Source organism: Megalops cyprinoides, chromosome 2 (genome assembly GCF_013368585.1).
Source record: "Megalops cyprinoides isolate fMegCyp1 chromosome 2, fMegCyp1.pri, whole genome shotgun sequence".
Taxonomy (NCBI): domain Eukaryota; kingdom Metazoa; phylum Chordata; class Actinopteri; order Elopiformes; family Megalopidae; genus Megalops; species Megalops cyprinoides.
Genome location: NC_050584.1, coordinates 43,270,090 through 43,330,705, shown reverse-complemented (window position 1 = coordinate 43,330,705; position 60,616 = coordinate 43,270,090). Strand labels below are relative to the sequence as shown.

At 38.9% G+C, this 60,616-nt stretch overlaps 7 protein-coding genes across 8 annotated transcripts; 5 read left to right on the top strand and 2 right to left on the bottom strand.

Moving 5' to 3' along the window:
* The first annotated feature begins 1,366 nt into the window (after nucleotides 1–1,366).
* pole4 (polymerase (DNA-directed), epsilon 4, accessory subunit) lies at nucleotides 1,367–2,673 on the top strand. Its single transcript, XM_036522771.1, has 4 exons — nucleotides 1,367–1,692; nucleotides 2,132–2,216; nucleotides 2,335–2,376; nucleotides 2,610–2,673. Exons 1-4 carry the CDS (start codon nucleotides 1,420–1,422, stop codon nucleotides 2,621–2,623), a joined length of 414 nt encoding a protein of 137 aa, XP_036378664.1. The 5' UTR covers nucleotides 1,367–1,419; the 3' UTR covers nucleotides 2,624–2,673.
* A 12,960-nt stretch (nucleotides 2,674–15,633) lies between these two features.
* On the top strand, nucleotides 15,634–17,824 carry ccl44 (chemokine (C-C motif) ligand 44). The gene is made up of 3 exons (XM_036522847.1): nucleotides 15,634–15,729; nucleotides 16,676–16,805; nucleotides 17,139–17,824. Exons 1-3 carry the CDS (start codon nucleotides 15,669–15,671, stop codon nucleotides 17,371–17,373), a joined length of 426 nt encoding a protein of 141 aa, XP_036378740.1. The 5' UTR covers nucleotides 15,634–15,668; the 3' UTR covers nucleotides 17,374–17,824.
* A 2,306-nt stretch (nucleotides 17,825–20,130) lies between these two features.
* im:7138239 (uncharacterized protein LOC497366 homolog) lies at nucleotides 20,131–25,139 on the top strand. The gene is made up of 7 exons (XM_036555601.1): nucleotides 20,131–20,185; nucleotides 20,773–20,868; nucleotides 21,240–21,385; nucleotides 21,794–22,055; nucleotides 22,854–23,035; nucleotides 24,556–24,614; nucleotides 24,986–25,139. Exons 1-7 carry the CDS (start codon nucleotides 20,131–20,133, stop codon nucleotides 25,134–25,136), a joined length of 951 nt encoding a protein of 316 aa, XP_036411494.1. The 3' UTR covers nucleotides 25,137–25,139.
* A 2,775-nt stretch (nucleotides 25,140–27,914) lies between these two features.
* Nucleotides 27,915–29,899, top strand: LOC118771294 (anti-dorsalizing morphogenic protein). Its single transcript, XM_036519247.1, has 5 exons — nucleotides 27,915–28,212; nucleotides 28,489–28,625; nucleotides 28,813–28,935; nucleotides 29,125–29,320; nucleotides 29,478–29,899. The coding sequence occupies exons 1-5, from the start codon at nucleotides 27,915–27,917 to the stop codon at nucleotides 29,897–29,899; spliced, it is 1,176 nt and encodes a 391-aa protein (XP_036375140.1).
* A 3,757-nt stretch (nucleotides 29,900–33,656) lies between these two features.
* On the bottom strand, nucleotides 33,657–41,650 carry slc1a6 (solute carrier family 1 member 6). Its single transcript, XM_036521792.1, has 10 exons — nucleotides 41,602–41,650; nucleotides 38,126–38,386; nucleotides 37,721–37,858; nucleotides 37,208–37,415; nucleotides 37,031–37,073; nucleotides 36,417–36,730; nucleotides 35,784–36,017; nucleotides 35,125–35,319; nucleotides 34,721–34,855; nucleotides 33,657–33,977 (listed from the first exon to the last, which is right to left on the bottom strand). The coding sequence occupies exons 1-10, from the start codon at nucleotides 41,606–41,608 to the stop codon at nucleotides 33,779–33,781; spliced, it is 1,734 nt and encodes a 577-aa protein (XP_036377685.1). The 5' UTR covers nucleotides 41,609–41,650; the 3' UTR covers nucleotides 33,657–33,778.
* A 7,042-nt stretch (nucleotides 41,651–48,692) lies between these two features.
* Nucleotides 48,693–54,478, bottom strand: tax1bp3 (Tax1 (human T-cell leukemia virus type I) binding protein 3). The gene is made up of 4 exons (XM_036521800.1): nucleotides 54,338–54,478; nucleotides 51,813–51,932; nucleotides 51,473–51,550; nucleotides 48,693–50,720 (listed from the first exon to the last, which is right to left on the bottom strand). The coding sequence occupies exons 1-4, from the start codon at nucleotides 54,374–54,376 to the stop codon at nucleotides 50,583–50,585; spliced, it is 375 nt and encodes a 124-aa protein (XP_036377693.1). The 5' UTR covers nucleotides 54,377–54,478; the 3' UTR covers nucleotides 48,693–50,582.
* Nucleotides 54,479–55,406: 928 nt separating this feature from the next.
* Nucleotides 55,407–59,550, top strand: LOC118773672 (calcium and integrin-binding family member 3-like). 2 transcript variants are annotated; one of them, XM_036522707.1, is made up of 6 exons: nucleotides 55,407–55,457; nucleotides 56,126–56,160; nucleotides 56,961–57,072; nucleotides 57,546–57,693; nucleotides 59,050–59,245; nucleotides 59,529–59,550. In XM_036522707.1, the coding sequence occupies exons 1-6, from the start codon at nucleotides 55,407–55,409 to the stop codon at nucleotides 59,548–59,550; spliced, it is 564 nt and encodes a 187-aa protein (XP_036378600.1). The 2 variants fall into 2 exon arrangements, with proteins under 2 accessions (XP_036378600.1, XP_036378601.1); XM_036522708.1 differs by lacking the exons at nucleotides 56,126–56,160; nucleotides 56,961–57,072.
* Nucleotides 59,551–60,616: the final 1,066 nt, after the last annotated feature.

The window sequence follows — 60,616 nt, the reverse complement described above, 5'->3', positions numbered from 1 at the left end:
GGTATTGAACATTAATTTAGTGGGGTTATTTTTTATGTTTCAACCCCTATGGCTGGTCTCACTGGTGCAATGCCACACTGTATGGAGGCTATAGCTCACTACCACTGCAATTACAATTAACACCCTTTTGAAGAAAGTATGTTTAAAATAATCAAAACTACAAGCTATTTCCTAAACAAGCAAATTAGACGCCAACATCAGCAACTACAAGATAAGTGAATGCACATAATCTGGTTCATATAACTTTTTCCATAGAAGAATAAAAATATTTAGCCACAACAGCGTGTTCACTTCATCCGCAACAATACATGCCTTAACAAAAATTACACTGCTGTATACACCACAATGACTAAGAAAATAATGGTCGATTTCTCACAGCGGCATCATAGACACAATAGGCCTACAGGACAAAAATGTATCCACAAACACACGCACCTCAAATAAATTAAACTCAATGGTCATCAATAACTCAAAGTAAGTTTTGAATTACCTGGTAACTGCGGATCCCTCATTTTCTTAATAGCTAGCTAAACGAAATGTGCACAGCCCGACTCACCACAGAGCCAGAGTGATCAACCTGCGCACATCACCACGAAGCAATCCTATTAGTAGGATGTATTAATACCCGTAAGACCTTCCAAATACAGACAAGAGTAACAACGCTATGGAAACAAATTAACCGATTTACTTTTTCATAAGCTCCTTCTCAATCACCATCATGTTCTGTATTGCGAGAAGGGCTTAAAAGGTCATACTTACAGCAACCTGCATATATTTAATACATAAGCGGCAGAAATAATTCCAATTCTCATATGCTGCTGGCTAACCAATTTCTTATAAAACGGTTGAATTACAGGGGAAAACTAACACCAAAACACGAACACCCTGCAGATTCCCTTTCACTCTAACTAAAAGTCCTATTTGTTTAGCAACGCTACATATAAACACCTTCTACCATGACATTTGTCTCAAATGTGTAAGGGGGGAAGGCAAAGCTGTTTCCAACAGAGTCGGGACCGATTTTAGTCAGTTAAGGAGATTAACTGAAATTCAGTTCATAAATTGAAAAATCCTAACAGAAATAGATGCCCGATTTTCCATTCATTCATTTATCTGATTTAAATTAAATGAAACTAGCCCCAACTCTACTTTAATATAGGCTACATTCCCAGATTCCACTTCACCTCTAAACTCCGTTTAATTACAGCTGCATTCCGCTTTCTAGCATGTATCGGTGGGCGGATCGCTTCACTAACCAACCGGTAGTTGTATCGTCATATGAGAAGGCGGAGTTTTTGTTGGCGGGAGAGCGACGTTCGTATTTGTGATTCTCGAAGAAGACTTACGTAGTAAACCCGAGACACGACGTAACGTTAAGTAACCGAGTTAGTGCAAGTCTACGGATGGAAAGCCTTTTCCATGTGTTGCGTTGATTACAGTACAAGCACGATGGCGGCAGCAGTAGCAGTGCCCGTAGCGTCCGTAGAAGGTGAGCAGGACCGTTGTGGAGTGGAGGAAGAGGCCCGGGAACAAGATCCAGAGGAGGAGAGCAGTCAGCAACCTGGGCCCATTGCAACGTCTCAGAACCGTCTGGCTAAATTACCACTGGCCCGAATTAAAGCTCTAATGAAAGCCGACCCTGACGTGTCGCTGGCCAGCCAGGAGTCTGTGTTTATCATCGCGAAAGCTACGGTAATTTGCCATCATTTTAAGTTTTGATGATTTCATTACACCCATAACATTTGGCAGCTAGTTGGCCAGCTAACGTTACTGGTTTGCATCGTAGTTTCTTTGACGTTTGTTGGGTAGCTGGGGCCACACATCAATTTGCGAGGTAGCTAACGTAGTTAGCCGGATGTATCATTAAATTGAGATACAGGTGCTGCCTTGCTGGGTGGCTATACCGCAGACCATGAACTTGGTAAACTAAGGAATAACGGATAATAGATATAACTAGAACGTCACCTGAAATACCCCAAGTACTTAAGAAATATCCGGTCATGGGGGCATGCTGATGAATAGTTTTAACAGCTTTGTAATGCTGTCGCCAGCGTAGGGGCGGATGAGTTTATTAATGGTAAAGCTATGTGAACAGCAGTGATGAATAATAAAGCAACTTGGTGTCTGGCAGGAACTCTTTGTTGAAATGATAGCCAAGGATGCACTTGTATATGCCCAACAAGGAAAGCGGAAGACTTTGCAAAGGAAGGATCTAGGTGAGTATTAGATGTGTAAACTTATACTTATTTTCACATTTTTCTAACTTACAATTTTAATATGTTAGTGCTGTCAACATTTCTGTAAGTCTTCCATGTGTCACATTTTCCCCGACAGACAATGCTATTGAAGCCATTGACGAGTTTGCATTTCTTGAAGGTATGTGTCATTCATTGCTTTAATCGCTTTCATATTCACTGTGTAGTAGTTAGGATTTTTAGTAACTACTGCAGTAACTACTACAGCAGCATTGTTACTCTCCAGAACATTCCACATCAAAGTATTTATTTAACATGTTTCACATGAAGTTGGTGTACATTTTCTTAGACTAATTTGAGATCTCCAGTATTCATCTTCATGTTACTTGTTTTTGTACTGTTTTCTGTATTTAGGTACTCTGGATTGAAGTGTACATACAACACAGGAAAACGATCACCATTTCAAGGATAAGGAACGTTATGGAAAGGATGAAAACACATTGCTTTCATTTCTGTGTGTTTTAAAAACATTTGAACCATAAGGATTACTTTTGAACTGAAAAGTCATTTGAAGTTAATTGTTCCTTTGTCAAAACATTTATGAATTGAGTATCAGTCTCATATCATGTTTTATATGTAAATACTGTATTAAGAGCTGTTATCTAAACTTAAATAAAAATGTCTCCATTGTTTTTGACATTTGTGGAAAAATGAATAAGTGTATTCATGGAAATACATTAAAATAATCAATTGTAAATGTGAAAGAGCATTGACATAATTTTTTATCCCCACTGAGCTTTTTTTTTTTTTTTCCCAAAAGCAGTGTTGTCACATAATTTACACATTGCAAATAGATTGTGGCTGTACCTTTCAATGCAACAAGGCGTATTCCCCTTACAACACCTACAAAGTAATATAGTAGGTGGTATCCCCATGATCAGGTAACTGAATGCCTTCAGGGGGGCTGCCTTTGAAATACTCGCTGACTGCACAGCGATACACTTGTCTGTTTGTGGCATTACTGTGCCGTTCTGGGCTTTCCATGAAAGTGCCACGGACAGAAAAGTGTTTCGAATGTACAGGCTGCAGTATTTGAAGAACCTTTTGCTCTCCAAGGATATCCAATCCAGTACCCACAGAGAAGGTTTTTCCCAGACAAGAGCGGGCTGTTTGGCAGGACACCGTGTCAATAGAGACAAGGCTGAGGTGGCGCCTGTACTTAGTGTTGGCTGTAACCATACTTTCCACACTTTCGCAGCCCAGGCCTCTCCCATCCATTGACCTGGCAGTCTGAAGGGCCACTCTTCTGCTGCTCTCCGGTTGTCTCTCTGACCTCAGGGACGGCTGCTGGCCTGCCCCAGGGAACTCCTCCCATATTTCCTCACCCAAATCTGGAGACGGCTTCATGCGCAGGAAGTTGGAGGAGATGCCAAGATTACTGCATTGGCCACTCTGAGGGGGGAGATTGGGCATGACATTTTATCCAGGTGGATAGCAGTTTCCACTCTGAACAAAAATCTGTGACTGCAAGTCACTCCAACTTATCTAAATTGTATTCCCATGATGCTGGTAGAACTACGTTATTGCATCATACCTGCAGCATTTCCATCCTGATCCCAGCTATCTTTGGCACAGGGATAGGTGGAAGCAGCACATTTTTGATCCTAAAATTTAAGTGAAACACAGACATTGTAACTTTCTTTCCTCATCCTAATTGTAATCGGCATAAGTCACAGGGATGTGTTGTTTCTATTGATGCAGTATTAATGCTATTAATGACAGCTGTCACTTGCTCACAATGAAACAAATGTTATTATATGACAAGGAAGTATATGATTCTTGCTGGATGTTCTACAGCTCACCTTTTCATACTACACAGCATGTAGACCAGGATGGATATCAGCAAAATAGTGAATGGAAGGAAAAGAACTGGAGCTAGAGAAGAGAATAATGAGAGTATTACATGCATACCTTTGGGAAGTCATGGTACTTTCACTGACAGGCAAATAAGTTTTTTCCATCAATTTTACTTGGGGTGTTTTCTGAAAAGCAGAAAAACTGCACATTGACTATTCTGCATGTTAGCTCTGGCATTTGCTGCTGGTGTTACCTGGTAGTGCAGAGGCAGGCATTCTGTGTGGAAGCAGAAAGTGGAGGGAGTCACTGAAACGACTGAACTTGCCTTCAGAGAGAGGTTTGCAGCGCACTTGTACCTCATACACCTGCCCTGTTTCTAGTGTGTACAGAGGACAGGAGCACTGCTGCACCATTGGGCCCTGTGTGCAAACCAACAGCACACAGGCCATTAGTCACAACTGCTGTGTTGCACAAAACAGTAGAGGATAACTGTAAAACAGAATAATTTCTTTCCAATGCCATTAACGTACCTTGCCATTTTATTTCTCTAAGATTGTTCCCCTAAAGCCCGTTGGCACAAATATTCTTGGAAGATGTAGTGTAATGTTCTTCCTTGTGTAGGCATAAATATGTATTGCAGTGCTGAGGATGTTTTGGTGTGGGAAAACAATTTTTGCTTTTTACTGAGAGCTTAGCTTTAAAAAGAAAGATAGTTGAAGTATCAAGCTGGAGCAGCTTTTAACAATGTGTGGGTTAAAAGTGAAGATAAACAGCAATTGTGTTGTTTTCTGAGATTGCGGGGAAATGGCCTCCTGATTGTCCCTTTGAGGCATGTTGTGAGTGTGTTGATAGGTACTAGGAAATGTTTATTACTCTCAAGTATCCTATTTATAATTTTTGTTGTTTTTCAGGCAAATGCTCTCATGCTGACCTTTTAAGATGGTAATTTGGACCAATTCAGCTTCATTGCTAAGCAACAAGATTTCCACTGTAGTGTATGTAATTGGTATAGTTATTATTGCTTTTAAAATTGTAGCTTTTAGCGTTTTGAACAAAGTAAGCGTACCATAAACACTGCAACAGACTGCCTAAAATCAGACTTAATCTACAAGCTTTAGATTTAGACAGATTAGATTGATTGGGTCTTCATTTTACAGCTAATTATGTATCCACATCATGTAATCTCTGCATTATTAACTAAACAACCTCACAGACCTAAGCAAATAATTTACGTGTGCATCCTTTAAGTAAGCTCTGATTGCACAGTTCCATAATGGCATTCAGTCCAGCCTTTGCGATAGCCTACCATTTTCCACTTGGGGACAGAGGACGATCTGAGACGGATTTGGTACTGCAGGGATATCCAGCCTGAGCCCACATCTGCAGAGGAGGGTGGAGCCCACCTGATTATGACATCAGCATAATGTACAGATCCACTGGCATTTAGATGTGCCCAGTTTAACAGAACAGGTGGGTCTGGCTGCACTGTAACAAAATGAATATTGACAGCATCAGCAGCTTGAAAATTGTACATTTTAGTGAGTTATGCACAGTCTCCTTAGGCATCCCTTATACTGTGTGCTTCTAGTCTAGTTCTACTGTACTTGACTTACAAATATCTAGAATATGAAAGGAGAATGGCTCAGACCGGATAGACCCCCTCTCTGTGTTGACTTCAATCAGAAGGCAATAGCCTGTCCAGATAGATGTGTATGTTTTGTTGAAGAAACAGCTGTTCTTTCCAGATGTGATGTAGTCAGGGCATTCCATTAGCTCCTGACAGCCTCTGTGGAACAAATTAAGAGATTTATGACAGTGATTCAGGCACAGGTTTGCACATACATACATACGTAGTTGTTTTGTAGACCGCTCATGTTTGAAACACCTGATCATGTGCCAGAGATTTCAGCTGTTATTACTGTGGTTATATTGTTGTAGCCTGCCATATATGACAAAAACCTGACTTTGTAGGTGCCCAGAGTTTATGGGTAGCAGTTCAATGGAGCTAGTGGGAGAAACACAACTCACGATTTAGAGTAAAGGACCTTGAAGGCAGGAGTACCAGACAGGTTGTCATACGCCCCAGGGTGCCACCAACAGCTAAAGGTCTCCAGCTCAGGGGATCGACAGCCAGTGAAGTAAGGTTGTAACATCTGATCTGTAAAGCAGCAAGCCAGTGGGGTCAACTTTCAGCGTACACCTCTGAAATTACTAAGTATCAAACTCAGGTCACCTTTATTAATACATAATATTCATAGCCGTCTCTGCCAGCATACCTTATTTACTTTTTATTACAATAACTCTTTTTACCACCCTTGTTGTTTTTCTCCATGACATCTATTTGATTCACTACTATTGTATGTCCCTGAGGAGCTCCTGCTTAGCATCTTGGGAGTGATCGTTTAACATTTAATTTATTCCTCATAAAAAATTGAAATGTGAGTGTACAATATGTGATGGGTTTCGTTTGGAAGACAAGAAATGAACTAATCCTAGGAGGGAAAAGGCTGTATATTTTCAGTTACACATGTCATCTATACCCTTGTTTTCCTTCAGAAAGTCTAGAAGTAAGACATTCCTGGAATTTTTCAGATATTTACAATTCTGTCTCCTAGCAGCACATATACACATATGAACTAGATAGAATGTTCAGACTTACTGAAGTCAGATGCCAGAGACAGCACAGTAGCTGCAGCAACTACACCGGCAGAGCTCATTCTCTTGGTCATTCAAACCCTGAATAAAATTCAATTAAAGCAAGAAGACACAAAATGATTCTGAAACGTCTTGAACATAGGCTACTGAACATACATGTGCATGTACTCGCCTTTAGTCTCATGATCATTTAAGTCTGAGAGCTTATAGTAATTGTGATGCCAAGACTTTGCTGTTATATGTGGATTCCAGCCACAAAAATTAGCTTCATCACCACTAAGTGTTTTATTCAAAAGAAATTTGTATTATTTTTCACAAAACACATACTGACATCTACATCAGCCAGTCAATGAGAATTTGTGGATATTCACCAGTTCACTTCAGGCTTGTTTAACTAGTCCCAAACCAGAAGAAAAAAGAAACAGATAGAGACAAGACCCCATGAAAGAAGAAAAGAAACATAGATAATTAAACAAGATAATTATCATCAAAATTAGCAGAATTGCATAGCCTAGCTGCTGCACATACATTTTCTTTCTAAGTACACATAAAACACGTAACCTACCTGACACAGAAAATCTGTCAACTGTCTGTAATGCTTGTATCCATCCAACCTCTATAGAAATCATTGCAAAGCACATGCCCTTTTATCACACTCCCACCACTCTCATTCTTGGATTAATCTATTCATTTTCCCTTTCAGCTGCCTCCACTTGCAGTTCCATTTGATTGTCAATCATATTTAATGGCTAAAAGCTCAGGCTTCCAGTAAACAGCTTTCCTCTCTCTCTCCCTCTCTCTAGTCATTACCCTCTCCTTCAGCTCCCCTCTTAACCGACTGTACTTGTCTTTCTCGAATTCTTTATATCTGCCTATCTGTTTTAGAGATGTAGCATAAGTTTAAAACAATGATATAATAAGAAACACACAATGATGGAATAAAATAGTGATAACGGTTTCTAATTATAAAGTGGATTTGGCCAAAAGGTATTCATGCAGTTGTGACATTGCTTTTGTATGAAGCCTTTTAGAGGGCTACAATGTCTTTGCTGTCTTAAGCAAACCCTTACACATTGTCTTCTAAGGACGTAGACTTTAGGAATTTCCTCTTGTTTCTTTTCCAATGTCCATTAAAATATCTTGGGGCAGAAAACTTTGAGACTATTTTATTTATTTATAATACCACACTATGTCTATTGTTTTTCTAAACTATCAAGACAGACAAACCGCTGCATGGGCTCCATGATCAAATAAAGTTAAATATGGGCTTTTCAGAGAATCAGAATGGATCACATCAGGTAACACATATGTGCCAAGGGAACTGGCAGCCTTGGTGGTCTCACCGTATTGTATTGCAAGGACTTTCAGTATTAATACAGAGCAGAAAGCCTGGTTTTAAAGACAAATAAAAAGAAATATGTGCTCAACATCCCCTGCATTCTTGTGCAGAGTGAGGTCTACATGTCAATGGCACCCTGTGAGCAAGAAATAGGGGAGGACAAGAAGTTACACTGAAAGGAATATGAAGCACATTCCATACAGTTATATATTCAAAACCAAATTTTTGTTCTCCTCCATTTATTACTCATGTACCATGACTACTGCTATATGAACTGACACAAAACGTGACAGGGTGGTGGCAGAACATTCCAGTCATCCCCAAAATCTTCACAGAACTCCAACTGCAGCCACTGCCAGCACAGCCAATCCCAGAATAAACAGAGGAATGTCTTATTGAACAGAAATATAGATATAATTTGAAAATGTGAATAAATATGCAAAATTGGTGTCAAATCTGAAATAGCTGGTACTGTTTGAATGCTTTCTCCTGTGATTTCTTGAAAAATGTGTTCAGTTTGCTTAAACTGCATTACATAGTCCATCATGAAGTTTCCAAAATCCTTGTTAGACATACCTATGTGGATATACGGCTGTATATGTAGGAATATATTCACAAAGGGGTGTTCAGTTCATCACTGGATAAATGAATCGGAGTGAGTATTGGAATTGGAATTCAGAATGCACTTCCTTATATGGCCATGAGACAAAGGTCTCTCCTTTGTAACATTGTAGCTATTTATGGAGCAGTTGCTCTCACCAAATAAATTCCAGTTCATTTATCCTCTTATAAATGTATCATCCCTTTGTGAATGTACCCTTGAATCTTTTAAATATGTCTAAATTGCCAAAATTGCAAATTGGCATGCGTGAAGAATGAGCTTTCACCTGTCACATATTGTACCTGACTTTACAATGTAAGTAGCATGTTTTTATTTGTATATCAACTGAGTGAAGGGTGATGAATGAATATTTGTGTCAAGGTGCCATTTGTAGGATCCTTCTGGATTCCGTCAACCAACTTGACCATGACAGACCCCTTTCCATCACCCTTATTTCAGAGCTGGTAATCGTCACTGTGTGTGAGAGATGTGATTGTGAAGGAATCCAGCAATTGGCTAATAGGTGACACCAATTTGAATGGTTTAGCTTCAAACCAGCTGTGTGATGGGTTTTTCATTTTTTTTTGTCATGACTGTCAGCAATCAGTTTCTTGGTTTGTTGGGTGAATTTTCAAAATTGTAATGTTCCTCTTATGTTATGGATGATGTTTTGGCCAGCACCATCACAAGGTCTGTTGATTAAATCATTATGTTTCTTGCCCCCCCATCAAATTTCCGGTGTTACCAATATATTTGGTCTACTTTATTATAAAATCACCCTTTATCTGTCAGATTTTAAAGACCATTTAAATTCTACTATGGCTCTGTTAGAGGGATGTCTGCTCTGTAACCCATTTGACAGCAGAAATTTTGAAAATTACACCTCAAACCCACAACACTGGCAGCAATGAAGGTAGATAACAAGATTACCACCTGCAACATTTATTCCATGTATCCCATAAACAAGACCTTTACAGTATATGGTTTTTCAATATTGCATGCTTAAAAATGACATGAAAATCCCTTGGATTAAGTGTAATCTGTCCTAGGCCTTATTGTGGCACAGACTCTTGAACATCTCTAGGCTGTACCCATTGCCTGTCTGGGCTGTTTCCTCCACAAAGAAGAGAAGGCTGATCCCCTGAATTTGTAGGTGGATATGAGCTCACTTTTCTTAGCAGTTGTTGTTGTGTTTGTGTCTGTATACTCTTACACTGATCACTTAACCACCACAAAGATGTACAGGAAATGTGCTTGGCTCACAAACATATTGATGTCATGGGGTAAGTATGTTTTTGCAGCTGAGAGATTCCAACCTCATTTTTAAGGGTTGGACATTTGCACAATTTTTTCCCCTCCTACACACGCACCTACACACGTATGTGTCAACTTTTATGAGCACAGGTATGCATTTTTTAAGAATGTCTTCACAGAGAATCATATATCACTGTACTGTATTGTTATTATCTATAAAATTGTACCCCTGGAAACTCACACCAGCCAATTTAGATACCTGAATTTCAGTAGCTATTCTCTCACTTCTGGCAAAGAATAATTTTCTCTCCATGAATTGCATATAAAAAGTGACTCCTTTATAAAATCTCACAATGTAAACCTTAAATGGTTACATTAATGAACACATAATGATATTTAAGGCTTACTCCATGTATAAATTATGACAACTGAATAACCTAACAAAAATAATGCAAAACTGTCTTAGTTTGCGTCAAGTACTTTAAATGTTAATCTTTTTTTCCTACTTAAGCACAAGTAAGGAAAATATTTAATATTCTATATAGTAAAATATATAAAATGTAATTAAAATTATATAAAATGTGGTCACTGAATGAAAAATTATGTAAATGTTAAATGTATGTAACTGAGATGTTCACTTGCATTGCTTTAAAGACACACATTAACAATCTTGAAATAAAATGTTTTCTAAATCATAACAAAAAGCTGAATTTTAAATTAATTCATTAATATTATTTCTTTGTTTTAAATTTAGCATATTCCCTCTTCCAGCGTCATATAGACTACCAGTTTTCCATTGGCCACACATGCAGACAACCTACATGACATCTCATCACAGGATCCTGTAGGCAATATAGATTTTCCTGTTGATAGAAGAACTGGTGGTTATGGTTTAAAATAGGAAGCTCTGTCAGTCTCACCCAAAATGTGTAGCTAGTATGAAATTGTGTTTTTTTCTTGTTATTTTCTAGGTGCAAAAGATATAGTTGTTTTATTATAAAGCCTTTGTGTTACATTGTCTTAAAAAATCTTAAAATATTTCCCAGCTGCTAGCTATCCTTCTGCTTTCTACAACATCTCTAAAAACAAGTTTTGATGAATCTGAAATAAATTTGAAATAATCCAAAAAGACCCACATTTTCACTGCTGTGGAATGATTCATTTGTAAATTTTTGTTGCTAGAGAATTCAACTCATTCACAAACAGAAATCCATATAAAATATTTAAAATACTAGTCAGTAATAATGGTAGCATTGAGCACATTATATTACTGTATTTTACAGAAGACAGGGAAACAAGTCAGTAAACATTTATGTAAGCGATTGAGCAATCATGTGTCATCACCAGTATTATATGTGGGGTATATTAAAAATCAGGCATGCGTTTGTTCAGGATTCAGCTTCCAAAGACAGGGTTTAGCTTGTTCATAAGTTCAGATTGGTTTTATATTTATAGATCTTACAGCTTAGTAAATAATGCACAAAGGTTTCAGCAAAATCAGAGATATAATTATGGAACATGAAATACCATTGGAGTGAGCTATTTGAGGATTTGTGTTGCCATTTAAAGTTGTTTTTTTTCCCTCCCCAAAAATATCTTTTTGATTAGGTAGCAACATGATTGGACAGGGGAAACCTAATCCTTTAATTGTTTGACTGCTGTAAGGGTAGTGCCCAAAGCAAAGGGAAGCTTCAAATGGATTTTAATGATGCTGTGACTGCTAGAGCACCCTTCCTCTGCATGCTCATACCTTTAACTAGTGTCATTCATACTCTGATCTGAACTGGGTAAATATTAATTGGAAGCAAATCTGGCTTGTGGCATGGAACTGTCTCTTTAATTCAGCTGACACAGACGGCCTAACCATGAAGCATACACTCAGTGACGTGTGTGCATTTTTGGTGGAGAAAAAGCTCTCCAATAACAGAGGATGACATTTCAAATGGCAAAAATGTTGATGTCTTAAAATATTAAGAATGCTTGAAATAGTAATACTAATTTCCATCAGAAATACAGACACGTGTTGGATAATGTTTCCTAGAACATAAATGGGGAAAGTAACTTTTATAATGCTCTTATATAAGCATTAATCTTATATAATCTTATGAAGTGGACACGAAAATGCTAGTTTGTGATCACAGTCCAGCCATTGGGCTTGCCAGAATGACTTAGCTATTGTAACATCATAAACTGTTTTGAAAATGTGGTTAAATTCATTTTTCTTAACAATCCAAGCTATTCCATTGCAGAGCTGCACAACGTCATAGCAAACTGAAAGGCTAAGTTAGTGAGGGTGACATTCTATTCTGCTGTCAGCTTGAATGAAGGGTCCCAGTGTGGATGTGTGGCATTCTCATGCATATATGATAGCTAGCTAGCTTTAATGATTTGCCTAAGAACTGCATCAAAAATGTATTGAATATGATCATCTCTCAAAGATGACAAAGATTTTTAAAGTTCCAGCATCCACAGAATCAATAAATAAATATTCATTTGGTGTCTCACACTGTTTTTGTAGTTTTCTGTGAAAGAAAATGGAAAGGCATGAGAAAAAGAATAAGTTGCCAGGTATCTCAGGTGTCTCATGTCACAGAACAAATGATGCAGGATGATTTTAAAATCTGGCCAGATGGACTGTTTTTTTTTTTTTTTCTTCAAGTGGATAGCACGGGACTAGGTGCTCATTTTTAAAGGTTTTTCCCATAATATTTATCTCTTGTGGAATCAGCAGTTGTATATTAGCATCGTCTCACCTTGACAACCCACCCACACTGGAGCACTGAAGCAAGACAAATGCAATCTGTTATACACTCACGTGCCGCCAATGGAATTTTTTGCATTATAGGTAACACAGTGCACCACAGTGAAGTGGGCGCTCATTGTAGGATAAACACCTAACACATCTCAGGGTGCCTATGAGCTGTGAGGCGAGCAAACCCTGGCCAATCTACCCACCTCTATACCTGGCATAACATAGATAATTATTTCAGCCCCTTTGGGATCCTCGTCATTGACGGTGAATGATATGACCTGTTTTAAACGCCTTGCTGACTGAGCCACTCGGGACCCTCTGGGTACCAGCTTATTAGGTTGCTAGCAGCATAAGCAAAGTGCAGATTCCACAGCATGTGTTAGCAGGATAGCATGCTTTCTAAACTGGCACTCAGCCATACTGTCCTGGCTGTTTGCTGTAGCAGTTTGCTTTTTTTCAATATTTTTGAAAAGCCGTGATTTAACATTGCACTCATTGCTGTATTTGCTCTGTTTGTACACCCATGAACCATACATGTATAGACCATGGTCTACTGTGGTATTTGTAACTTCAGGGTCATTTCTTCAGGTTATTTCTGTTAAGAACTCTAAAAAGTTAGAGTTCTTAAGTGCTGTATCAGTATGGGGTATACCCCCAAAAACCTATAACTTTATGGATGATACCTGTGATCGCAATAGGAAAAATGCAAAAAAAAAAAAAAAAAAAAAAAACTTTTCCCAAATATTTATTATTGATCATCTTGCTAGCTAGCCAAGCAAAGCCATTAGCCATTACCTATGTTGAATTTACCCACAAAATGAACAGTGATGTACCTGTGATGTCATACAAATCTAAATCATAACAAAAATCTTTGCAAATCAGGATATATCAGTGTATGTAGTTTTCCATCTGTGCATGATGATCACTAGAGGTCTCAAAACACTGATGTGGTTTAGCTAAAGAAGCCAATTAGGAAATCTAAAGTAGGTAGCTTGGCATGTTTAGTTCTATATTAATATTGTACACGGTATGTACTATTTTGCTATGATTTTACATGATTTAACCAAATATTTTTCATTGTACTGCTATTGCAAGCAGCTGACTGTTGAAGATGTGTTTATGTAACATAGTGATGGGTAGTTTGATGAACATATAACATTTTTTTCAATGCAATGTTTATCGTTGCATTTTTTGCAAAATTGTTTTTATTTGCCCCTGTAAAACTAGTAGAATAATTACTATGCAAATATGGGATTCTATGAAATGTGGGATATCTACAAAGTGTACTCCACATTTATTCATATTCCCACAAACAAAAATGCTATAAAGGAAAACAATGTACATATTGGATCATGTCCTCTGCTTAAGGAAAAAAAAGAAAAGAGCAAATCCAGTTCTTCACAGATAATGAATTTTATTCCAGAAAATATGAAGACCATATTTGGCCAAAGGCTTCTTGTTTCCCTGTAATAAAAAGGATATATCACACAGACGAGATTTATCAGTAGGATATATTATCATAGTTAAAAAGCTCTCTGAAGGCTGCAGGTAAATGGTCATTGACCTTCATGAGTCAAACTGAATATTTGCAGTTCACGGTTCGCAAATGAAAGCCAAAAGATCTGAAGAACTTTGAGCAGTTCTGACTGGGGAATAAAAAAAATCATAAATCCCACTCAGAAGTTTCACAACCTCATAAATCACTATAGGGAGCATCTTGTAGACGTAATCCAGGCCAGGAGAGAATTTACAAAATACTAATTACAGGAATGTGAGAAAATGACCCCTGTGGTTTCTAGAATGTAGTATAGAAATTCTCTATTTGTGAGCATGGCTGTTCTGTGCAAAGTGATTAACTGTAACATTTTTAACATTTAAAGCAAAAATAATTATCCAATATGTATATTTTTTCCTTTTATAAGTATTAATCTTTGCAAAGTCTTTCATGCACAAGCTTTAGCTAAATATCGTGGAAAAGACAGATGAAAGCTTGGGGGACCTGAGGGTCAAGGGTGTCATTGTGGCAGGATGTGCCTGCAATGCCATACAAGCTGCTTTGACACAGTGAGAACTATCCTCCTGAAAAACACAATTCCAGACGAGGTGAGCTGGATTGCACAGAGAACTAGATTAAATAAACCAAAATGGATATCAACAGACCATAGTCCTCTAATTTTAATATAGAAATACAGAAACACAATATTGCACTCCACATGACCAATTTTCATTTACTGTTTTCATGTGTAGGATGAGTGTCTACAAGGGGTTCAATGTTTCAAACTGATTGTTTTGTGGTGTTTCATAATAGAGAATGTGAAGAATTGCATTTGTCATTAAAGTGAGATAGGCTGGCACTTTGACTACCACAGAGACTTAACAGCATGATGATCACTCATATTAAAGTTGTCTGTGACCCAAAATGCTACATTCTGTGTGCAGAAAGTTGACACAACAAAGTCCAAGCCATTCAAATAGTTTATTACAATCTTCTTGTTGCAATAATTTTACAAGAGTTTGCCACATTTCTTACCATTATATAAGTAAATGGAGATATTAATATAAATGTTATGTACCAGATCAGTTTTTATTTGACAGAAGAGACAGTCTTGCCCTGGCTGTGCTGTATGCATAGTGTAATAGACCAGGCAGTGCCGCAGTTAATGTGTGTCTGTGTTTGTACAAGAAAAGTTACTTCCATGATTCAAACGCTGTCCAGAACTAACAGGGCACACCTTACTAGTTATTGAGCCCCTCATTTCTCCTTCAGGCTACCATAAATGTGACTTTAAATCGTGATTTTTTTTTTTTCATAGCTTCTGTAAGTAAAGCACTTCTGGACTGGGAGGAGGCAGTGGCTAGAGAGAGAGAGAGCGAGGGGGGGGAGAGTAAGGAAGAGGAAAAGAGGGAGTGTGTGTGAGAGGGAGGGAGGGAGGGAGGGAGGGAGAGAGAAATATAAAGGCAACACAGGAAGAGAAGCAAAGGTAACGCAGAGGATTAATAACCACAAGGCTCACCATGTTACTGCGGACTGCAGCGGTGCTTTCTCTCGCTGCCGCTCTGTTTGGATTTCTGGAAGGTAAGGCAGATTTGCTGCAGGGAGCTGTGTGAGTGTGATGGCAAATTGTTGCTGCACGATTCAAATCTAGCAGCGAGGAGAAGGGAGGTAGAGAGGCACTCAGGTAGCAAGAGACAGCCTGGATACAGAGACGCATTGTGATGCAGGGAAACATGCATATCACATGGGGGGTGTGATAGCAGGCCACTAAATATTCTGAGAATATATGTATATGGTAACAAAAAATCACACAGCAAACTGAATAACCACAGAAATGTAGGCGAAAGAAATAACAATTCATATTTACATAACAGGAACAGAAACAAGTTAATATTACAGATAACAAATATCTAAGCTTGAAAGAATTCCTAGTGTTAATTTGGGTTGGGAGTTATCTTTACTAATTAAAGCTGATTACCAAATGAGTGTGATTACCAAATGCAGTTCTTATCGGAAAGCAACAGATTGCATTGGTAACATGGGCTGTCATTCAGAGTACATTTCCCAGAAAATCTAACCTGTAGATATGCTTTCATTTCTGCTGTAAGGGGCATGTGGCAGCTTTGTCAACTTGTCATTTGCAGTGCCACTGAACACAGTGTTGTAATCACACTGACTCAGAGAGCAGCGAGGGGGTGTGTTATGTTGTCCTAATTCTCCAGCCATTCCCACATGTGTGTGTGTGTGTGTGTGGGGGGGGGGGGGGGGGGGGGGGTGTCGTCTTGACTTTCTGTAGGGCGGATAACAGATGCTGTCATCGAGGGCGGCTATTAAATATCACCCTCCATTGCTTCAGCCATTGAAACGTTTATGTAATAACATAGTAATGTGGGGACGGAACACTTAAAACAAAACATCTCTCTTATTCACTCTTTTCCCCCTCCTGACTGCTCTGAAGTTAGGAGCAGACGTGCCATGCAGCAGTGCTTAAGCAGGTATAATAGCGGCATCTGTTTTTCTCCAACAGGGAAGGGAGTTCAGATGCAGAGGGACGTTCAGTGCTGTATGCAGTACTCCCAGGGAAAGGTCCGTGCCAAAGATGTGCTGAGGTTCGAGGTGCAGACAGAAGGGCCCGACTGCAGCATACAGGCTCTCATGCAAGTATTCCAAGTATCCTGGAGCAATCACAGAGCTGGAAAGTGTGCAACACACTGCCTTCTATGCAAACCTAGCTAAAGGTCATCTTGAAATATTTCAGATTCTTAGATTGTTGGCTAGGAGGGAAAGGAATCTTACCCAGTTGATTCCAGATACATAACAAAAAATGTGTGCAGTTTGTGTTGCAGAAATGAGCAACTCACCCTGGCTCTCTATAACCCTGCTAACATTTGGTCTGGTTTCTTTTTCTTTCACTTGGACAAGAATTTTAATTTGCTTGCTTGTCATTAATCCAGTTTGAACTCATTCTGTTAACCCTCTGCTCCCTGCAGACTGTACACCAAGAGGGCAGTGAAGTGTGCTGACCCCAGAGACAGGAAAGTGAAGCGGTTGCTGAGGAAACTGACTCAGAGACAGAGGACCAAGGCACATAGCACCATGTGGCTCCACCCACAAGGGAATCTTCCAGCCATGGCTGAGGTAGCTGAAAGTCACACACGCCACTCTGCCAGGGTAAAGGAAAGCTGGCCAATGAGAGGAAAAGAAAGTACTAAGATTGACCAATAAAAATGCACTCTAAACTTTCACACCCTACTTTCCCTGGTTAGTTAGATCAATTGGATCAATTGCTCTACTGAATGTCTCCATGGTGCAGGGCTACACAACTGAATTCTTTATGGATGGCAAAAATCTGTTCTTTATAATCCTGTGTATGGCCCCATCTCAAGGGACATTAATCATCTGTGATGCTGAATGCATGCACCTTTGCCCTGACACATTGTCTTTCCGTATGAAGTCATGAAATTGGTCATTGCAAAGGGTGCTGCTGTGAGTGACAGCTCCTGGCCCAACTGGTATTGCATTATTAACTCATTTTGTAATACAGGGGTATTGGAGAATGTAATGGAGTATCACAAACAATTGAACATCACACTCCTTCCCAAAATGGATTATGATAGTGATGGTGTATTTAATGATTTGTATACTCATGTTGAAATATTGGTGTTTTTCTCTAGAGTTGTGGCATCCATTTGTGATTCAAATCAATGACAAAATATGTATGGTCATTGATGCAGTTGTTTATTAATCTAATGTTATAATAATACAGCTGTTGTGTAATTATCAGTGTTATAGAGACAGTCATGCATAAGCATTTATAGCCTCTCATTTGAAAACACATGTTATGGCTTAACCAACACTACATTACACTGAGGTAATTGTCTTCTATCTACTAACATCCAGTAATGTTTGCACCAATATTTCTGTAATGTAATTATAAGTATTTCCTCTCATTGTAGGCAACAGCTCTAAACAGATTTTCAGCACACATAAGTGAACCATTCTTCTTAGTGGTACATAGAGCTTTCATTGCCATACTGTATACTGATCATTTAAGGTTTTGGTATGTAGCGCTTTGTCTTTTACATTGTCTCACAGTCTCAGTCAATTACTGCCTATACCAAAGTATTTTGTTGTCAATGTTATATTTCATTTTGAAGAAGTAGTTTTACTCTCTGTAGCAGTCTTATGTAAATTTGTACCATGTTCAGAAGAAAAGGTTCATTTTTGCCAAATACACATTGTAATGTAAATTCATGTAGGCTGAAACAAAATAAGCTAGAAAATAAACCTTACAATTGGACCTTTTATAAATAAATTAATCTTTGAAAACTTTGAGTATCTTTTTATTATTTGTTGAAGACTACAACAACACACATAAAGCATTTTGTGTTACATAATCCTTTGGTTGTGTTTATGCTAGCCTGAATTATGAAATGCTGAGGAGACGGGTTCTCTTTATCTGTTAATGTGTTTATCAGTCAAGTGAGATGGCTGTTTCATTTATTTGACCTTGTTTCCAACTTGGAAGCAGAAAGCATTACTCAATTCAGATTCAGTGTTTGAGAAAATCAGAATATCAAATGACATTTACAAACTTACTTTACCTTATCTTAACTTGGGCTCTGGGATAATACCTGGATTTTCAATGGCTGTGAACATTAATAGAAATACTAAACCAACTTTGTTCATATTCTTTGGCATATAAATTCCAGAATCTACCTCATATCCCAGTGACAGTCACATATACTGCAGAAGAACCTGTTTATGCAACACTACCTTCACAGCATCGCAACAAATCACTGTGTCAGTCATCCTAAGGTGTCAGTGTCTGAGAGCCAAGGTGTAACCCTATTCATCTCAACACCATGTAAGCAGTGTGAAAATAGGTGAGGGTGAAGGAAAGACTTCAAAGCTAATAACTTAGTATTACTCAGTCTACCACAAGGATCACAAGGAACCATCCAGACACTGTAGTTCATTAAATAATTTTGCATGCAGATCACCGATGACCTTGCATCTCAATGCCAAGCAGTTAATATCCTGTGAGTAAAGAACCAGTGCTTTGATTCTATAGTCTTAAACAGTTCCTGTTCCACGAATCATGGAACGTTCGGCATGCCATTTGATCCTAATTTGATATTTTTACAAAGCAGGAACCAAAGTTTGCTTATTACACTGTACTAATTTCATAATATGAAGCTGGTGAACTACTTTCAAATGGCTTTAATCATAATTGAAAAACAAACCTCAGAATATTGAAATAGCAGACATAGTTGAAGGAGGCAAAGAGTTCAATACTTGCTTTGCCTGATTCATTTAACAATGGCCAGATGCAATCAAGGGCATCTCATCTGTTTCCTCAATTAATATCTTCCTCACTCCCTTACCTAAAGCCTGGAAGATGAACTCTGTATTACTAACCCTTTATTCATGAGCTGTGGAATGTGGTCACACACAGACAGAGCCTCGCCATTTGGTGTGCTGTTGAATAAACACCAAGGTGGTGCTCTCTTCTTTAGCTGCTACCCCATGCTGATCCTGTTTTCTTGGCATGGGTAGATTTTGTTTCAAGTTGAGGTGCTAAACACCTTCACCCTGAGATAAAAGATGATTAATGCTCTCTATCCCCCTTTGAATGAGCACAACCTAAGGTGCCCAAAGCTGCTTAAACACTTAATTAGGCTGGAGTTAGCACACATCTCTACTGGGATCCTCCAGCAGAAACAAGAGAATTGCCAACAGAGGTGAAAACTTGATACTCTGAAGACTTCCTTTGAAGTGGCCCCCACCTTAAATACTGTCCTGCAGGCATTCCTCTGTGGAAATTTGATTAGTTCTCTCTTTTAGTCTACAACGCTTTGCAGCATCACCCAGCAACATTTGTGGCTATTGCACGACCCATGGATATAAATATCTCTCTGGGAGCCTGAGGGAGGACACTCCAGATCCTGGTAGCAGTGGTGTGACTTAGAGAGCTTTGCAATGGATGTTCTGATGCCATGCCTGTTCCTCATTGTGTGTGTCCTCCATCCAGTCAGTAAGTACAGCGTGTTTTTCCTCTGCTTACCACTCACAGTTTCAGCAGTTCAGGATTATCAATCTAAGGGTGTTGTCTGAACGAGAGGTGTGATTTCATCACAGCTATGATATGAGCGATTATCCCCTTCAACTACAAAGAGCTATACTGAAACCTTTTTCTCTCTGCCAGTGCCCTAATGCACGTTAAAACTTGCATGACTTGTATAAGCACAGGAGCATGACAAAATATGAACATCTCCATTCCCTCTCTTACTTTGGTTAAAGATTATGTGTATGTTTCAGTGTTCATCTTGATTCTGGTGTTCTTGGCAAAGCCCGTGGCACTGTGTGCAGCATAAAACACTCAAGACGTTCACATTCCATTGAAAAGCATAGATACGCTACACACAGATAGCTCTTTGCATGGCACTGATTTCAAGATAATCTCGATTGACATGTCACTTCCTGCTGAGTTTTTATGTAGGAATGTGCTAGCAATAGAAAAAAAAATCGCAATATCTGAATGCCAGCACATTTGCTTGTTGATGTGGAGGTGCTGTCACTTGAAGCACCTAGAGAAAAATTTGACATACAGTATATTTTCAGCTGCTGCAGTGCTGGGAAAGGGTGCAGAGCACAGAAACCTGTTCTCTGAGAGGAGCTGCTGCAAGAGACAAGGACACTTCATTTATGTGGGACAAGGTAAAGCACTCTCGAACAGGACAGAGTAGCATTTCCACACCACTTATAAGGGCAATTTGCTTCTGTGGAACAGATGATATGATCTAATCATTCTATGATCCAAAGTCCTCCATAGACTCCCAGAATACACAATTCCTGTTTTGTTGTTGTTTACTGTACCTGTGGTATGTGCTGATAAGTACTTCTGTTTGAACCTTAATTACATTTTCTAATATCACAAGAATGTAAATATCACACAAATGATAAACACGCGTTGACAATTCATGTTTAAACCTGTATTAATTTTGTGAAATTTGGGAGAATAATTAACTGTCTGTTTGCCAAGAACATAGACCTAGTCAGCAGGATATTGTGCTCTTTTATTTTCTTAGACATCTCTGGCAGTCCAGTTAGTGTGGACGTGGGAGTGTGCAGGTCCCACTGTGGAGGAGCGCAGCGGACTCCCAGTTCGCATGGACCAGGATTGCCTGGATATTCCAAACACTCATCCATGCTGGATTTCCTCAGAAGTAAAAAGGTAAACACACGCGATTACCAGTCACCACAGCTACCACAAGGGGGCGCCACTTTGTCTACACGCCAGATTGCCTGATGCAGTAGGACACATAGTCTGATTTAGCATTTATTTATATAATCAAACATATCCTTTTTCAGCGCTCCATGCGAACTTGCCAACTTTTTTGAAGGAAAAAAAAAAGTAGCCCTGTCATATTTTATGAATATAAAGTTCCACTTCAATGGAACTGCTCTGTTATGTTAGAACTGGAGTGCATGTCCAAACCCATAGTTCATTTGAGACGCTCTGCTCACTGAGCACACCGGTTTTGCTCAAAATAATGTCTGTGGCCGAAGACGATAAATGATTTTATTTATGACTTGTGTTTCATAACTATGTAAGTTTAACAACTCTCCTTTCCACATCAAGGTTCGCGAGCATACTTCTCTTGAGACAGCGGGGTACGTTCCCTCATGCGGCAAGAGCTCTACGTGTGAACCGGCTCGGGTACGGGTCGAGCGAGTGCTGCTGATGGAGGGACTGCGAGAGGTGGAGGTTATTGATGAATGTCACTGCGAGCCCAAACTAGAGCACTGTATTCGCATGCCCGCCCTTAAGACCTACTACTTTGAGACACCTTACGAGTCGGTCGTCGACGTGGGAAAGTGTTCCACTTCGAAGGAATATCCAGGTTTGTACGTTACAAAGAATTGCACACAAAAACATAAATCCAAACGTCTTACAAGTGGTTTTGAATAACCCATAAACGAGTATGAACTACAGCCATAACTGGTGCCAACGTAAAGTAGTATTTTGTCAATTAGGAAAAATAATCTGAGAACACTAGCGCATAGCCTACGTGTATCAGATGTGTAACCCATTACAGACATATTGCCTGCACGTCTGATTATTTGGCCAAAAACTCATGCCCGCTGATTTAAACGAGAGACTTGTCTATTACATTCCAGCCTTAAATATTTGCTTGTTTGAAAGTTAAGTATGAATTAAGCTATACTTATTCTAAGTTTAACTGGAAAAAACCCTGTTTTTATGGTATTTTGGTAAGTATGCATTTGAAATAATATTCAATTTAATGTACATATTTGTAATGCACTTCACCTTGCGCTTAACCCTTGCACTTTTGTATATATGTCGCTCTGTAGGCGTCACAACTTATCTTAAATTGTTTTGGTTGTATCTCAAGTCCTTTGTGCAATGTAGTGCTATGAAAATGCCAAAAGTCAATGGTGATAAAACAGGAAAGTGGACAATGAAATGGCTTGCATTCATTTTTTTTTCCTCAGGAAGAAATGTTTCCCTTTACTTCTGGCAATTTTTCCCTCTGAAGACTGCAGTTTTAATTACCTGCCTGGAAATGTCCACTATACTCTGTATTCTGCTAGGGATATGTGTCTGTGGGCATTCATTACCTGTTATTTAGATGTACTGGTTGCAGCGTACCTGATATTTAAATATTTTTTCTTTGCAGAGGGTTTCTCCTGTGTCCCCACCAAATTTGACTCGGTCCTAGTTGAGACTCCAAACAGGATTGACGTCATCAAGACACTGGGGGCCTGTGAGCTGAGAGAAAGCTGCTATAGGGTGCCTTACATTGAATATTACTATGAGGTCATCTTCAGCTCTGATGGTACAAAAGAAGAGAGGCTTAAGGTGAGCAGCACATCTTCTGAAATCATTTTTAGATATATGGAAGTGCTTAGATGAGAAATTTAATACATCATCCATATAGGACTATATATTTTTTAATGAAATAAAGACAAAAATCATCCCCTGCATATGGGAATTACAGAGGGATGTCATAAATCTGAGGTTAAAAAAAGGAGACACAGCACAACAAATGTAAGGAGGACAGACAAAACTTGACTTGAAGGGCAAGACTTGGGAGACAAGGATGCGCCTCCAAAGATGATGGCACCAATATTTTTGCAGTAATGTGCCTGCATCAGGGTGATTTGAAATGCTGCACTTTTAAAGTGGCTATTGTTTTCAGGTAAACCCAATTAACATGTGAAGACATTAGTATGAACGTTAGTTAATTTCATAAATACCATCAATTAAGAGTCATTATCCACTTAAGGAAAGTTAACCTGTTTAAAGGTGGCCGCATATTTATACAAAAACAATTATTCAAATAAAGCAGGTTAAGCTACTTCAAGCCAGTCTGAACCAACAATGGACAACACGCTTGCCAAAACAAACATAAAATACCAGTGATATATGCAAAATGCTGAAATATGCAAAATGCTGAAAAGTGATTCAAATCACCCAGAGAAGGGGACATTAGTCCTATCATTTAAGTATACAACCTTCTCACATATTGCAAGCAATAAAATATATTTGGGAGATGAAAACAGAAATCTTATCTGCTAAGCAATGGCTGAGTCCCACAGTTTCGTGCTAAGAGAGGGGAACATGATAATGTTTCTCATCAAGTGCCAGACATTCCAAATGAGTCATTTCCGCTTCTGTGAAATGGCAGCTGTAAAGTGCATTCTAAAGAACTACATGGTTGTTTTATGGTTCAAGTGGAATTTATTGTTGGTTTTAATATCATGCCAAAATTATTGTACCACATATACAAATAGACACAAACACCGACATTCCATGTTAGCAAAATTACTTCTTGAAGGAACATTGAATCATGTATGTTACTGACATTTTTATTCGTTTTGTATGTCCATTTTCCTGCTGTACAAAATGCAATTACAACCCAAACAAATGGAATTTAGCAAACACAAGTCTTTTATATTACAACACAGAGTTAAAGTTTATGTGCCTTGCTTCTCAAGTAAAGGACACCTAAAGTTTTCCGTTCAGATCCATAATAATACTGCTAATGAGAGACTAGCTAAGTCTAATAACATTGTGGAAATACTGCATAAATTATTCTTGCAAAGCATCATTTGAATCTATTAAGCTGACAACTTTCTTCTCCTGGTAATTTATATGATGAGTGTTTATTTCAGTCTCCACTGTCTGCCACCTCTTTGACAAAAGGTCTGAAAAAAAGTGTACACAAATGGTCTCTCCAGGTGCCAAATCAAAGCATTTAAAATGCTAAATACCATCTCCCCACGGATGTGCCCATGTGAGACACTGGATGCTTGGTTGCATATTGGCATCCCACTGTGAGCTGATTGCCTTGTCTTTGTGTTGTTAATTTTCCCCAGGAAATTGACATTGGCAGATGTTTAGGAGGCTGCACCACAGGAAATCGATGCCTTCTCAGGTAAGCACAGCTGCTGCAGCTCCCCCAGAACTCTCCTCCCTTTTTCAGCACTCTCCTCCAAACAGTCTGTTTGCTTTAACAACAGAGGCTCATGCAAAATCCCCATAAAGCTCGACACAAACATTGCCTGCTTACTTACTCGCTAATGCTCTGACCTTTTTAAGGTGAAAAATAGGCACAATCTAAATTAAAATCCAGATCTACTTGCTAGCAAATTCAAAGAAGGGTATCAGCTTTTTAAAGCATTAAAACAAGTGGCTTATTGTAGTTAACAGAAACTATAATTGATCAACCTAAGTGCAGAGATAAGGCAAACTGTGAACCTGATTATAAAATATCAACAATGGAGCAATATTTCTTTTCTTGTGTAGGAGCTCTACTAACTCAGAACAGTGTCTGATGTGGGAGGAAGGCCCTACCAGATCCTGTGTCCCTCAGGGGTACCAGAACCATGTGTTCCGAAGCAGACATGGACAGATCCGCAACATCCTTGCCATCACTTCTTGCCACTGCCAGCAGTAGACACAGCGCCCTCTTCTGGAGCATTCTACACATGCTTGTTGATATGATGCACTCATTCAGGCACAATTAGAGAACAAAATAAAATATAGGCAAAGGCCTCTCAAAACCACTGCAATTGGGTTATTTACTTTATCGAACTGTACATGTATCAGATTATATTACTATATAAAGACATGATGGTGGGTGGGACAGTTGGAAACTGCCTGGTGGGTGCAAAAATACATGTACTGTAGGCTCTATCCATTACTGTATGAATTGGGCAGCAAATACAGAGGCAGTTTGACTGACTCAGGAGTTTTTAGGCCTGTGCTGTTGTATAATATGTAAAATATGTATAAAATAATTTTGTAAATAAAATTTGTCAACATTTTTGCAAACAATTAGTGGAATATTCCTTTGAAAACAAAGAAACGGTGACTGTTGGAACCTGTTGAAGATCTCAAACAGGTAGTCAGTTACTACAGTGTTGTATCCCATTAAAATTTTACTATCTGCAAGTACAAACAAAATCTAATAATCTTGAAAAAAAATACTGAGGAGTCTGGCAGAAACTACTGACATTATTAAACTCGATGTTAACAATGTTCCCATAAGTTGGTTGACATGAAATCAGTGATTGTTGGAACTAGTACCCTAATACTGCACAAGAGGATCCTAAAACAGACATTGGACATGGGACATTAAGAAAGCAAGTCATATAACACACATAAATACCACTTGAATATAAATAAAAGCCATGGTATGTTTTCCCTTAGCTTGACAATCACTTGAAATGTGTGACAAACCCTCTGAGTCATACTGATAAATCCACTACTGTCCCTTGTACCATTAGGCCTCGAACACACTAAATGAATTGTCAATTTACATGTCACTTTTGGGGGACTCTCAAGAATAAAGACAAACAATGAAAGATTATTCTTTATTGACTCATCTACTTATGCTTAATTGCTCTGTTACTTTTCATGAGGACTGCGGAGTTGAAGTATGTCACCTATTGCCATAACCAAGTCATGAGTCATAAATGGTAACTAAGCAACAATAGAGAAATCTGTTTTGACAGTGCCACATACAGCTGTAGTAATTTGGATTAGCAAACAGCATCTTGTTACCGAATTGTTACGTCAGTACTGTACAATATATATGAAGCTCATGCCACCCAACAAAGCTACATTTCTAATGACTAACAGTACCAACTACAGTATGTTTTATAATTATATTCTAACAACCTTGTGATTAAATAAGTGCTGCGCCTTCACAAATCAGTGACACCTATCTATTCTTCGTATTGTCTTGACATACCAATGTAATTGTGTTTTACAAAACCGGGGCCACAGGCTTTCATTTCTGGTGTTGTAGTGTATGTGTTTTTAATGGCAATTACTTGTTATTTGTGACAGATTAGTGTCAGCAAAGGTTTATGGTTTTGAAGCCTGTGTTTTCCTTAGATGTTCAGCTGAGTTATCTCCCGACATTATATCACTATTCCATTATGACGTCTTCATACCCTCTAAACTTTGACCAAAGATGCGTTTGATGTGCATGTTCATAACCTGAACCAATCTGAAACTGAAATGACGGTCCCTCACAGAAATTCGCTGAATAAAGTCCAGTGAAAACAAAGAAAAATGTTCGACGACTCGTTCAACAATGCAGCACAGCAAAGGTGGGAGACAAGAAAACTTCGGCTTCCGATCCCCCAGTACACAGTGCAACCTCTGCACATTAGCAACAGTTATTGCGTCTTGGTGAAAACACTGGAGAAGTGATGCATATTCGTTGAATGTGCAAGCCGGGTTAAATTACTGGTCATTCATGTAGAGTACATTACAAAACGATTGCTGAGCTGGATGAAAAGTTAAAGTCTATCAATGTATTCGTAATCTGCTCATGCAAAGAACTATATTGTCGCGTTTCAGATTTGGCCTTCGACTATGAACCTTGTTGCTGTTTTAATATTTACTGCTATAAAGTTATTCACGACGTGGGAGCGCTTTGCTCGATAATGCGGGAGTATTTATACACAGAGGAAAATATGCCAGTTGTATTTTATGGCGAACATCGTTCACATCATACCTTAAAGTTGCTGAAGATTGAGCATTCTGTCAAGTTGTGTTTGACCAGGTGAACAATGTAATCGCTGGTTAGTATTAACACATTATGTTGTCTATCCCTAAAATGTTGCAGGGTATTTCCCGTATATGTTTAACAAGGTAATTGTCGTTCCTGTAAGACATTAGCCCCCTGTTTGTCTAAATTAATGGATCCATTTAGAGGAAGTTAGCCTCCCAGGGTGAGTAAACTTCCTTGTTGCATTCACAACAAAGGTGTTTTTGTCTCATTCTCTGTTGAGAAATTTGAACATGCCTTATTCCCACAAAAAGGATGTAAACGCACAGTCCAGTTTTTTCATGTGCTTTTGTAATAACTCATGATAGGAATATTAAACTTTAAACATAGGTATGAAATTCTTTGTGATGTCCACCTTTGCAAAACTTCATGTTGACAGAACAATTTGAGTCATTTACAATCAGGTTCACACCTTGTTAACACCGCCATTAGCCTGCCTTTACAGACACTGATTGTTGATTTACATTTGCGATTTAATGGAATCTTTTATTGCTGTTGTCCGAGGGCTTAGACAGTCAGCGTAATGCGTTGTCATTTGATATAAAGCTGCGTGCCTCAGGAGCTTCTCACTCACTTGAAGTCTCGGCCTTTGGTAGAGTAACCTAACTCATCGGGAGCTTTTTCCAACTGAACAGCCCGCATACTCCCAATATGTTAACTGTCGTCTTAGTAACTGCAGTTTTGATTAGCACTGGCGTCGCTAGGCCATCGCTCAGATATTTGGAAAACACATTTACAGTGGAGAATGAATCAGAGGAAGTCCGTTCGGAAGCGCTGAAAAGGCTTTTGGAGGTTTTTGGAATGGAAGATCCACCTCACATCCGCGGCCTCCACAAGCAACCGCCACAATACATGCTGGACCTGTACAATACTGTGGCGGATGTTGATGGCGTTACTAAGGACCCTGACCTGCTGGAAGGAAACACCGTTCGCAGTTTCTTCGATAAACGTAAGATAACTATTCAGTTGCCCTTCTTTAAGATTATTACCTGATATGATGTGGCCATTGATGCAATGGTGTGGGTTCAAAAAGTACGGATATGGTATGGGTTTGTTTTATCGGTTGGTGAGATTTTCACTGGCCATTGTATGTTGAGGCTGTGCCGCTGGCGACATGAATGAGATAATTTGCGTGTAATTGACATGAGTTCCTTAGTCATTGCATCTCCAATACGGGAAGTGTATGCTCTTGCTAACTGCACGCCTTTCGTTCTTTTTCTTACAGTTCACAGCGAAGAAATCCAGTTCTTGTTCAACTTGTCTAATGTTGCCAAAACTGAGAAGGTCTTGACTGCAGAGCTCCATCTGTTTAAACTGAGACCCCAGGCTTCCTACTCATTCAACAGACACCACTTTTGTCAGGTATGATTCAATGGTAATTACATTTCCAAATTTTCACAGTGAAATTAGATAATATATGTATTAATTTCCCCAGAGCTTTGAACAGAGAAATGTTAAGATGACTGTATAACATTTGTAGCACAACATTTGCACTGAAATATAACCCTTTGAGAAACAGTACTAATTATGGGTCCATTTCCTTATATAGGTCAGTGTTTACCAGCTACTTCAAACCAGCAAAATGAACACATCCCAGAGCAGGAAGCTGTTGTCCTCCAGGCTTCTTCCTGTTCATTCCAGTGGCTGGGAGGTTTTCTCCATTACACATGCAGTAAGTTTTCCCATCCTTTAATGTCAAATAATGTGCCTCACCTCAGCATACATCATGCAGCATGAGCCCTGCATTTTTCTTTCATGTCACACAAGCATGCATGCATGAATGTACACCACATACATTCACACCATACTTTCCAGGAGGCTTCAGATGTGCAGTTGTCATTAAACCTCATTTTATTTGAAGGTGCGCTCTTGGATGGCGGATGAGGGTAGTAACCTTGGTTTGCTGGTGACGGTGAGGACCCTGGGGGGTAGCCAGATGGATTCAAAGCTGGTGCGCTTCGCTTCAGGCCGCCACCACCACCAGAGCAAGCAGCCCATGCTGGTCCTCTTCACTGATGATGGCCGGAGGGCTGCCTCCCTGGAAAACACTCTGAAAGGTACAGGATACAGTCAATTCCATCGAAACCCACCTTTAAATCTAAACTAGTACAAATATGTTTCCTGTCACAATTCAGTTACTTACATTCTGTTTATGTGTTTATGTAGTTTGTCTCTAAAGTTGTCTCAACCATCAATACTGTCTTTCACTTCCAGATATGCATGACACCTCAGCACCTCCCAGCCTGCCAGTTGCTCAGAAGCCTCTAGCTGCGCAACGTAGCCCACGCTCACTGGACTATGAGGAAGACGATCAGAAGATGCCCTGCCAGCGTCTCCCCCTGTATGTGGACTTTGAGGAGATTGGCTGGTCGGGCTGGATCGTGTCCCCTCGCGGTTACAATGCCTACCACTGCAAGGGCTCCTGTCCGTTCCCGTTAGGACAGAACATGCGGCCAACCAACCACGCCACCGTGCAGTCCATCATCAACGCTCTCAGGCTCACCAAGGGCATTGAGACGCCTTGCTGCGTGCCCGACAAGCTCTTCTCCATCAACCTTCTCTACTTCGACGACGACGAGAACGTGGTGCTGAAGCAGTATGACGACATGGTGGCGGGGAGCTGTGGCTGTCATTAGACTCTACGGGTCACCTCTCCTTCTCGCATCCCACAGGCTGTTTAGCTGCAGCACGCACTGTCAATGTAGGAAAGTTAAATATTGCAGGTTTTAAAGTCCCAGCTACATGTAATGACAACTGTTGATACTGTGAGTGTCATTCCTCTTTTCAGCACCGTGTTGTCTCATCATTTGGGTGTCTCAACGGTAGACATATGTGGGTAGTTGAATGTGCTTATTTTCGGGACTCATATCCAGTATTTCAAATTTCTCAACCTGTGGCATCTCACCATCTATGCTGGTTTTCATTCTAGATGAGGTTAGAGTTGATTACGCTTGATTGAGCTGTTGGAGCCATTATTTGAATTAAGCATAATTAGCAGCTAACAACTCAAAAAAGATCTCAGCTGGAATCGATATCAGCATACTAAGTGTACCTGACATTTAGGAAACGACATAGCAGTGTTTGCATTTCCTGTGGCATTGTATGATATGTAAATAGTTATAAATATTAATATAAGATCTGGAGTCTATCATGGAAAAGTTGTACATGTGTAAATGTGTAAATTGTATGGCTTCAAGTTTGTCTTTTTTAGCAAATTAAAATAAATTGTGAATTTAATTCTGATACTGAAGGGTATTGTGCCTTACCATGCAAATTAGCAATTCAGTAAGCATTCTGCAGACTGTATTTATCCAAACACAGCGGTTTTATCAGGATTTACACAAGCAGCTGCTAGATAATATGTAAGACATGAGACTAACAAAATAGGGGACTGATATTCCTGAGCCATTTATTGGTTGAAACATCTTTCATAGTCTTTCATCAGAACATTGGCACTAAAAACTTTCCACAATGAAAAATGGAACATTGTCTCATTCTACACTTCACACACATCACAAAAATTAAACAAATGGATAAAACACACAAAGTAATTAGAATAACATGATCCACCACAAAATTAATTCTGAAACTAGCTTTGATTCTCACCCTCTTTTATAACTGTGGCTGTCTTCACAAACATCTGTACAATATAAATCCCAAATATACACACAAGATCACTTAATAAAAAAAGTGTGACATCCAAACAAAGGTTTTCTGAAATATAACAATTTCCACCTTTTCTATCCATTTGGCATCAATAAACTTTCTGTATTTTTTTCTCTCTGAATGGTCCTTTCTTGTGACATACCTGCTTTGAAGTTGCAAAAAAGATCATCCAAATAACAACAACAACAAAAAAACATTCAGTTAAAGAGCAAGGGACCAATTAAATATACCAGAAACCATTTTGCAATAGCAATGCCTCAAAAAAAAAATCAATGAGCAAATCTGAAATGTCTCCTTCCTATGTGGGCTTATGAAATTTCTCAAGGAGCCATGCATCCACACAGTATCACACCAAAAGCCCAGGCTTGCTGATCAATTGCATGAGCATGCAAGGGGTAAACACAAGAGACTTGTTAAAGGTAAAATGATTCTAAATTTGGAAAAAGTACAGTTTATTGATTTGGAATCAGATGCTCTACAAAGCTTGATAGTTTAGGTTCACCCATGTAATGTCAGAGGATGCCAAACCTCAGACTCATAACACAAGATGCAATGCAGAGTTAGATGCTGAGTGAAGTTCACGCTTTGCAGAGATATGAGATAACTACAATTGTTTAAATGCATGAATAAATATATGGCAACTGTTTTATTAAGACAGTAATGTCTGTTTATGTTTTTTGTGCAGTACATCTTTAAGACAGTATTGCTTTTGTGCAAATATAACATTCGGTAAAAATAATACCATCTTCACTTTGACAATGTGTTCCTAAGTGTCTTTCAGCGAAACACTTTATGGCAGATTGAATAAGCCAAGTTACTATCACCATCAACCCATGCAATTTACATCAACTTGACAGGCTCTATTACAACTCCTGTCTGCTCACCACCATTTCAGCTTTGGAAAAACAATGAAAAAAAGACATTTTACACACAAGCCACTATATTAGTGGATCCAAACTATGATAGTAAAAATTTCACTACAAAATCCATAAATTGCAACATTGAAAAACTACAATCAGAGAAAATACCTTGAAATTCCACTTTGTAAAGCTCTGACTTAATTCTGTGTCAAAAGACATTCAAGAATTCAGGAACTATAAAGGCAATGCAAAGAAGCCACCATTCAGATTGAACACAAGCATTAAACCTTCACAGACTTCAGCCTCTATAAAACATGCTCTTAAGTCAAATAACGAGTTAAGATAAAAGCTTTTAAAGGTTTACCAAATATGAATATAAATATTAAAGATAAACACTTAAAATGATAGCTTTCTTAAACATAAATAAATGTTTTTTTAATGCAAGTGGCTATAAATGACTGTTCTAGGAAACCACTCAATCCCAAGATGTATTTGGATTTTGAGAATAACTGACATTGAATGACAATGTTTGGTAATTATTACTAAGGTCTGGGCATAGTTACTCTGAAATTCCATCAAAACAGTTCTCTAAATAGTCATTTATTGCCACAGTTATTTTCAAATGAGCAACACCCTTCCAACAATATAAAAGATTTTTGTTTATTTTTGGAAATTTAAAAAATACATGGAACTATGAATCATTATAAACCACAAACCACACTTTAAATATTTAAACAGGTTAAGGTGGTATATTAAGCAATAATAAAACAATATAGAATATTCATTAGGCAGTGGAATGAGTTAAACTAATTACAGTAGTGGTTGTCAGAATATGGTTTCATATAAAACACTCCTCTGTGTTCTCCAAGTGTTTTTGGCGTTACTGAGTATGTGAAGACAAACCTTTCCTCAAAGCCTGGAAATTCTTTGTTTCTATTCATTTGTGTATTGTGTATTCTTGTATCAGCCAAGAGTACAGTACCTTTGAACTTAAATCAAAGTCTTCAGAAACAATTTACTACATTAGAAAGAAACAGTCAACAAAGGCCTTATTTTTGATGAGGTGATTTGTGGCTTTAGAAAATAATTCTGTAAATATGTTGGAGGTAGACTCATAATAAGGAAACCTTATTAATACTGCTTCTGAAATGCTGGTTTAAGACCTTTTTGGTGGTGATAAGGTGAAATAAGTTCAACTGACAGAGCTCAGTCAGTATCAATATGCCACAAATCACCAGGCTTACCAGCTCTGGAAATGTACATAAGGATCACTGTTTGCAAACAAAACTGACTTAAGGCCAGACATATAGTGTTTTAAGGAAATAAATATATACATGAAACCACTGTGCTGCTGTTCTTCCTTTCAGTTGGTCACTACAATTAAGTCTTATTCTGTTGATATGTATTTTTAAAAATGAAATTTGTGGATGGAATGGGATATGTAGTACAATATTTAAACAATCATAAACTCATAGCGAGCAAATCAGAGACCCTGGCCTTGAGTCCATTCCTTTGTGGTCTTGATTTTGAAAAAAATGTTTTCTCTTGGCCTGTGGGTTTCATCTTTTTCACAGGCAGCTTCACATACACATATAAGCCAGAGCCAACAGTCCCACAACATTGACCTTGGTTTGATCTTAGTCTTGGTCTCAGACAGACCTAGAGCTGTCTATCTGACCATACCTAAAATATGTACCAGACCTTCAATAGTAATCGACAGATTCAGTCTAATAAAAGCACTTTGCCAAAGATAGATGCATCCTTTGACTGGTCAATCTTCAAAAGAATAAACGATTAGCGCATCAAAGCCCTGCTTTGCCCACCACTTGTTCAAACAAAACAATAATCATGAAACACAATGGTGCGTGAAAGAGGAGGGTGTTAACTACTGCGTGTCTTTGCTGGGAATATGTATCAATTCCCCTGCGTTTGAGTGTGCCCGATCACTCTTTGCAGTTGACAGTGGTGGAGGGCAGGGAAGGACCCTTCTCACATGGTGGTCTCACTGTTGCGGTGCTTCATTGTGTCGTTGTCCTGGCAGATCAGCTGGTAGGGCTTTTCACTCTCCTCGATGACAGAGTTGCCTATCTCTGCATCCTGATTCTGAAGCTCCTGGCGGGAGAGGTGCTCCACGATGCCTGCACCCAGGGAGTCGCCCAGCACATTGGTGGTGGTCCTCAGACGGTCCCTGCACCAATGGTCATACGTGTTACACAACCAGGCCTTGAAAAAGATCTAAAATAACTACAAAATGTTGGAGTCACCGCTCACAACCCAAAATGCACTCCTCTGTAGGTTTGCATTGTGTTTCTAAGGAACAGGGCCATTTCTAGCATTTCCATCAACTACAGATCAGCCTGCGTGAATGATAATAATAATGATTTGTCAAAATTAGTGTTAAATGAACTCTTAGAGAACCACTACAAGGAAACAGAGCAAAAGAGAAGAAGAATCTGAAAGTTAAGTATTTGCAAGATATTGGTTGATCAAATCAAATGCATAAAATATGTAATTTTATGAATATAACAATAATGTTTGTAATATCTGTTGTTTATGCAATAGATATGAAATCTGCATTAAAATATAATTTATAATAATCCAGATTCTAATAACTTATTGTTAAAATTATTGAGGGTGACACTGCAGTGCAGTGATTAGAAAACTAAGCTTGTAACAACAAGGATGCAGGTCCACACACTGATTGAGGCACAGCTGTTGTACCCTTGAGCATGGATTAATTCAGGAAATATCTAGAAATCTCCAGAAATGGATGGCATGTAGAATATGTATGTTAACCTGGATAGTGGCATCTGCTAAGCAAGTAAGGTGTAATATTCAAATTATCCTCATCTTCAGCGTTTGACATAACCTAACCTTTCAGAGGGAATGCTAGGCTTTCTCTGCTCTATGGTGACATTTAACAGGACTTACAGGAACCAATCCACAGCAATGATCAGCGTTATGTCCTCAGTAGGCAGTCCAACCGATGTCAATACAATCACCATGGTTACCAGACCAGCCTGAGGGATGCCTGCTGCTCCAATGCTGGCAGCTGTTGCTGTGATACTGAAGAGGAAAGAAACACACATAAAGAAAATGCAGTGTATTCAATAGGAAATGTATAGGTGTGGAAAACAACATACATGACATATAGTCCATTCCACTTTTAAGAGTGCTTTCAGCTGGGTTACCACCACAGTTAAGTCTGTATATCTAACCTAAAATTGTTTTCTTTGCAGCTGTTTTCTTTGTCTGGCTTCACTGAAATGAGAGTGATGGCTTTCATTCATATTCCATGGAAAACAGAATCTGACTTTGATGCGTCCCTGTCTTACCTGATGGTGAGGATCTGGCCGAAGTTGAGGTCCATGTCATTGACCTGAGCAATGAAGATAGCAGCCACAGCCTCATAGAGGGCAGTGCCATCCATGTTGATGGTGGCACCCACTGGTAAGACGAAGCGTGTCACTCTCTTGTCAACACCGTTGTTCTCTTCCAGGCATCGGAAGGTGATGGGAAGGGTGGCAGAGCTGGAGGAGACATACAGTGGTAAGAAACATCTTGAAACATCATCCAAATAACTGTCACCGAAACAAACAAGATTACATTTTTACTGACTGTAGAAAAGACAGGAAAGCATTCATAACAGCATGCATAAGGTTTTCCATTCATAAGCAGCTGTGAAAGGACAAGATTACACTAAAATATGCCTAAAATGGAGCTTCCAAGACATTTTCAGGGACACCATGAAAAAATATAGGGAGCAAAAAAGGTAAACCTGTAATTACTATATTACTTATTTCTGAAATTTAATGACTTCTGAGTCTACCTGTGCACCCTCTGTCCTTACCGATCCAATTTTGCACCTTCATCTATACAGGAACGTAACTGCTACCTGAGATTCCCTTTTCTTTAGTGTTCAAAATTTTGATGAGGTAACTGCAGTGAGGCCTCTCCCACCAGAACACCTAGGTAAGTGTGGTGCTAGACCCACCTGGATGAGGTCCCTAAGGCTGTGATGAGCGCCTGCAGCAGCCCTCCGATGAAGACGTAGGGGTTCTTTCGTGTGACGACGAAGTAGAGCAGAGGCAGGACGAAGAGGCCGTGGATGAGCAGACCCACGATCACGGTGACAGTGTACATGCCCAGCTGACCGCCCACTTCCACCAGGTCCTTCATCTCCACAATCTTCCCCGCAATCAGGAAGAGGATTCCCACCGGGGCATACCTGAGCCACACAGAGAGGGGAGCAGCCACACTCCTGTTATCCACCACATTGGCTGAACTGCGCCAGGCTCCACTTGCTGCTGTGGAGGCTGCAACATCAACACGTGGAGAATGCAGGAGACACGGGAGGCTGGGCGACCGGCTCACATTGTGATACTGTATCGCAGCCTTGTATTTTCAATAGCACACAGCGGGCCTCACTGAACATGGCTTGGGCATTCAGGATCTACAATGGAAAATCATAATGATACAATGGCACGGAGCAATCAACAGTATGGGGGGGTGACCACGTTTCACTCATACAACCATTGTGAACAAAATATGAATAACAGTAATAACAAAAATTTCTAAAACATCATGGTGTAAGGACACAATACCCTCACACTGAGCAGAGACTGACCAGATGATGATGGCCACCAGGCGCATGATGGCTTCGTTGAGGCAATCAAAGAATTCACGCAGTGCCTGGCCCTTTTGTTTCATATTGCCGATGACCAAGCCGAAGCACATGGAGAAAACCACCAGGCCCAAGGCATTCACCCCATTGGAGGAACCTGGCACGGGCACCACCTCCTCCACAGTCTCCTGAATGGTCTGCAAAATTCTGCTCAGATTGGCTGGGAAGGATGCCTCAGTGGCATTGACAGCCTCCGTGAGGTTGACGGCGATGGTCACATTCTTCTTGTAGACCTTCTTGGAATAGACTGTTTTGTACTGGGGGCACACATCAGGAGGTCAGAGATCAGGGTTATTCCTGTCATTCTCTCTCTTTCAGGTTTGAAGACAGCATGTCAAACACATTAAAATCTCCACCCCATTTTAAAAGGAAATAATGGTGACACAGGGGCAAGTCTGCCTAAGGGTTAAACAAAATAGTTACCGTTTTCATTTCTTGTCTATTCTACATTCCACCATGGATGTACCCTTTTCAAAAATCAGATGTAAAGGCATGGATTTCAACAACATGGACCTACAGTAGTCAGTGTAATCCAAGATGGTGAGTTAATCTCTTACCTGCTTAAAACATGCTTCTACCAAATTCGGAGGGAACATGTTTCTGCAAGACAAGAAAAGAAACAAAAGCAACAATAATTTGTTTAATGGCAAAAGCACGTACAAGAGATATGTCTATTATCTGTATGTTATTTTTGAACTCAAAGCAAACTGAGCACCATAAAAATGGATTCTTACCTGATGAGATCCAGGAAGGCATCTGCAGCTTGTACTGGCTCAATGTTGCCACTGGAGGGCACTGGACTGTCCCTGTTGCCTTTCCCTGGCCGAATGATTATCACCATGACAATGCCAATGAAGACAGCGACGAAGGTGGTAACCATGTAATATATGACGGCTCGTATCCCCATCTTCCCAGAGGCTTTGCTGTCCAGAGAGGAGATCCCTGTAAGACAAATACATTTTACCAGGACGTCCTCAGGTCATCCCTCATTTGCAATGAATGAATCTACAATCACCAGTGAAGTTGTGAAGATCACTGGGGATTGTAGATTCCGAGTAATGACACAGCAAAATAAATTATCATAGTAAATAATCCAGTAATGGTAAAAAAATCACCATTGCGTTTTCTAGTGTATGCTATTGCACTAGTGGAATAAGAGACTAAACTTGAGCTAGCATGGTACCTACTGACAATGTCCTCTGGCCCTTACCCATAACCAGGCTGATCAATAAGTATCAAGCCGTTACCTGTGACCAGACTGGAAACAATGAGTGGCAGGACCAGCATCTGCAGCATCCTCATAAGGAGCTCCCCTGGGAAGGAGAAATACTTGATCTCCCTGAAGCTCATCTTGCGAGGACGAAGAGCAAAACCCAGTATGACACCTGAAGAGAGAATGAAGCCAAAGGTTAAACATTACTCTACAGACTCAGGAGTCTGTAATATGTGTCTGCGGTGTTTACTGCAGGTTAAAACCAGGGAACAGCCTCTCTGAATCAAGGTGATTGGAGCCCGTGTCTCCAGCCAGAGAACGAAACACTTGGTCATGTGAAACAGTCTCTCCAGTGTTGACTTCTGAATTTGTCAGAGCTGTGGTTGTCCTCATTTTTGTGCCTGTTCAAGAGTTTCGACAGTCCCCTCTGGCTACTTGCCTAGTGCGACTGCAGCCACGGTGAAGAGCACAAAGGTGTTCCGGCGCAGGAAGTTCCTGACGCTCTGGCGTGTGATGGAGCTCATCCTCTTCTGGGCGCTGGACGCCTGCTTCTGCATGGCCTTGCGCAGCTGCTTCAGGCCTCGCTCCGGGAGGTGGGGCTTCTCAGAATCCTCGTTCAGGAACAGGCTGTTGGTGTTTGGGGGCTTCTCATTCATAATCAGCTCCAGCACCTGGTCCAGGAGGCAGGACTCGTGGGAAACTGGAGGAGAAAGAAGGACGGGAGAAACATGTAGAGACTGCCTACACATTATTTCATGATATTAATGGTCAACAGCAATGAAAGGAAGGAGAAACTTGGATAAGACCTACAATGAAGTACTAATTTGACCTCAACTATAGTGCATTCGCAATTTTATGATTAGCATTATATTTAGCATGATATTTATGAGGGAATGGATCACAACCTAATCACATTTACAGCAAACTCAGACATTCCGCTGCACAGATCATACTTTTGAAGAGAAACAAAAATAATGAGGATGAGATGGAGGAGGACTGTGAAATGGTTAATGTAAATAAGCAAACAGTCCGCTCTCTTGATAACTGTATACATACATTGGGAAAAGTTGCCTAGACAGATTTGGGATCATCCTTTCTTGAAGGCGTCAGTTATCCAAACTCCATTTAGGTGACCTCAAACTTCTTTTTGAGATCTGTCAAATTGCTATTTGCGATAGTGCACCCCATACTTAGCACAGATGACTAACACTGGTATAGCCCTCTCAGTGATGACACTCCTCTTGTCAGGAAATATGAGTAATGAGGGAGCATTGTGGATGAAGCCTGATGGTAGAAGCACGCTTTGTCCTTCTGCATAGATAGATATCATCTACTTATTTTGTTCATAAACCCTTTTAAAACATGAGTAGCATCTTCCCTACCACTGTTAGGCTAACACACGCTGACAGGCCAGTAAAATCACAAAGCCTAGGCATGCACTTTTTCTGTGGAATTGTTTTTATTAGGCTGGATTGTCCCCATACTCTACCCACTCTTGTACATCACAACAAACTACAAACGAGGGATCATAGATGTGAACCCTTCAGCTGAAATCTGCAACACCAGATGTTCACTGAAAGACTCATATTTTTAAAATGTAGCTGTTATTGTTCCCAGCCTTTTATTTGTTTATTTATTTGCAGTGCCTCACAGGTGAAGGAAACTTGCAATCCAAAAACTGTGTATGCATTCAGAGTCAATGTGAAAAATGAAAAAAAAAAACCCTTTCTTTTTTATTAGCCCAATTCATTTTTACTGGCACCATATACTGTACACTGTATGCACCAGTCCATAGCCATTACAAATACAGAAAGAAATAGGGGAAACTGAAAGGTTGGTTGCGATAGCATAAAATTCTCACCCATCACCTTGCATCACTGTTCTTTTTTAACCAATCAGGATGTGAAGTACTTAAAAGCAGGACACTTTGCTAGAGCCCTTGATTGAAGCTCCTCTGAATGTTAAATATATTTCTGAAAAGCAGTGTGTTTTCACTCCACAATGACACGAAAAACAACCACTATATGAATACGCTGTATGAAAGCATGCCCTAGATCTATACCTACTGGATGTGTGTCATACACACGTACTAGAGAAAACTAGGATACGATTTATCAAACAAATTACGTTTTTTGTAAATTACTACTGTAATCATCTTAAAAATTAATTATTTTTTGCCAGGCCGGTTTCTGTTTCCATAGCAATGAGGAGAGAAATGTCATTTTTCAGTCACATAAGACCAGTAAACCACGGGGGTCTAATTACAGCAAGGCCTGTGTCCTCAGAGGAACTATCAAGGTAATAAACAGTCATTGCTCTAAATTGCATATGCTTAAACTCTTCTTGACTCCCACCAGGAGCTTCAAGGCTCTTATAATGAATCATATATGGTTATATCATGTGGTTAAAGAGCAGGACTCGTACCCGAAGTGTTGCCGGTTCAATCCCCGCTGGGACACTGCTGCTGTACCCTTGGGCAAGGTACTTAACCCACAGTTGCCTCAGTAAATATCCAGCTGTATAAATGGGTAACATTGTAAAGAACTATAACCTATGTAAGTCGCTTTGGATAAAAGCGTCTGCCAAATGAATAAATGCAAATGTAAATATATAACTAATGTCAAAAACATTGATTGCCAAACAATTAGGCAACAAATCATCTGAGCATCTGTTGAATCCCTGCTACAAGGAGGGTCCCAGTTACACTGTGAGTACACCATGTCCCCAGTACTGTGCCCATCATTGGCAATTCCTTTTCAGACATCCAGAAGCGTCATATTAAAGCTGCATGAGGACCTGGCTGTGCATTCTGTCTCAGAGGCATTCCAGAGTCCTTTTCCCCAAGCTGAAGAGGACTGTATGCAATGCAACTGCTCAGAAAGGGGACACTTGTCATGAGGGCATGATCTGAATGGCCACAAGGTATACTTCACTGATGAGGAAAACAAGAATATCATCAGATGATTACGGTCCATCTGTTGTAGTGGCTTACTTTTGGTATGCCTTTGCATTGTAAACCTACTAAAATTAGGTACTTTTAAAATGATGGAGGACTTTTGTCTCAACCGCAAACAAAGTTTGAACCATGGTCGAAATAATGATTAGTCTGTAGATCAATATGGATTAAGCCCCACCCTTGATGCAAACTTGTAGCGAGCCAAATCCATGAACAGTGTCAAGGGCCAATTAAAACATTTTTTTCTCTGACTGACTACTCTCTGTTTCTCTGCAGTATGTTTCCTCTACATGGGTATGACCTTAATTTGTTCAGAGGGATGGTATTTCACATCTAACCGGAAAGAAAGCCCTGAGCCACTTCAAACGCCCCTGTTAAAAAGACTCCTGCTGAACAAAGTGCAGAACACAGGAAAGCAGAATATGATTTTCATTTTGTGTTGATTAAAGGCTCTGCATTTGCCAAAGTACTAAGTGGTGTGTCAAAAGGAGATTCACCATTTTTAAAAACCATACAAGTACTGGTTTCCAAGACCTAATTGACAGTATGCAATGAGTAAAACCTGTGATACATCCCATAGCAAGGCTATGCCATATCTGTTTTCTTCTATTTCATGCCATAGACTACAGATTGACACAGTTTAACAATACTTAAGGAGTCATACAAGAAGCCTAAGCATTGCTAATAAGTGCTTACACACCATTTAAATGCCACAATTTTCATGTAGTTGTATCTTGAAAATGAGATGTCAGAGAAAAGCAAAACATTGCTGTAGCATCAATTTGTTTCATTGAAATGGCTTGAAATAGCAGTAAATCCCGTAAAGCCATAAGAAGCATAGGATGGAAGTTAGGTTATTGAATGAGTCTGCTAAAGGGATAGCAACATAAATCCTGCAGCTTCAGACACAGTGTTACAATTGGACACAATGTTCCTCTCTCTAAAAAATCCTTACTTACCACTCATGGTTTTGGTCTTTTGGTGCACAGTCCAAAATGAGATATGAATTCTAGCGCAGTCAACCTTGTCAAGAGCTCAGGGTCCAAATGAGGGAAGGTAGTTTTGTGCTGAACTCATACACTCACAGACATGAAAAGGTCTGTCATCTCCTCTGACCTGACCTTCAGATGCCTTCTAGTTCTACCTAGAGAGCACATGCTGAGGGCACACCACTACAAAGCCACTGGCCAGTCACGCGTACACACCCTCAATGGGCCCCCTACCCATTACCCCCTACCCCAACCCACTGGCCACTACCCAGCATTCACCTGGTTCAGAACAGATATTACAGCACAACACATAATAGATATTAAATAGCATGGTTGCATTATATTCTACAACCAGGTTCCTAAATTATATCTTAGGTATGGCTTGACTAAGCAAAGCTTGTAACCGATCATTATGTCAACTAGCCAAGACCACGTAATCATGTTACAATTCACTGACAAAATAAACCCTCACTGTTCTCCTAGTAAGTTGCTAAATTGCCAAAACTCTTACGAGAATGGATCTGGATGTAAAATCTGGAATTGTTTTAATTTGTATAATTAGTATAAAAGCGGATTCATCGGATGACTAGACTTTCATAACCGATGATGATCCCGAAAAACACAGAACTACAGAAAATAATGTCATCAACAACCTGAAGAATGACTGAGCAAAGTGACCCACAAATGTGATATTCAGAGAAGACTGCACCGGGAATGTCGCTACAGGCAGCTACATCAACAGAAAATATGGCAGAATATCTTCGTTCTTTTTCCACGAAGATTATGTGTTGAAATTAGTGCATACTTTAAGTAGTTATATATAACAGTTTTGGTCGTTTCCTTGAAAGATACACATTATACACACTGTTCCACCTGTTACCACGTATAATACCAATCACCACTTACTACATTAGTGCAGAAACTGCATAAGCATTAGCTAATCCATGACACGAAAGAACATTTTAGGGCATACCTTATGTCAAGATCCCCACGCAGTGGTGCCAGTATTTTCTTCTTGGTTTATAAAACACTCTCCCAGACACTAGGTGCGGATGCGACAGCGCGCAAACAGGAAAAAGTAACTCCAAAGATGAGATATCTTGTATTGTCTTCCTTGGCTAATTTCCGTTTTGTAAGTGATTGTGTTTACGTCAACCCGTTCGCTAAATTGTCAAGATAGTAAAACGTCTCGAAAGCGGGTAAGGGTTTGCGTAGGAGGGAGAGGTTAAGGATTCTCCAGGCGCGAAGAAACATAGACCACCTGCTGCCCATCCGTATCCGAAAAGGCAATGCACTGCACACCAGCTTTATATCATACCCTATTCTTGTAGGTGTGTAACTATTTGTACAGGGAGTGAAAAAGACAATGGGGCACGTTTGCATGCATAATTAAACTCAATTTTCCAATTTGATCAATGTAATAATGTGTATCACATTTCAATGTGCTTTCTTAAGAGCAATTATAGTCCTAACAGCTCATTTATAAAAGTTGTAATGGTATCAATATTTTCCATAATGGCCATTTGCGTTCTACTGCCCTGGTCCTGGTTCATTTTCACAAGGTAGCAACTGATAATTGAATTGAACTCTTAAAAGGTTGTCATGCAAAGGCCCATAAAAGGAAAGGAAGCATAAGGAGAAACACTCAAATTCATGTTATTTCACCGGGTTGATAATACATGGCAAGCAAGCTTTTGGAGTATTATTTTTCTGTCTACAATAATTGCACTTCTCTTTCTTTCCAACAGTTCTGTTTTGTAGCTGAATGGGGATAGATATAGGTGAAAGGATACATGATGTTTCTATTACCATGACAACCTGTCTCTCTGAACCAGCTGAGGGTCTTAGTATGGAAACTCAGGGGATACATATATTAGCAACCTTCAACCCATTTCTACCCACATATCCACCCACACGTTTAGCTTTGGTCCTCTGTGTATACAAGCTATTTCACATTAGGGCTCTGCTGAAACTTTAGTGAAAGCTTCTAGGAACTGGACGCTCAACTGTATTGGCAATATGCAACGCCATTGCCATATAGTGACATTTTTTGACAAAAATAAACAAATAAACATACAAAGTAAAGCAAAAACACTCAATAATGCAGGAGGAGAAGCTGACCTGTACCTCGGACACTGAGGTCATTTGGTAAAATGTATTTGGTATTATAGATAGAATTCAGTTTTCTTCCATGAGATGGTAATTTACACCTGCAAGAAAGACTGTACTTTTTCATAAAACATTGCATGTATTTCCATACAAACATGCAATTATTCCATAAAGCAAACAATAGACTAAACTATAAAATTATAAAGGCTATAGAATACTTCATGGTACCAATATTACTGATTTGCTGTGGCAGATCCAGTTATTATTAACTAGGCTATATCTTCATCCCCTTGCTCCCCTTTTGGTGACCAGACCAGCTTACAAAAAACAAAGCTTCCTACAAGGCCAAGATAATGCTGACCACTGAATTTCTCAGAATTTCTTTTAAAGTTTGTTTTCCATTTTTAGTAGTCTCTGAAGAATTATAGTTAATGTAATCCAGCTGTATAAAGCACTTGTATTAAATATCCAGCTCTGATTAAAGCCCCCCTGAGTGTGCTTTAAACTTTCTCAAAGTTCATTTTTATTTACCATTTGGCTTTCAATAGTATCAGTGTCTTAGTGGTTGTTTCCAACAAAGCATGAGTTATACAATTAATAATACATTTAAGGCTGAATTAATGTCAAAATAAATTAGACAGTAAATAAAATAAGGAAAATGTGGCAACTGCCTTGCATGTGTTATTGGTTAACCTTCTACAACACTTTAGTTGAACTGCCTTAGTCCCTCTTTGTTGGTTGTGTATGGCATGCATGCAGTGTGTTTATATGTTCAGACTCATACATAACAGCACCCACAGCAGTCTAAAAAGGCACATGTTAATGAAGTCATTCCCACTCAAGGCAAACAGAGGCTCTGAAACAGAGGTCCATCTTTCACCCACTTACTCCTCAGGAAACCAGGCTGGTATCCTAAATGGAATGGCAGCAGATTGCATCGCTATGGAAACACAATTACCCTGTTACGGCGTGGGAGGTGTAAACCATGGATGATCTACATTTAGCTTGATAATTACGTGCTTGCCTACAGATACATGTTATAAGCCCAGTATCTGTTTAAAACCACTTATATTTGAATTACATCTGACTGGTAAAACTGACCAGTGAATACAGTAATCTCACTGGAGACCTTCACTGCTCTAAACCTGTTTGTATATTAATAAAAATATACAAAAAAGAAGCAGAATCATAAATTCCTATCCAGTGATAAAAGAAAATTGTTAACATATTCATTCAATATTACGGAAGCCAAGAATGGCTTGCAATTATTTTTTTAAATGCCGTTATCTCAAGATCACGAGTTAATTATTTCGTTATCTCGAGATAACAAAGCTCGTTTCCTCTTATTACTTATAATGTTTATCAGAGATCCGGAGTGCCATGTCAGCATATATAGATGTCAGATGTCAGAAGTACCCATTATTGATCAATGCATCAGACTGTACTTCAGTCAAGGTCTAACACAGGCAAAAATTGCATTGTGTTGTTCCGTTAGAGATAACATTCAGATCCTCCCTGACAGTCATGGCAGCGATCTTGAAGGCTTAAATCAGGTGTTATCAAATCCAGACACTCATTTTCGAGTTCTCCATAATTATCCCATGATCTTCAGAAAACAAAAGTCGTTTTCTCGTGAGAAATGATCTTATCTCAAGAAAACGAGCTTTGTTATCTCGAGATAACAAAATAATCAACTTGTTTTAACGAGAAATGAGCTTTGTTATCTCAAGATAATGAGATAAATTAACCTGTTATCTCGAGAAAACGAGCTTTGTTATCTCAAGATACTGAAATAATTAACTCGTGATCTGGAGATAATGGCATTCAAAAAAATAATTGCAAGCACGGCCATTCTCGGCTTCCATACAATATAGGACAAAGAGGCAGCTACTTTTATTTGAGCTTACAAAAGTTTTTTTTCCTAAGATTTAAGAGATGATTTCAGCATTCTGACAAACAAATCCCAAGATCATTTTTATCTATTTTTCCAGAATAGCCATATTATTTGTTGATGAAAAATTAGAGGAAGGGATATAAATGTGATATCCATGTTTAGGGTTCAAGACATTGTCTTTATTGTGTAGAAGCTTCTGAAGCATAGTTCATTCATTCTTTTGTGAAACATACATTAGCAGTTACCTAGCAACAAGCAACTTTTCATTTTTGAACAAAATGTGGAACTGAGAAACAACGTAATATCATGGGTTGCCCTACAAATCCTCCATTTCTTGCATGTATATGGAGATCAGGTTACAGTAGTAGGGCCATAGCTGCATCTTGTTTTCTCATGTAAGACTGACTTGCCATTAACATCCTTGTCCTCACTGTTTAGGGAAGTGGAATGAAGCATGCTTCCCTATGTACCTGAAGCACATTTTGCCAAAGCAAATGGAAATCCGAACTCTAAGATAATGAGAGGTCTACAGAGATTTGTTGTGTGGAATGTCTCTCTGAATATTCATATATTTTGGCATCTCTAACAAACCCATATGGCAAAACTTAACTCATAAAGCCATCAAACATGAGACAGAAAACAGTGCATTTTTCAAAGCCAGTCATTCCAATTAAAAAAAATGTCAGAAAGGTAAAACTGACAAAATGTCTCCCAAATCTCATCTTTAAATGTTTGTTGTAGTATCACTGCACTACATTAATATAATGAGCAACTTTGACAGTATAGTCCTGAGAACATCCTTGGGATCCAGTATATGTCTGTCTGCACACAGTACCTTGTTTCCAGAGGGGAGAGGTCTAGTATCACTGAATGCACTTTTAATTTTATAGCCAATGACTGAGGGAGGCTTAGTTATTTTTTAAGACCTTACATTTAAATTTTTTTTCAGGACACCTAAGAAATACACAGCTGTTCATTACCTGTTACAAGGGGTTCTGTCTGGATATCATGATCTAAATAACACACACAGAAATACCAACACATTTCTTTAAATACAGGATTTCATACTGGACTGATGGCACTCAGGGGATAGCTAGCAGAATATCTGATGGAAAAAAAAATGGAAAAAACAGCCATTTCACTGACACAGAGGAGGGACATGCATTTTCTGAGTTTATCAATGTCTTCTGATACACCCAGTAGTGACACAACAAATCTGGTCTTAAATGAGTTGAACCTATTTCCACTTCCACATTTTGTAGAAGTCAGTCAAAACTGTGAGGAAATTTCATTGAAAGAGTAATAAAAGACCATTTTTCCTCTAGACATGTATTGATTCAGAATAGGAGGCTGTTCTGATGGAGGGAATGTGAGCCCTCACTCGCTGGGGTGCATCAGGTGCAGTTTCCCTGCAGTTATCACACCTTGAGTTAAAAGGGGAGTGTTTGTTTTCAGACCCCTGGCAACACTAAGGGATGAAAGTGGAGAAACTCCCTGTATCAGAATCACCGAGTGCACAACAAAAGGTCACCTAATAGATTCTCTGCTTTGAAATGTCATCTGATTACTTTCAAGCTGACAACATGAAGAAATTAAAAAAAAACTGAAGCCAACTAAAAATGTATCAGGCAGAGTGCAAGAACAGAATCAAAATATGGATGAAAAATAGGCACTTGTCATTTCATATTATGCCATTACTCAATAGGCAAATTAATGACAACATTGAAGAACAGGCTCTCACTACATTTGTTGTGAAGGTCCCTGACTAAGCAAAAAAAATCTCTGCCTAGACTATAAGGAATATAGAAATGGTTTGTGTCTCACATCTTCTGGTTATCTTGCTATGGTGCAATAAAAAAGAGTCTGGTTTGACTACTGTAATGGAACTACACTATCTCTTCCAAACAAATTAGTAGGACAGTTGGGTGATATGTTCAGATTTAGTCATCCCTCTCACACAATTTAATTAAGAGATTACAATCTGTGAATAACACCTCCTCTTGTTGGCATTCGTTTGAGCTTTCTTTCATTTCACAAGGAAAGCTGAGAAAGTCACGCTTCTGTTATTTCTCCTCTACCCCATACACACCAAGAAAAGAATACTGAAGCCATGAGAAAGACACAAAATGACTTAAGCATTGGTTAGCTCTTTTATATCCATTTATATTGAGTTGCAGTATTCCTCTAGTAGCTGACAGCCTAATACCAAACTATTGTCACTGCTACTCAGAAGCAACAAAATCAGATACAGTTTGTCAATTATAGCCGAAACATCTGGTTTGCATGTACCGTACAGCTGTTCATTCCATCAGTTCCATGCTGTTCAAAACTAAAGACATTTCCAAATGACCACCAAAAATGAGTCACACACTACACAGCAAGAGTGTCCCAAAAAATGACAAAAAAAAAAGAGATTAGCCCTATGATGTCTTGACAAGGTGCGATACAGCTGCTTATAAAACATCTCCTCAATTACTTTCCAGATCAGAGTCCTTGTGTGACAGCAAGACCAAGACCAATTCAGTGTCCAGCAGTCATTTCCAGCAGCTGTCTAACTGGTGGACAGCAACATGTAGGACAACATCAGTTTTAAATGAACACTTACAACTTAACAAATGAGGGAGAATAAAGATGGGACAGTGTGTATGCCATTCCATTGACTTCCTTTAGATGTAGACACATTTAGGGACAGATTATGTTAAATCCAAAGCCAAACTGAAACTACACAATAATGGTTCCCCTTCGTAGTGCAGTAAGTGATGCAATGCAGTTCAGTTTATTTACAACATTCAAAAAGTGACCGATGATTTACATTCTGTCACACTGTATTATTGAACATAATATAACCAAAGTAAAACATATTCTGAGTAGATCAGAGGAAGAAAAGGTTCAATAGACAGAAAAAGAAAAATGAAAAAAGAAAAATAGAAAAAGACAATAATATGACATTACACCAACAAGAAAAATAACATGTTTCCATTTGTACTAACTAACAGTAAATATTGACAGAATTTTTCTTTAATGCGTTTTTTCAGTTTTCAATGTGCCACATCATTCATAAAGATATAAAATCTACTTGCTAGTGTTATAAAAATTGCTCATTATTGCTCACTTTCAAAAATGAATATAAATTCAGACCTAATATAAAAATAAGTAGTGGAGTATACAGCAAGCAAAAACATTTGATACAGAGTTCACACAGATATTATGCTTATTCTTTACTGTAGTGGGTTCATTTGAATTGTATTAAGGTACTTTTCAAATAGGATTCTTGCAACTGGTCTCTCAGCCGTAAAAACACACTAAACTATTTCTCAGTATTAAGTCTTAACCACTATTGCTTAACCGTTGCTGGAAACTGTTGAAAAAGCACAAAGAAATTACTGAAACAGGTAGAATATACTGTATATTAGGCACTGAGTGTTACATTACCACAACTTACAAATAAATATGGGTTTTAAACAAATGAATGTATTTGGGGGGAAATTAATGAAACTATCGTATGTTCTATGACAGAACAGCTGAAGAAGGGCTCTCTAACAAATGTAAGAACGTTTTAACAGGAATTGGAACAGCAAAGGAAACAGCCATTATAACAGTTAGTGGCATAATCATTAGTGTCATTTTAAGGCTAACAAGTATCAAAAAGGAATTTTATTCTATGGATCAGTCAACCTTGTTCCAAATTATTCCAGTGTACAACTCAAGACAAAATACATTTGTTGTTCCCGGTAAAACAACAAGATGTTCAACCATACTAGTGAGCCAGCATCTGTGCTTAACATCACATCAAACTGAAACAAAAGGCACTTGTACAATCATCTTATTTAGTGGATTCAACATAGTAAATTCCACAGGTGCCACATAGGGATCCCAGAATGCACCACATGGCTGCATAGTGTGAATCAGAACCCTGAATGGAACTGTTAGGAGTGTTGAGTCACAAGACTCAGCCATGGAATTGTTTTTTTTTTTTTTTTTTGCTATGACCACATTCTTATAATTTGCTACTTTGCAGCCAGCTTTCTCTTCCTTTCACCCAACATTAGAATTTTGGCTAAGGCTTTTTAAGATGCACAAGTGCAAAACATACACAATACAAAATGAAACATTGCATTCATATTTGATTTTCATGTTTCTTTGGTGTATGTATATAAAAATTAAATGCAAAAGTCCCTTAAACCAGAGGAAAAAGTACCCATAAATCAGTCATCAATCTTGTAGCAGTGTAAAGCACTGAATATCTTATTGCTTGTGGCACATATTAAATTCAAAGAAAGAAATCAATACGAATAAAACTCCCGTGGGAATCCAAAGATAGAACCCACCTGTGTTTATGCCAAGCACTGCTGCCTCTGTTAATACTATTGTAATATTAGCTAATTTACTTTCCACTTTACAGACCATATGCATGTGGACACATATCTGTGTAAGAATTACTCAATGGAATCTACAGTTCGAAGAACAAGGATAACTTTCAAAAACATATGTACTAGTATATGTATTTGGACTTCAAATGCTAGCATCAAATTACATTTGACGTATATTTGACACTCAATTCTGAATTAACCACCGAACAACCATCCTTATATTTAAATAAGGAAGCCTGATTTAACATTCATGTATGTAATTTTTAAATCGAGTACAGCAGCCTGAGTTAAGTGCTCCTGTAGTCTATGGATACACCAAACCATACTCAAACTAGAGGCTCTATAAGCCATTGATAAATGTCGTGTTACTGACAACAGGCTGAGTAAAGTAAATGCCGCTTGTAGTGTCACTTAACACTCTGTTAAAAGCGAACATTCACTCAACTTGATAAGGTATGCTGGTGTAGAGGGCAGACAGCAGGAGCAGTGAAATCAGTGTGAATGTGCTGGCTGCCATGGAATGAATCTTTGGATTCCTACTTTAGGTCTCTGTTCACTTTTTAGTCTGGAGTACTGGGTTACTGCATCATGGACTGCCTGACGGCCTCCTCCAGGGACTTTCTGGTCACCAGGAGCCGCACCACATCCTCGTTCTTCTTGGTGAGCCTCTTCCTCGCCTGGTCATGAGTCACCATGGTCATATCCCAGCCATTCACCTGTTTTCACCAACGGAGGTACAGTGAATCAACACAATCAAATGTTTGATAAGTACAGTGTAGACTGTTGCATAATCATCTGAAAACCACTACATTTATTACAGTTCCCTTCCAGTAAGGATAAAAGATGAAAAATCCCCATTTGAACACTCAAACATTTTTGATTTTGAAAGCATGATGAGAACAAGTCATAATTATTTGCAGATTTTATCATTTCAAGTCGTAAACTTGTATTCTAGTGGAATAAATTTTGGGTTAAGCATGAAGAAGCTCTTGGCAAGAGCCAAAAGCTTAACTTTATGAAGGCTGAGTCTTAAATCTCCAAAGAGGACATTTAAACTTTCTGTACTTAGTCATTTATTTTATGGAAGAATCTATACTCACAGGCATTTTTTAATTGTGAAATGTATCTGCAGATTGCTGATTGAAACACAAATACCAAGAAATTGCAACACAAATATTTCAGTCATTTTGGAGAGTAGTTAACTCTTTTCATATCCTCAACTGGAAATGTTTCACAACTAACCCATCCAATCCATGCGTCAGTCACAATACAAAACTACACAAACAGCATCATCTAGTGGAGACATAGAAACACAAACTCTATGGATTATATGCCTCTTTTGCTAAGGCTTTTTATTTCTCTGAGGGGCTACTCAAAATCAGGGAAACAATACTATACATTGCATTCACAAACTCAGCATTAAGTTCTGTGGGTCACTCCACACACTGAAATTTTGAAGCAGTGATACCTGCATTATTTTGTCTCCCATCATCAGGCCTGCAACCTCTGCTGGTCCTCCTTTGGTCACCCTTGTAACATAGATGCCCTGTGTCCACACATAAACAGGTCAGTGAAGTTCATCGGAGTCAGCTTCTCCTTCATAACCTTTGCTCCATGTGTTTAGCATTGATGTCACCCTTTGCATCTATAATGCAAATGTGTATGGACAAACTTATGCCAATACATTTACATTTACATTTATTTATTTAGCAGACGCTTTTATCCAAAGCGACTTACAAAAGTGCATACAGCAAGTATAGCGACAGTACGGGGACAGGATGTGTACAGCTCCAGTGTGTACACCCCACCTTGTCTGTCTTGTCCTCAGAGAAGGGGTTCTGTCCTGGGTCTTGGTCTATTCCTCCTCCTATGCTGAATCCAAGGATCAAGTTGTCACCTTGACGTAGCTTGTGGATTTCAATGCGTTGCTGAAATGAAAGTCCACACTATCAATATTGTTGAACTACACAAGAAATGACTTCATTTCATTCAGAAATTTGTCTACTGACTCCTAGTTCAACTATACTCAAGGATCATATTACATAACTGGAGAAATTAAATGTGATTAAATATGTCCTGTAAGAGTTAGAAGTACAATTATAAGTCTTTTTGAGAGAGCTACCAGTGCAAATGATTTAAGCACATGAAGCAAATTAGGCAGACAACACACTAGTAGTGATTCAAAACAGAATTCATAAGAAATATGAAGAGAAATATGATCTGCAATCATCATACAGGATGAGTCATGGCATAAAATACACTTTCATATTTTCCATGAGTTTGCTTCCTTCATACAGCAAAGATGGATAGATATTTTATTGCCTGTTTGGCTGTGCCCCTCAATACTTGGAAACTACACACATTTTCTTTTCTTGTTTCTTGGACAGCAAGACTGTAAGGCCTAGATTCACTCTGCATGAAACAAATGACTTTTTACACATGCAAACAGGACAGTCAGACGTTTGAGCCATCTTCCCTTCCACACACTGAGAAAACAGCATTCTCTCATTCCAACAGATGGAGCTTTTTGGCAAGCCTCATAGTATTTCCATACACAAAGCTGGCCCATGTGATGATGAATTCCACGTAAACATCTGGTCTTCAACAGCATATTGTACCAATACTACAAACATGGTGATTTTGATCTTTCAATTTTATTTTTCCCAAGTGGTTCACTGTGTTTGCTTATAAAACCGACAAGTTAAGGACCGTCCAAACAACATTTGCGTTTTTTTTTTATTTTCCATCGTTGTTTTTATTGTTAACGGGAAAGGCGTGCCAAGTGCCCCTCCACGAGAAAACTAAAAAACTGTGACAATGCATTTATTTTAGAAGAAAATGTTGGGCAGCTGAACTTTGAGTCAGAAATTACCAACGTCCACACACAAACATGATCTCGTGTAGCAGCAAATAATTCAAAATGAACTTTTCTCTCACTCTATGTGAGTGTTAAAGTTATGTCGACACGCATGCCATAAATATAGGCCAAAGTATTGACAAAATTTAGATTCTAAAGCAAAGAAGGCACACTGGATGATTCGGGCGTGGCCGAAAATGTTCAAAGGTGGCAACCCTACCTGTATGATTAATGGTCACTAATCAGATGTGCACGAATTTAGCTGGCGTTAGTTATCGGCTCTAAACGAGGTATGAGTTCACTGGCACTGCCAGCCAAACTATGATTCATCTGCTATCATGTCAGAATGCTGCACGATTGCAAGTAGACAATAGCCTACGTTGTCAAGTTTGGGCCGGACTGTAACACTACAGCTGTCGCAACAAGTATGAAGAATTTTCACCTAACTGAAAGCGGTCTTCATTCGTTGTTAGCTAGTCTTCTAGCTAAAAATACAACGCCCTGCTAAAAGTATGCATAATAAAAAGCTAGCCAAACTTTGCTAGCCATATCTGGCCAACGTTGGCTGAATCTGTGAGCCCAATGGGACAGTACTGGGAAGCTAACTGTAGTTGTCATTATTTACTTTTATTACTATCATTTGAGTTAACTAATGTAGCTAGCTAACGTGATACGCAAGCGAAATTTTCATCAAACAGTAAGGTTGGCTAGCATAGGCAGGCTACCTACATCATTTAACTACTAGTTATATGGCCAGACAAAGGCGTTGCTGGTTAACATCTGATTTTAGCTAAATTACCTCGCTAGTGATACTTAAATTTCAGAATTCCAAAATACATTTGCAAACTTGCTAGGTAACATTGTGTTACATGGTATCATGGTTAGCTGGATAGCTTGAACAAAAAGTTTTTTTTATTATTATTATTATTAATAATATTATTATTATACAAATTAAGATTGCAGCAACATGTCACGTTGGGGTAGTTAAATGTTTAAAATGGAACAATTAAAAAGCGCCCCCGCCCGTGTAAGCCAACATGCAACAAGAAAAAGTTTCCTGTCGTTACAAAAAAAAAAGCAAGCTAAACAGCTTAATTATCTAGCAACGGCTAATGCTAACGTTATTCACTACAAACTGTCGCTACCTAGACATGAAAAGAATGCAAAAAAAATGACAGACATTTAATTACAGTTGTGAAAATCTTACTCAGAGACTATTAAATTTCAAACCTACAAAATCTTTGCTAATTATATTGGCTAGCTAGGTAGCTACGCAATCCAGCCATAGCTCCTGTTGTAAGCGGCCCGTATCACATTAACCTCCGCTCAATTTGGAAAAGCAAGACCGAGGCTTTCTTAGGCCTACACAATACACCGAACTCGTAACTGCACTGAAAGCTTGTGGCTCGTCACATTGAAGCGTCTGCCTAATAGATTTCTAGCATAACTCGCTACTTCGTACGTTTTCAAACTTACCACAACAGCAGTGACTGGCTGTCCTGGGATGTAAGACATTTTAATTGAATGAGAAGCACAGTTCGTCACACTTTAAAGACGCAATCCTCGCCCTTTGACAGAAAAATTGTATTAGATACGGTTTGTCTTATTCATGAGGAACTTCGTTAATAATTCATGAGCAGTGTAGGCAGGGCTGATGATGTAATGTACTGTCTCCGTCCGGTTAGTCATCCGTCGAGATGTATTATAGCACCCTTGAAAGCTCATACTAGTCTTCTGTTTGGCTTCCTACTTAACTTTTTCCACTTTTCAAAGTATCATTACATAATATTAAATGGATAAATTCAGTTAGGAAATCGAATTGTTTGATGATTAGGCTACAAATAGCTAACCGAGGTGGCCCATTCAGCAGTACATGAATAAATGAAAGTGATAACACATTCCGTACATACGTGTTTCGTTTATTGATTATTTATCACTATGGTAGCTGTAATTATTGATAAGATTTTCATTTTCATTTTGCTGTGTCATGTTTAGTGGGTCAATGGAATGTCTACATCTCTTGTGGAATAATATTTTCTAAAATCATTGGTAAACACAAACCCTAATCCCTTTCCTTTACCCTTTGTTATCTAGATGGAACATTTCATTGGTCAAACATTTTTCATTCCTTACAGTAAGAGTTATAGCTGGCCCAAGTAAGTCCTGCTGATCCAAAATACAGACACATAATGCAGGTGTACTGTACATGCCGAGTATATACCAGCTGTAACATGAGTACCAGACAAGAGCAGTGTAGGCACTACCCACAGACTAGTGTTCAGGGGTTGATACGGCTTTGAATTATGTTGGGTGACAGCCCTTGTTCATTCTCAAAGGGGCTGCCATTCAGGTCAGGGAAAACGATGAAATGCCTCCATTATAATTGAGAACGAAAGGGGCCTTCCATGAGTGACACCTGATCTGCTCTGTTTGCAGGCCTGCTTTTGTTCCAGCATTTTCATATCTGAAATAATCAGAGGGCCCCTAAAAGGATCTTAGTAGAGAACACTACAATGGCACTGAGAGGAAGCCTGCAAATGCCAGAATGGGGAACAAACAGACCATCTTTACAGCGCAACAATTAGATGCTTATCAGGTTTGTCCTATCTTTCCAACCTGCCAAATTAATCTGCCACTTCAGGCCAAAACCTTCTTATATTTTAATTCTCTATTTAAATGTATTTATTTTATTTTTTGCTTTTAGCATAAGAATCTCAGCATATGAATCAGGCAAGTGAGTGTACTAAATAGAAGAGTCTCTCAAACATCTGTAATATTTTCAAGTAGCTTGTCTTGGTACATTGATAAAATGGTGAGATGATACAGTTAAATTTATACTTGCATTTATGACTGTATACATATTGATTCTAACAATTTAGTTTGATTCAAAGTTTTCAGTTAATGTATAACTGGATTCTAGATTGTTCTTCTTGTGCTTTTTTTGAGGGGGGGGGGGGTCATATTTATAAATGAGAGCTAGATGTCTTTTGGGTTGGCACAGAGTATGTGTCACCAAAATAAGAAACCTCCTGAAAAAGAAGTATATACCCCCCATCCCCCACCCTTCCATACCCCCACTATGTGGATTGTTCATACGTTTATCCTGAAGGTTGGATGTACATTACTCTAATAGCAAACAGAGACGGACAGACCCTGTCTGGGGCTTCAAAGATGAAGCTGATTTTGAGATAAAATAGCAGGAGGAATTATCAGCTTTGGAGTTTTTAACAACAGCAGCTGTTGCCTGTATATCTGTGTTTTTAGGACTGTACATTTTTCACCAGGAAAGAAATCATAAGGTAAGGAATTCGACTTTTTTATTTTCATCACTAAATGGTGATCTTGCGCTTTGATGATTTGAATCATTTATCCATGTTTATTGAACTTCATTGAAATGCGAGTAACAGAAGTGATGGAAAATGTGGCATGGTTACTAAGCAGGAAGTTCATCTTACAAAGGATGACTAATACTACACTCAAACAATGATTCTTTTGTGCCACTGTGCAGGTTTTGGATTATTGTGCAATTTTACAGAGGAGAGCTGCTGGCCAGTCTTGTAATTTTGCACTTTCTGTATCAGTGAACTCTCACACAGAGCAAAAGCCATTCCATGCATTAATCTTCATGAATACAGCTGGAAACTAATTCTGGAAAGAAGCCATTACGCACTGTATCAGGATTGTCTTATAATAGCATGAGCAGCCTACGCTCTTAACGTGTTTTAAATTATGGCTTGTAATTCCTAATTAGATCCTAACCTAAAACAGAAGGTTACCCCTCCCTAAAATGTGAAATTATTCACAATTTATTTAGAATTGGTGCTCCAGTACTTGCATAACTTGAGAACATCATCCATTATTTCTGTCCAGTTTTAGTGTTTATTGACTTATTTTCTATTTGTATAAAATGCCTCTTTTTATGCATGTTTATGAATAAACTACTTGTTTTCAACCAAGTCCTGATGAAGGCTTCTTCTATAAACCACATTCACATTTTCTTTCAGTTCTTTGATTTTCATTGGTTTACTGTAAAATGCTCTGATACAAACCCCTTGTAAAGATGTGTAGATAAATTTATTTGGTTGATTTTTTATTGCAGACTCTTCCACCGTTATCGAGACTTGGCACCACAGTTAATCCCCCTTGACTACACCAACAAGCCAGATGTTAAAGTACCATACGAGCTGATTGGCAGCATGCCGGAACTAAAGGTATACCTGCATCAAGGACACCAAGCTGTTCTCCCCCTTGCTGTGCGTCAATTATTCATTGCCTGCTAATTGAGCCTTGGAGAGGTTATGCACCACTTGATATCTATGAACCTTCAGGAACATATTAAGATCTTTGCTCATACTCTCTGAACTAGGGTCTGTTATGCACCACTTTACATACAGTTCCAGCCATGGCAACAGCTAACAAACTTGTTTCATTGAGGCTGATCAATAGCAACACCCAAAACCAAAAAACATAATAATAATACCAGTAAAACATCAGACATGACAAATTTTATATATAGACTAATCAAATGACATTTTTCCATGATATTTTAAATGGTGTTCAACCTCTGTTTCAAGATGAAGGTTCAATTGCACCTTTTCATTATTGTATTTTCATCATTGTTGTACACATGGTTGCTCTGTCTTTCATGGTTCAGTAAAGAGTTGCATGAACTGCTGCTTTGCAGGAGAACCCTTTCCGCCAGCGGATAGCTGAGGTTTTCTCAGAGGATGGAGAGGGGAACATGACTTTGGATGACTTCTTGGACATGTTCTCTGCGTTGAGTGAAATGGCACCCAAAGATCTGAAAGCCTATTATGCCTTTAAAATTTATGGTCAGTGCCAATTAAGTGTACATGATACAAATTACATAGACATAAGTAGGTATAGATACGGTAGATTATTTACATCACATTAGGTTTCAAGCCATATGCCTTTTTGATTTTCTTTAAGTATGGTATCAACATCTAAGTAATAACCAATGGGAAAAACATAAGCAGTCAGGTGGCCATTCATGTTGCATGAGACGAATATGAATGCTTTCCCCCTTAAAATACAACACAGACAAGACCTATATGTATATGGTCCATGGTGCATACAATATTTTAAAATTACAGAATTCTACTAACCTTCTCACAAGAACTGTACATCTTATTTCATCAAGATATAAACTACAAAACCTGTCTATAGGCACACAATTTAATGCATGAAAACCAAGACTAAAAGGAGGTTCATGCAGTATCCAGATGATGCCCCTGTGATATTAGTCTGATTTCTGCCTTGCTGCCAAACAGTCTGTAAAGCAAATACTTCACATGAGCTACACCAACTATTGGGATGACCTTCTTCATACAGATATTCTCAGGGGAAGAGGAAGTGGCTTCATAAACCACCTGCTAAAATTCTGTTACTTCAGAGTCAAAGTTACCAAAATACTAAGACCTTGATCTGAAACAATTTGAGAAGACAAAAGCAAAAGAAAAACATTCAGGAATAATTTATATGCCCATTATTTGAAGGGGCTGCTTGTGAATGCATCATGTGTGTCAGTGTGCCAAAGTTTTCTAATTAAACCACGCTGATAGATCAGGTTGTTTTACAGCACGGGGCCATGGTCATGGGTCAAGGAAAGTTTTCATGTATTATTCACACCTGTTTAACAAAAAGGCAAACACGGCTATAAGAGCTTAGCTTACAAACCACATACCAGGTTAATGAATTAGCCTTTTTCTCACCTGATTGAAAAGAAGAGGATCAAATTTGGGTCTAAGGGCAGCACACAGTACTCACCACAGGCTATGATCCTCACAACCCTAGGAGTAATACCAATCTAATAGTGCGCACTACTCACAGTTGGTCTCACATCTGAAATTGGTGTCACCTATCAACAATCAGTAACACCAGTCTAGAACTGCCAGAAAGACATTATTGACAAGCTTTTAGCACAACAGATCAGAGTATGAAAAAATGGCAGTACCTGATCCAAAGAAAAACTTTGTAGCAAAATTGATGATGACATCACTGACAAATGGCTTCTTGCTGCTTCAGTATGTGACAGAAAACATATGCTCTGTTACCTATTAGTACTTCTGCTTTAATTACTGCTGATTTTGGTGATCTTTGCTCTTAAGATAGTTACCAGCTTTCTCTATGTCCTCGATTTCTCTATTTCCCTGCTACCCACCATTGAGACTTCAATAATGACGACTACATCTGTAAGGCAGACCTGGAGAAAACACTGAACAAGCTGACACGCAATGAGCTGTCAGCTGACGAATCCCGCATGGTGTGTGAGAAGGTGATTGACGAGGCTGACCTGGACAACGACGGGCGTCTCTCACTGGAGGACTTCCAGCACATGATTGTCCGTGCCCCAGACTTCCTCAGGTTCTTACTGTCTCGCGGACACACTTAACCAGGCAGGGATGCTGCGCTGTCCTGCAGTGACCTGCTGTACTGCAGTAGGCCACCATTACCCTCACAATCCTGTGAGCAGCTCCATCATGTGGAAGCAGCGCTCTAATAATTACAAAGTACACACACTGAGCCTAGGCACTTGTTGTGTAGCTTCCTGGCATGTGTACTGCAGCAGATCAAATGTGGTTGTGGTTTACTCTGCCATTCTTAAATGCACCTGCTGATTTTGACCTAAATCTCTTCTCTTTTACAGTACCTTCCATATAAGAATATAAGTAGTTGCTGCTGCTCAGAACAGAGGCAATGGACACAAAAGGAAAGACTTGGGAAATTTCTGCTTGGACAACAGGATTTGCAAGATAAGTGAAGAGTTGAAAAATGAGGGGGTCCCAAACTAAACATAAATCAAATCATAAATCTTTCATATAAATGTAATGTCCCCAGGATTTCATCTTACAGAACCGCAATGCCCTTGCAGTCCTACAGGAAGCATTTATCTCTCATTTGAGGAGAAAGGTACATTTACATTTACGTTTTACATTTTACATTACATTTTACATTTTACATTTACAAGGTAACATCCATGACACATTTAATTCCTCTGGCTTCTCTTCAGTTCAAGCAACTGGCTAATAAAACTTAAATATAAAATATAAACTTAACCAAGGTTACTGTGTTCCATTGTATTCATCAGTTCCAATTCTCATTCTTGACAGCATTCACATACTGTATGTTCCATCTCCTTTCAGACATTCTCACCTGAATGTCTCCCCCTACCTAACTCCACCAGTATTACATCACACAATCCAGTCTGTTGGTCATTTGGATTACAGGTTATATAAACTACTGTCTTTATACACTGTATATACATTATTGGGAGAATTGGTTTGTTCGCTTGGTTTACTTTAAAAAAAATAAATAAAACTACGATTGGGAAAGGCAGCTGAAAGCTTGGATTAAATTTGAAATTTTCACAATTCTAAATTAATTTTTTGTACCACTGAAACAAATACAATGAAAATCCTACAACATGATTAGGAAGCCATTCCAACTACCTTCAGTAAATTTCAGTCATAGGCATAGTCTGGGGTGATGCAGAATCCCCCAAATTTCACCTGGTATAAAGTAAGGCCCCTGCATCTAAATGCTAAGATACTTACCTGAGTCATGTGGCTGAGCTGCATTTTCTTCTTGTCAAACAGGTAATTCTAGCTGCTGACCACGTGAAAGCTTCACTGTGTTTAACAAGGATCATCACTTAAACACCTGTACTGAAGCACAATCCAGGCTAGCCCGCAACAATTAATGAATGTCAAATATAAACAAAAATGTTGCTTCAGG

Excerpts from the sequence above, each read along its gene's own strand:
- ccl44 (XM_036522847.1), top strand. The coding sequence starts at position 15,669 with ATGTTACTGCGGACTGCAGCGGTGCTTTCTCTCGCTGCCGCTCTGTTT. Across the intron at positions 15,730-16,675 it reads TCTGTTTGGATTTCTGGAAG|GGAAGGGAGTTCAGATGCAG; the intron begins GTAAGGCAGATT and ends TTTCTCCAACAG. Across the intron at positions 16,806-17,138 it reads TGCAGCATACAGGCTCTCAT|ACTGTACACCAAGAGGGCAG; the intron begins GCAAGTATTCCA and ends TGCTCCCTGCAG.
- pole4 (XM_036522771.1), top strand. The coding sequence starts at position 1,420 with ATGTGTTGCGTTGATTACAGTACAAGCACGATGGCGGCAGCAGTAGCA. Across the intron at positions 1,693-2,131 it reads TTATCATCGCGAAAGCTACG|GAACTCTTTGTTGAAATGAT; the intron begins GTAATTTGCCAT and ends GGTGTCTGGCAG. Across the intron at positions 2,217-2,334 it reads TTTGCAAAGGAAGGATCTAG|ACAATGCTATTGAAGCCATT; the intron begins GTGAGTATTAGA and ends TTTCCCCGACAG.
- im:7138239 (XM_036555601.1), top strand. The coding sequence starts at position 20,131 with ATGGATGTTCTGATGCCATGCCTGTTCCTCATTGTGTGTGTCCTCCAT. Across the intron at positions 20,186-20,772 it reads GTGTGTCCTCCATCCAGTCA|CTGCTGCAGTGCTGGGAAAG; the intron begins GTAAGTACAGCG and ends GTATATTTTCAG. Across the intron at positions 23,036-24,555 it reads CAAAAGAAGAGAGGCTTAAG|GAAATTGACATTGGCAGATG; the intron begins GTGAGCAGCACA and ends AATTTTCCCCAG.
- tax1bp3 (XM_036521800.1), bottom strand. The coding sequence starts at position 54,376 with ATGTCTTACATCCCAGGACAGCCAGTCACTGCTGTTGTG. Across the intron at positions 51,933-54,337 it reads AGCCAGTCACTGCTGTTGTG|CAACGCATTGAAATCCACAA; the intron begins GTAAGTTTGAAA and ends CTTTCATTTCAG. Across the intron at positions 51,551-51,812 it reads CTGAGGACAAGACAGACAAG|GGCATCTATGTTACAAGGGT; the intron begins GTGGGGTGTACA and ends GTGTGGACACAG.
- LOC118771294 (XM_036519247.1), top strand. The coding sequence starts at position 27,915 with ATGTTAACTGTCGTCTTAGTAACTGCAGTTTTGATTAGCACTGGCGTC. Across the intron at positions 28,626-28,812 it reads ACAGACACCACTTTTGTCAG|GTCAGTGTTTACCAGCTACT; the intron begins GTATGATTCAAT and ends TTCCTTATATAG. Across the intron at positions 28,936-29,124 it reads TTTTCTCCATTACACATGCA|GTGCGCTCTTGGATGGCGGA; the intron begins GTAAGTTTTCCC and ends TTTTATTTGAAG.
- LOC118773672 (XM_036522707.1), top strand. The coding sequence starts at position 55,407 with ATGGGGAACAAACAGACCATCTTTACAGCGCAACAATTAGATGCTTAT. Across the intron at positions 57,073-57,545 it reads GCAGCATGCCGGAACTAAAG|GAGAACCCTTTCCGCCAGCG; the intron begins GTATACCTGCAT and ends GCTGCTTTGCAG. Across the intron at positions 59,246-59,528 it reads CGTGCCCCAGACTTCCTCAG|TACCTTCCATATAAGAATAT; the intron begins GTTCTTACTGTC and ends TCTCTTTTACAG.
- slc1a6 (XM_036521792.1), bottom strand. Across the intron at positions 37,416-37,720 it reads TGTTTCCAGTCTGGTCACAG|GGATCTCCTCTCTGGACAGC; the intron begins GTAACGGCTTGA and ends TTTGTCTTACAG. Across the intron at positions 35,320-35,783 it reads GCCTTAGGGACCTCATCCAG|CTCTGCCACCCTTCCCATCA; the intron begins GTGGGTCTAGCA and ends TGTCTCCTCCAG.